General features: G+C 44.8%; 1 protein-coding gene across 1 annotated transcript; it reads right to left on the bottom strand.

Moving 5' to 3' along the window:
* Window positions 1–30,879: 30,879 nt before the first annotated feature.
* Window positions 30,880–62,141, bottom strand: SPMIP7 (sperm microtubule inner protein 7). The gene is made up of 9 exons (XM_035110573.2): window positions 61,793–62,141; window positions 59,369–59,466; window positions 55,376–55,449; window positions 53,746–53,878; window positions 47,496–47,563; window positions 46,346–46,387; window positions 42,978–43,085; window positions 33,488–33,595; window positions 30,880–31,499 (listed from the first exon to the last, which is right to left on the bottom strand). The coding sequence occupies exons 1-9, from the start codon at window positions 62,139–62,141 to the stop codon at window positions 31,376–31,378; spliced, it is 1,104 nt and encodes a 367-aa protein (XP_034966464.2). The 3' UTR covers window positions 30,880–31,375.
* Between the last annotated feature and the right edge of the window lie 8,423 nt (window positions 62,142–70,564).

Raw genomic sequence — 70,564 nt, 5'->3', positions numbered from 1 at the left:
CTGACAAATAGCTCCTGACAGACCACAGCTAATTCAGTGAAAAATATTATTCATCTCAAGAATGGCAAGTAGTAACTGTTTTCCCTGTTTCTCCGACTTCATTTCCCTGTGCGTAGGCTAGTGTGAAAAGGAAAGGGGGAGGGACCAAAATAAGTGTGACATTTCAGGTCATGTCATGAGGTGCAAGGCAGGAATTCTTGCTCTTTTGGACACTCTCCCATTATGGGGGCCTTTGGTTTCTCAGGTCCCTGTCCAGCCACAAATACAAGGCTGGTGGGCTGAATTAGGGAACCAGGCAGAGGGCCTTCTTGGTAGCAGCACCCGCCTTGTGGAACGCCCTTCCATCAGATGTCAAGGAAATAAGCAGCTATCCTAATTTTAAAAGACATCTGAAGGCAGCCCTGTTTAGGGAAGCTTTTAATACTTAATGCTGTATTGTTTTAATATTCAATTGGGAGCTGCCCAGAGTGGCTGGGGAGACTCAGCCAGATGGGCAGGGTATAAATAATAAATTATTATTATTAGAATCATAGAATCATAGAGTTGGAAGAGACCACAAGGGTCATCCAGTCCAACCCCCTGCCAAGCAGGAAACACCATCAAAGCATTCTTGACATATGCCTGTCAAGCCTCTGCTTAAAAACCCCCAAAGAAGGAGACTCCACCACACTCCTTGGTAGCAAATTCCACTGCCGAACAGCTCTTACTGTCAGGAAGTTCTTCCTAATGTTTAGGTGGAATCTTCTTTCTTGTAGTTTGAATCCATTGCTCCGTGTCCGCTTCTCTGGAGCAGCAGAAAACAATCTTTCTCCCTCCTCCATATGACATACTTTCATATATTTGAACATGGCTATCATATCACCCCTTAACCTTCTCTTCTTCAGGCTAGACATACCCAGCTCCCTAAGCCGTTCCTCATAAGGCATCGTTTCCAGGCCTTTGACCATTTTGGTTGCCCTCCTCTGGACACGTTCCAGTTTGTCAGTATCCTTCTTGAACTGTGGTGCCCAGAACTGGACACAGTACTCCAGGTGAGGTCTGGCCAGAGCAGAATACAGTGGTACTATTACTTCCCTTGATCTAGATGCTATACTCCTATTGATGCAGCCCAGAATTGCATTGGCTTTTTAAGCTGCTGCATAACACTGCTGACTCATGTCAAGTTTGTGGTCTACCAAGACTCCTAGATCCTTTTCACATGTACTGCTCTCAAGCCAGGTGTCACCCATCCTGTATTTGTGCCTTTCATTTTTTCTGCCCATTATATTATTATTATTATTATTATTATTATTATTATTATTATTAGCTTGGTGGATCAGATGTGTGGGCCTGATAGGGAGAGAATCAATTCATTTAGTTGCAAGCTACAGCTTCAAGCTGCTAGTCATGTTCATCCCCCCATCCTCGAATCAAGGATGCTAAGTATTCTGTGGTTTCCCCAGGAGCTAACCTCAGCCCTATAGCAACTGTGTAAAGAGAGGAAGCCAACATTTTTATAATCTCTGTCAGGATCTGACAATTTTCTCAAGGAAACTCTTACCAACACATGCCACTATTTTTGTCTTCCATTTGTGTTCTAAAAAGGAAGAGGGAGGGGGAGGGGGAGCAGGATGGAGTGGAGCCAGGAGGCCAGGTGAGGCGCCTGTCTCAGGGAGCAGAATCCGCAGGCAGAGCACCTCTGGCCTCCGAGGAACATGCTCCTTGGGATCTGAATCCTCCGCAGCCCCTCCACTCCATGCAGGCACACCAGCACTGGGCCATGGTGGGCTTCACATTCTCCCATGCGCTTTTGGAGAGGCAGGACATCGATGGAGAGGTTGCTGGTTATGGTGGAATGGAGATAGACAACATTGTCTACTACCTCTACCATGTGGTCACCAATGCTGATGCATGGAGTGCTGGCAACGTCCTGATCCATGACGTTGGTGTTTGTCAGGTTGATGGCAACACCCAACTCCCTGCAGGCTTGGGCAAAATGGTTGGTGAGTCTCTTGAGAGCTTCCTTGGACTGCACTGTCAAGACCACATCATCTGCAAACACCACCTCTTGGATAAGGTTCCGCTACACTTTTGTCTTGGCATGGAGACATGCCAGACTGAACAGACTCTAGTCGCTCCTTGAATGGATGTACACACCGTCTTCAGTTGAGCACCAGGGAGAAGAATCTGCCCCAAGAGAACACAGCCCTGTTTTGCACTGCTCTTTATATCCAAGGAGGAGCCGTCACACTAGACGGTGCCACTCATGTCCACCATAATCTTGTGGAGCTTAGGTGGGCATCCTGTCTTATTTAGCAGCATGAAGAGTCCTTTTTGGCTAACTCAGTCAAAGGCCTTTGTCAGGTCTATAAAGCCGATGTACAAGTGGCAGCTCTGCTCTCGGCATATCTCCTGCAGCTTGGATAATCATGTTGACTGTTGCACCTCTGATCTCTAAAGCCACATTGTGGCTCGGGATAGACCATGTCAGCAAGCGACTGTAATCTGCCAAGAACTGCATGGGCGAAGGCTTTCCTTCCTCACGGTACTCAGCAGGGAGATTCAACAGTCGTTGCTACAGTCATGGCAGTCACCTTTGTTCTTGTAGAGCGTCACAATGCTGGAGTCACACATGTCTTGTGGCACAGATCCTTGTTCCCAACACTGCAAAAGGAGACCAAGGAGGCACAAACTCTCAGGAGTGGGATCCTGGTTTTACAAGTGGCTCCCTTCAATGTCATGCCTCCAGCATAACCTCTGGTCCACACTGGCTCTCAACTTTCACATCCCCCCCCCACCAGCTGGGCAAGGAGGCTGCTCTACCCAGGTATGAGCACACTTTTAGATTCCACTCTCCCCTCCCTCCTGAACCATGTAAACCAGAGGAACATACAGGAAAATGGGGTTTGGACCAGCATGCGACACCCTGAAGTTGCAAGGGATGATGGGAATCAGGGCCTGTGTGCTGTCTTCCCATTCTCAAACTTCCTTGAGGGCTTGGTGTGTGTTGTCAAAACTTCAGAGGCTGATGGGCAAATAGGTTGTATGGGTTGTCTCCCTCTCTCACCCATCAAATCTCTTCCCCTAAATCTACAGCAGAAAAAAGAAAGAGCACCTTAAACATTTTTTTAAAAAAAGAAAGGTTAGATGAATTTTAAGCAAGCCTATGTTGAAGAATCAGGATAGTATATTCATTTTATTTTGTATATCTAGACATTGATTTTAATGTTATGTAAATTCAGCTAGCAATTCCTAATCTATCCTGAAATGCAAGTGTCAGCGCTCTTGTGTAGTTACAGGTTACTGATGATAAAAACAAGCTGTGTTTTGCACAGGGAAGGAGCATGATTACCAGCATTAGAAATTCAGGGCTTTTCCCCCTTCATTACAAATTTAAAATAGGACAAGCTAATGCAATGGAATCTGAGGGAGCACCAGCAACCGAAAAAGCAAGTACAGTATTTTTTTAAAAAAATGAGCCAAGTCTGACAAGAATTGTTTTTCCTCTCTCCTTGAATCTGGACCAGACATTGTTAGATGGAGCTAAGCACTTATTAATTGTCCAGGCTGAGCGTGGGTGTTCACTTTCTCTCTTTAAAGGAAAGCTCAAAGGATGTTTCCAAACATATTGGCTTAGTTTCGCATGGGTAACTCTTGAGGCAATCATGATGAGTAAGTAATTCCTGTCCATTGGCTCAGTGGCAATGGAGCTGAACAAAGCAAAGGCGGCCTGTCCAATCTCCTGTGATTGCACTCATCAAATGCCGCTCAATCCCTGGCGCAGCCGTTTAACAGTGGGAATCTGCCAGAGCATTCGGAGAATCACCAAGGAAATTTCGCCTCGAGGAATAAGGAGGCAAACAGGAAAGGGAAGTCCCCCCTCAGGTGAAACATGTGAATAAATCTGAGGGGAAACATCTGTAATGAGACTAGCAAAATTCCCCAGGGAGGGTTCCACATCTCCCTAGGTGGTTGCCAGATTTCAAAATTGGGAGCAAATGGGAGAGGAAGAATACAGTGGTACCTCGGGTTACAAACTCTGCTAACCCAGAAATAGTACCTCAGGTTAAGAACTTTGCTTCAGGATGAGAACAGAAATCGTGCTCCGGTGGCATGGCAGCAGCAGGAGGCCCCATTAGCTAAAGTGGTGCTTCAGGCATAGCTGCCAAGTTATCCCTTTTTTTCAGGGATTTTCCATTATGCTGAATAGGCTTCCTCGCGAGAAAAGGGAAAACTTGGCAGCTATGGCTTCAGGTTAAGAACAGTTTCAGGTTAAGAACGGGCCTCCAGAACGAATTAAGTTCTTAACCAGAGGTACCACTGTACTGGGGGGACACAAGGCACTAGATATAATTTGTGAAATTTTTTAGAGGGTGCGGTGGATAAAAAAGTAATTTATACAGTCTAAGACAGACTATTGTTCAGTCTAAACCAGACTGACAGTGTTTTTTCAGACCGACTGTGACATAGATCTTTCCTAGCCCTGAAAGGTGCTTGAGATGTAGCATCAGGTGTTTTGCATGCAAAGAATGAACAGTGTTACAATGCCTACCAGGTTGTATTTGTATTAAAGGTTCCAATTCGTCTTGCATGTTTCCCATACTCTGTGCATTTGCGTAGAGACAACTGAAACCATGAGTTGTTCCCTCCAGCTGCTTCCTTCTTGTAGTTTCTAGCCCTTTAGCAAGTTTATGGAGCACCACCTCAGTTTCCTGTGCATCAATGAAGCTATTATTCCAAGTACCAGGTATTCTTCTGTTGTCTGTTATGCTGTCATCCCCGTCCCCCCGATCTAGTTTAAAGCTCCCCTGACCAAGTTTGCGAGACTCTTAGCAAACACATTCTTGCCAACTGCTTGAGGGTGGTGAAGCCCATCTCTTGCCACAGGTCCTTCCTCAGGGAAGCAGAGACCATGATCCAAGAAACCAAACCCTTCCTGACGTCACCATCTGCGCAGTCAATGGTTTACCACCAACATTTTCCTCTCACTTCCTGGGCCATAACCTTCAAAAGGAAGGAGTGATGAAAAAACCACCTGTGCCCCAAGGCTCTTCAGCTTTCTGCGCAGAGTCTCATAGACAGCACACCTCCTGGGACTGCTACCTCACCTATCAGCACCACACATCACTTTGTCCTCTGGGGAGTGGCAGGAATTGTGTACATTGTGCCTTCAAAGCCTCCTTGTGCGTTCTGTACATTGTGCCTTCAAAGCCTCCTTGTGTGGGATATTAAACACAGGAGCATCCCTAGAGATGGGATGTCTGCGTCAGCCAATGAGAACTTTTTTTTTTAGCTCCTGAGCTTTCACAGACCCTCCCCTGTATGTTAAGAGATGGGTGTGGCTTCACATGTGCTCTTACTTGCAAAATGTGAGCACTAGGTCCCGGCCACCATTTGCGCGGCCAGGCGGAGTCCCCCAAAGCCCCCAGGCAGCCCTTGAGCGGAATGATGACACAAGACCACATTCTATGGGATTAATATTGGTCACAACTTTATTAAGAATTCGGATGTAGGGAGACCTTGGCTCAGGCATTGGGCGTATATCCTTCCCAGCCCCCAGCAGGGGATCTGGGTAATTTCAGGGTTATCCAGCATGTGTGGGGGTTGGGCTAGCTCTGGAGAACATATGTTCAAGCAGATAGCCCGCCCCCTTTAATCACAGCTGCTGGAGAGGGAGGGCAATGACAGCCTATTGCGTATGGTCAATGCCCTCCCCCTTAGCCTCATTTACAGGAACCCTGTTATCACCGCCGCAATGGGAGCGGGGGGTCACCGCCCCACGTCCCCCTATTTATGTAGATGACTAAAGGATTCCGCCCAAGTAGGGTTGCCAGACTCAATTGAAGACAGGACTTCTGTGCCTTTAATTGCCCTGCTCTCTTTAATTTCCAAGCAAAGGGTCTGCTGGTTTCTCTTTAAGGTTTCCAGACTCAAAAGAGAGCAGGGCAATTAAAGGCACAGAAGTCCTGTCCTTTATTGAGTCTGGAAACCCTACACCCAAGGCCTGCATCTGCGTTCTTGAAGAAGCAACATCTTAGTTAGAAATCCAATGGACAATGGAGCCTACTCCTTAAGAGTAGACTCCACGTGTATATATGTCTTTATAAGCTAATCTGCCTTTTCGGGGATCCGATTGTGACCAGAAATGATTATGTGAGTAAATTTTTATACTTTAAGATCACTGTGTTGCATCTTATTTTTAAAGAGGGAACAAGGGGAAGATATACCAGGAATATACATTATTACAGAGGTTCTAGCGAGCCTGAGCAATCGCTGCTGCTGCTGCTGCTGCTGCTGCTGCTGCTGCTGCTGCTGCTGCTGCTGCTGCTGCATGTGTTTTTAAAAGGGAATGTAAACTCTGCAAAGTTTGTGAACTTGTTAATGCACGTTGGGATAGGATATTATAAATAATATAACCTGTCCCGCATCCCTGAACATTCCCACACCTTGGCGTATTCTGAGGTCTGCAACAGCTGTTCTTGAGTCTTCCCCTCTTCTCTTCTGGAGCTTATCTGGATATTGCTGACATAGATTACAAAGGCAGGAAACCAATGGCTTCTGTACTCCTTCTTCCTCTCAGCTTGCCTTCCTGCTAGTGGGGATCAGTTGGTCTGTCACCACCACTTCTGGTCCCCCATGGTGATGGCAGCAGCTGATGCAGGAGTTGGTTTCGGGTGCTGTGGCGAGTGAGGTGGCTCCAGATGAGGAGCCAGGACATGCTGGGGACAATGATGCTGAAGGAGGGCGTGGCAAGAAGGCCTTGTGCTACTGAAGCCATTGTGGGTGGGGAGGAGGATCTCATTTCGCCCCCGCCCCCCCCTGCTTGTATAGCATTTAAAAACCTTAATTATACATTTTAGTGGTGGCTAAATCACACTTCAGAATGACCTTAACAGATTAGACAACTGGGCCAAAGCAAACAAGATGAATTTTAACAAGGAGAAATGTAAAGTACTACACTTGGGCAAAAAAAAAATATGAAAGGCACAAATACAGGATGGGAGACACCTGGCTTGAGAGCAGTACATGTGAAAAGGATCTAGGAGTCTTGGTAGACCACAGACTTGACATGAGTCAGCAGTGTGATGCAGCAGCTAAAAAAGCCAATGCAATTCTGGGCTGCATCAATAGGAGTATAGCATCTAGATCAAGGGAAGTAATAGTACCACTGTATTCTGCTCTGGTCAGACCTCACCTGGAGTACTGTGTCCAGTTCTGGGCACCACAGTTCAAGAAGGATACTGACAAGCTAGAACGTGTCCAGAAGAGGGCAACCAAAATGGTCGAAGGCTTGGAAACAATGCCTTATGAGGAACGGCTTAGGGAGCCGGGTATGTTTAGCCTGGAGAAGAGAAGGTTAAGGGGTGATATGATAGCCATGTTCAAATATATAAAAGGATGTCATAAAGAGGAGGGTGAAAGGTTGTTTTCTGCTGCTCCACAGAAGTGGACACGGAGCAATGGATTCAAACTACAAGAAAGAAGATTCCACCTAAACATTAGGAAGAACTTCCTGACAGTAAGAGCTGTTCGGCAGTGGAATTTGCTGCCAAGGAGTGTGGTGGAGTCTCCTTCTTTGGAGGTCTTTAAGCAGAGGCTTGACAGCCATCTGTCAGGAATGCTTTGATGGTGTTTCCTGCTTGGCAGGGGGTTGGACTGGATGGCCCTTGTGGTCTCTTCCAACTCTATGATTCTATGATTCTATGAATACCAATGAGACGAAAACATGGAAGGTGCCTAAAGAAGCCAGGGTGGCTATCTAAAGAACCTTCCAAGCCAAGAAGTGTGGTGGAGTCTCCTCCTTTGGAGGTCTTTAAGCAGAGGCTTTAAGCAGAATGCTTTGATGGTGTTTCCTGCTTGGCAGGGGGTTGGACTGGATGGCCCTTGTGGTCTCTTCCAACTCTATGATTCTATGATTCTATGATTTCAGGGACATATTTGGGTTGGTGGGAGACTGACTGGAGCTCCCAGCCCTAGAAACTAACAAATTATATTATCCAGTTATAAATCTCCATATTTATTTTGTTTCTTGCCATTCCTGAGCAACACTGCACACTTTACAGCTAGTAAGCTATTTTCTGCACACAGAAGACATAAGTGTTCAGCTGAATTGTGGAGTTTGCACACTCTGATACAAAATGTTTTAAATAATTCACAGCATCTCAAGCAAGTCTAGTGGTACAGGGATAGCTGTTTGCTGGGACATGACACTTTACAGGAATGAATTAATTTTTGCTTCCAAGGAAGGTCAGAGGTTACTTCAAAACAGCAACATGTTCAACAGCACAGGCCCATCTGCCTTGGCTACTGTTGTCAATGAAGTTAAAACAGATGCAAGCATTCATCTAAGTAATTGCAGGAAGGGAAAACATTAAGAATATGGCACATGTTAAAAATGAACCCTAATTAAAACTGTTACTTAATAAACAGGCCCATTTTATTAATCATGGATTAAAAAAAACAAGTAAGTGGCTGTAAAACAAGCAATTATAAGGCTTATAGAACTCTATGTTGTGATTAGGAGGGGAGGATATTTCACAATCGTCCAATGATCCATTTTCTACCCCACAGCTGTTAAAGCAAGCAAGCAATTGGCACTCCTTTCATTTTGTTGCTACCGGTATTTTGATTACATGCTGTTGCTCTTAGAGCCAGTAAGAGCAACACTCTCAGACTGGTCCATGCCATAACTAGCAAGACCAGTTCAGTCACACTGGGAATGGAGCCTTGGGGAAACACCACCGCTATTATTCAGAATGGAGTGTGAGAGGCGGGGGGGGGGGGAGAGAGAGAGAGATGGACAACCAAATTTTGGTGTTGTATAGGGCACCGCTGAAATTCGAGACCCCAAGGTCTGCCTCTGATTCTGATTTAACTGAATGTATTGTATGCAGTGATTTTTAAATTCTTCTAGAAAAATAGGTGCCGATACTGTGCTGTTACTGTGCTGCTATAGGTGCTGTTACAGTAAGTGCCACACTTTTTAACAACAACAAAAGAGGTGCTGGTACTGCGTACCCTTGGGGGGGAAGCACTGATTGTACGAATGATGCCCATGTCTGGTGTGCAAATCATGGCAGCGATCCATGGCCACCTCCCTCACTGTTCTATAGAAAGTGTGCACAACATTGCGCTGCTCTGCTTCTTGCCTTTTCAAATTTGTGTGATGAAGAGGAGCCAGTTTTCTGAAAGGTGGGGAGTCTTGAGTGAGATTACATATCCTATCCTTGCCATTGGCACCCGCATTCTAGAGACACCCCAAGTGCCATTGAGCATCTCTTGTTTGTGTGCACATGCAATCAAAATGGCAGATAGAAAGTTGGATAATTAAATTTCAAATTACGGTAAATGTAAAAAGGTAAAGGTAAAGGGACCCCTGACAATTAGGTCCAGTCGTGACCGACTCTGGGGTTGCGGTGCTCATCTCGCATTATTGGCCGAGGGTCATGTGGCAAGCATGATAAGCCGCTTCTGGCAAACCAGAGCAGCACACAGAAATGCCGTTTACCTTCCCGCTTTAGTGGTACCTATTTATCTACTTGCACTTTGACGTGCTTTTGAACTGCTAGGTTGGCAGGATCTGGGACCGGGCAACAGGAGCTCACCCCATCGCAGGGATTCGAACTGCTGACCTTCTGATCAGCAAGCCCTAGGCTCAGTGGTTTAACCCACAGCGCCACCCGCGTCCCTGTGTAGACTTACCTGGGAGTAAATCCAGCTGGACACAATTACTTCTGAGTAAACATGTACATAATGATGGGTCTGAAACAGAGAAAGAAACATAATGAAGATTAGAGACAACACATCAGAAATGGAAACCCTGAATAAAACAGTTGTTGTTTAATTCAGCAGCTTTTAGCTAATTATACTGAATACTTAATTTAGTTAAATAAAAACAATAAATTTACATGGGAGTTTGTGCTAGATTTACTGATGAATAGGAAGAAACAGATGTCAAATAGTAGATCAAGACAGAAAAGCAAGAAAGGAAAGATGAGTATTCAAATACTGGGTGTTCAAATATTTCATCCACTGATATATTTCCCACATTGGCCAAGCAAATCTGATCTTATAAAGCTAGATCTAAAAAGTCAATTTCAGTAGAGTAGGAAGATATATCTTGTTTTGTAGATGCTGTGCTTTAACAGAGGGGACAGTGGGTGCAGAATTCTGCTTTCTGGAAATCATAGATTCATAGAATTGTAGAGTTGGAAGGGATCATGAGGGTTTACCCCCTGCTATGCAAGACTATGTTGCCCAATGTGGGGTTCAAACCCACGGCCCTGAGATGTAGAGCCTCGTGGTCTACTGATAGAATTATCCCGGGCGATTGGCCTCACTACCTGGGGCCAAATCTCAGCTTTCCTTTACAAAAAAAGTAAGTGTCTCACCCACACAGATATGAAGATATGTGGCGAGTCTGGTGAATTCTCAGAAGCCAAAATTATGGTAGGGATAAGATTTCTAGTTGTGGCAGTGGGTGAGTGGGAAAGGGTGGGGGAGTGAGGCCCTTGATGAAAAGTGCTCCTGTTTGCAAAGAGGAGAAGAATCAAACAAATGAAGATGAAAGAAATGCTTGCTCATTATTAGCACCAGGTAGGCAATAAGCATGTTCTGTAAAATGCAAATAACTAACCTTGAGTAACAGGAAAAGGGAGGCCATTGCTATAGTCAGGAAGTGGGAGATAATGAAACAGGTGGCAATTGGAGGATTTGAACTGCAAGTGCAGCATGCTTTTCAACATATTGGGGTTACTTACTAGAAAAGGGATACGCGCTACAAATTGTGGATTAGGGTGTAAGATTTGTGCAAGGAATCCTAAGGCCTCTTGCAGTGAGCCCCATCAATTGCAATGGGATTTACGGAATAAACATGTATTGGGCAAGTTCAGTCCCAGTTTTCTGGGACTTGCACCTTGTAGACCAGGCATAGGCAAACTCCGATCCTCCAGATGTTTTGGGACTACAATTCCCATCATCTCTGACCACTGGTCCTCCTAGTTAGGGATCATGGGAATTGTAGTCCCAAACATCTGGAGGGCTGGAATTTGCCTATGGCTGTTGTAGACAGTTGTCCCTGTTCTGTCTTCTGAGATTGGGAGCCAGGACAGGAGTCTAGTAGTGTGAGCTGCTCATCTTCAGGATGTGGCCCCTTCAATTCTGGAGTCTCTAGAGTCTAAAAGTTAATCTCTGACTAGCAGGCATATGCATCTTGTCTCAAAGGCATATACATGCAAACACAAGTTCATGAAATTCTGAGATGTCATGTGAAGCATAGCCTGGCATTTTGCATGCTGTAAGGTAAAGGTAAAGGGACCCCTGACCATTAGGTCCAGTCGTGACCGACTGGGGTTGCAGCGCTCATCTCGCATTATTGGCTGAGGGAGCCGGCGTACAGCTTCCAGGTCATGTGGCCAGCATGACAAAGCCGCTTCTGGCGAACCAGAGCAGCACACAGAAACGCCATTTACCTTCCCGCTGGAGCAGTACCTATATATCTACTTGCACTTTGACGTGCTTTCGAACTGCTAGGTTGGCAGGAGCTGGGACCAAGCAACGGGAGCTCACCCCGTCACAGGGATTCGAACCGCCGACCTTCTGATCAGCAAGCCCTAGGCTCAGTCGTTTAACCCACAGCGCCACCTGGGTCCCGTAGTGATGGTAACATTAGTGAAAATTAAGTGCTCCGGTGGGCGTACAAGTACAAATGCAAAGAATGTACAAGTGCAAAGCATTGGGAGAATGTGCATCTTCTCAGGAAAGTTGCATTCTGGACTTCAGATGAGAGGTGATAGTATGGTGAGAGAAAGCACCTGCTTTCATGCTGCAAAATGTCTGGAGCCTCTTGTGGTTAGGAGGCCCTTTCAAAGGACGATCATTCACAAGGCTGGGAGCTGCTGCAACAGATACATGGCTTTAGCAGCAGCAGTTGGAGGGCTGCTAAGTGGGCAAACCTTAAGCATTCTTCTTCCAAAGAGCTTTAGAGATGCCGATAACTTTATTTTTCAGAAAAACTACGGTCTGCTCATCCAACTGTGCAAACTGATACGTATCAGAAGAATGAGAAAACTGAAGAGCTGGAGGAGGAAGGAAGATGATAAATATCTGTGGGCACACTCTCCACTCTCGAGATCACTTGAAGGTGTCTGTTGACCTTTTGCTGCAGCTCTGTGTGTAAAGCTTGGCAAAGGGGTGTGAAGTTGTTTTCTTCCTTCCTTCCTCTATCTGTTTCTTAGCATGGAACATTTGCATTTTGGATTCTGAGAATATTTCTGCTAAATGAAAATTAACTGGCTGTTTTCATAAATGTGCATTGGGTGGGCACGCTGGCAGAGAAAGGGAATGTGGGGGTGCGGTCCCTGAGGGGGGTGACATCACCCCCCGCCCCCTGCCCCTGTGGGCAGCTTGCCCCGCCCCTGGGTGCACAGCATGTGTGCTGCTCCGGGTGCCAGAGCAGCTAGCTCCGCCTCTGGGTGGGCAGAAGCCACACCTTCTTTTTAACAATCAATCAATCAAGCTTTATTACGGTCGTATACCAGCTATTAAAATAAAAATGCTTTACAGGGTGTCACAGTGGCCGGAGTGGGCTACTTCAGAGTAATGACTCTACACTGCTCTGCATTTTATCTTTTTTATTGGTGCTGCGTATTTACAGTGCTGAAGGCAGTGCTATTTACAGAGACACATCTTATCCGCTAGAATCAGAACCTCCGAGTGGCGTTTGGCGCGTTTTTCTCCAACATAATAACTTGGGGAGACCCAGCCTCTTCCCCCTACGTTTTCGGCGCAGTTCCGGAGTTGGGGGAATAGGTCTGCCCCCCTTTCTTCCCTCTTCCTGTCCCACCTGGGACGATGGCTCCGCTACCCTGCCTGAGCCTCGGACCCCACTTCCTGCTTCCCCACTTGAGACGGAGCTCTCCCTGCTTTCCCCTGCGCTCGGGGATGGGCTGGAACTCAGGAGGGGAGGGACTTCGCGATATCCCCTGTCCCTCACACAGGGCTATGGGGGTTGTCATTCGGGGTGGATATAAGAGTCTATAAGTTTGAAGGGGCTATGTTTCCAGAAGGCGGGTCCAGCTGGTCTTTCCCCTGGTGCTGCTCAAAGTTCTCAGTTTCGTACCCGAGTGAAGGAACTACTTCCCACAGTCCGATCCTGCGTTTACTATTCCAATGGCTGTCTTGTTCTGGGGGGGAAGACTGGTCCAGCATTTACTCCTAAAATTCCAAGAGTGAATAGAAAATGAAAACATCTTAGCTATAGAACAGGCAGGCTTCAGATTTGTCAGATCCACAACTGATCATTGCCTAACATTACAACACCTAATAGAAAAGTACAACTCAGGGGGGCAGGCCTCACTCTACGACGCCTTTGTGGATTTTAAAGCAGCCTTCGATACTGTCCCTAGAACAAGACTATGGGACAGACTTCGTGCCACTACTATTGACAGAAGGCTTCTATTCCTAATAATGGCAACGCACTCAAATACGGCCCTAAGAGTCAGATGCAGTCGTCTAGGGCATCTAACAGATTCCATCAGAACCTTCAGGGGTGTCAGGCAGGGGTGCCTTTTGGCCCCCTTATTATTTAATTTCTATCTCAATAATCTGGTGGACACACTCAACAGCCCTGACTTTCACCCCCCGAAGATTGCAAACCGGCACATTTCAGTTCTTCTATATGCCGACGATGCCATAATTCTCTCTAGAACCCCCATAGGGCTAAGAAGAGCCTTAAGGAAACTAGCAGCCTACTGCGATATAGAACGCCTCATAATAAACTACCAGAAGACAAAGATCTTAGCCTTCGGGAAGAAACCAAGGACCAGAAATTGGGAGCTCCAAGGTCATAAGATACAACAAGTCTCAAGTTACAAGTATTTGGGGATGGTGGTCCAATCCTCAGGATCAAACAAAATCCATATAACATCTTCAGGGAGCGCCGGAGAAAGATCTGCAAATTCAACCCTCAAATTCTACTTCTTTTTAACATATTTTTTGCTAGCACACTTTTGTGGAAAGGATGGTAATTCAAGCATAATAATATAATAACAGTCTTGAAAATGCAGTGTAAGAAATGATCAGACCTGCACAATTTGCAACGCACTAAACTGAGTCTCCAAGTTTTCCCTTTTCTCACGAGGAAGCCTATTCAGCATAAGGGAATTTCGTTTAAAAAAAGGGATAACTTGGCAGCTATGCTCCTGCAAGCTTCAGAACACTTCTGCCTTTGTTGCCTAGTTGGGACTACCAAATGAAAAAGAAAAATGGGTAGGTTCTGAGAACCTGCCAGGCTGCACAATGCTGAGTTGAGTTTGGTGGGTCACGAGTTCTAAAGCCCCAGTGTAGACTGTCATTTTAATTCTAGATTATGAAAACAGTGTGGATGGTGAAATTGAATTTGGGGCCTTCCATGCACCCTAAATATTAATGAGGCAGGACTTTGCTGCAGAATAAATGCAGAATCACTAGAGTGCCTAAGAGCTAATTCTTAGCTCAAGGTCCGGCAAACCTTGGCTTCAGTTGGATCGAAGAGATTTGAACCTAAACAGTCTGTTTTAAGGCTATAAGTGTCAAACTGTTGGTTCTGCAGAAATCAGCAAGTGAAGATTTCCATTGCATGAAGACAAGCAGTATTGTACAGGGGGAGCAGTTTTTTAAAGGGTTAGGCAATCCTAACACAAAACCCAAAGCAGTGAGATTGTGCTAGTCAGTTTGCCAACACACACACCCTTCAGAAGCCATAGCAGGACTCACTATTTCAGCGTAAAGGAATGTTGTGTACAACAAGGAATAAATTTTACAAATTCAGATCCATATTTGCACCTGTGAAATGTTGAATGCATGCCTGCAGAAAGCAGCCCAAATATGCTTTCCCTGTTATTGTTCAACATATATTTTGCCTATGCAGTTACTCTTTAAAAAAAAGAAAAGGATTTGACTTGCAAACCTTCTCCAAGCTCCCCAATGCCCTGATTTCCCCTCTGAGAATACAACATTATCGACCACCTGAACGTTTAGTGCACTGTGCAGCCACACTGAGCATGATATTTATAGTACATCTTCTGTAACCAAAAGCATGTCAGTTAAACCACTAGAGACCAATAAATGTCTTGGTGCCATTTGACAACAGGATATAGTGTCATGTGAGAGGAACACCTACGCTTCTGCCTGTTTCTCTCTTTTGCAGAGAGAAGCAGCCTAGAGACCCTTGTTTGAGGCGACCAGTAAACATAGCAAGCAAGCAAGCAAACTTACTAGGATTTTCCCAGCCCCCAAATGGTCTCCTGGTCTGGGCTGGTTCCAGGTTTTGAGGGGTCCTCAGCAAAATGCCCTCTGGTGCTCTCCTTCCCAGTGGGCCTCCTGTGGTGGGCTTGCTCAGTGATGGTGGCAGCAGGTAACTGTGTGTGGCTATTTTAAATTGCAAGCTGAATGGTGGAGGGGGTCCACAGCCAATTCTAGAACAGGCCTCCTTGCTGGGCCCCAAGCAGCTGCCTGAGAGTGATAATGGCCAATGTGCAAAGTTGTGTCTTGGCTCACAGCAGAGCGCCCAAGAGTATTGCCATTGTGCTGGGAAAATGAAACTCAATTAAAGAGCCCACTTGGGTGGAGGCTGCCCGTAGTGTCTCTGCATGCTTTACAACTCCACCGTTGCCACCTTTCGGTCTATGTCTCCTGTAAGAGGGAGGATCGCAAGTGGCCTCTAAACGGCCTCGGGCCAGTATACCTGAAGGAGCGTCTCCACCTCCATCATTCTGCCCGGACACTGAGGTCCAGCACCGAGGGCCTTCTGGCGGTTCCCTCGCTGCAAGTAGCCAAGTCACAGGGAACCAGGCAGAGGGCCTTCTCGGTGGTGGCGCCTACCCTGTAGAACGCCCTCCCAACAGATGTCAAAAAGGAAAACAACTACCAGACTTTTAGAAGACATCTGAAGGCAGCCCTGTTCAGGGAGGCTTTTAATGTTTAATAGATTATTGTGTTTTATTTTTTCTGTTGGAAGCCGCCCAGAGTGGCTGGGGAAACCCAGCCAGATGGGTGGGGTATAAATAATAAATTATTATTAATAATATTGTTATTATCTCTGCATCACATGCAATCAGCTACTTCAGTCACACCTGATGCAGAGACACACCACGGAGATATATTTCTCTTTCTCTCTGTGTGTGTGTATTTTAATTCTATTAATGTTTAATTGTTTTTAATAAGTCCCTCATTTGTTTCTAGCTGCCTTCCCTGTCAGGGAAAAAGGTGGGTTATATACAAACAAACAAACAATCTGTGCAATCCCATGCACATTGGCCTGGGAGTAAAATCCACGGACTTCAGTGGAAATGCCTTCTGAGTAAACACACCTAGGATGCCCTCCCTGTGCACTTTTCTCAGTGGGGACAGGCATCCCTATTAGAGCTACAAGGAAGCGGGGAAGCATTGGGCAGTTCCACTTTGGGCATCCAGGCTGCGCCCCGAGGTTGTTCTCCTGTGCGGAGCAGCACGGAAGCTTTAATGACTGAAGAGGGATATAGTTTGTATATATAAAGGTAAAGGGACCCAGTTAGCTCCAGTCGTGGATGACTCTGGGGATGTGGCGCTCATCTCGCGTTATTGGCCGAGGGAGCCGGCGTACAGCTTCCAGGTCATGCTCTATAGGCCGAGGGAGCCGGCGTTTGTCCGCAGACAGCTTCTGGGTCATGTGGCCAGCATGACTAATGCGCTTCTGGCGAACCAGAGCAGCACACTGAAACACCGTTTACCTTCCCGCTGTAGTGGTACCTATTTATCTACTTGCACTTTGAGGTGCTTTCGAACTGCTAGGTTGGCAGGAGCTGTGACCAAGCAATGGAGCTCACCCCGTCGCAGGGATTCGAACCACCCACCTTCTGATTGGCAAGCCCTAGGCTCTGTGCTTTAGACCACAGTGCCACCCGCATTCCTTATTTGTATATATAAGGTAAAGGTAAAGGGTCCCCTGACCATTAGGTCCAGTTGTGACCGACTCTGGGGTTGCGACCCTCATCTCGCGTTATTGGCCGAGGGAGCCGGCGTACAGCTTCCAGGTCATGTGGCCAGCATGACAAAGCCGCTTCTGGCAAACCAGAGCAGCACACGGAAACGCCGTTTACCTTCCCGCTGTAGTGGTACCTATTTATCTACTTGCACTTTGACGTGCTTTCGAACTGCTAGGTTGGCAGGAGCTGGGACCAAGCAATGGGAGCTCACCCCGTCGCAGGGATTCGAACCGCCGACCTTCTGATCGGCAAGCCCTAGGCTCTGTGGTTTAACCCACAGTGCCACCTGCGTCCCATTTGTATATATAGTTTTACCCAAATAACAGTTGGCTTTTAAGTGAAAGGAGGACAACAAATTAAAGTAGTATATTTATTATTTATTTATTAGATTTGTATGCTGCCCTTCATCTGTAGATCTCAGGGAGGTTCACAACATAAAATACAAGATTAAAACACAAAATGCATAACAAAAACAAGAAGAAACACAAAGCAATAACCCTACTCCCCCCCCCCAATTCCACAAACACATTTTAAAAGGGCATTGCATGTCAATCAGCCAAAGGCCTAGTTAAAGAGGAACCTTTTTGCCTAATGTAGGCACCAGGCAAACCTCCCTAGCGAGAGCATTCCACAAATGGGGAGCTACTGCAGAAAAGGCCCATTCTTCTGTTGCCACCCTCCGGACCTCTCCTGGAGGAGGAGCCCAAAGAAGGGCCTCAGGTAGTGATCTTACGCTCTGGGTAGGATCCTTGAGGTATAGAGTTTCTGAGCCATTTAAGGCTTTCTGGTCAAAACCAGCAGCTTGAATGGAGCCCCGAAATGAATTGGCAGCCAGTGCAATTGAGCCAGGATTGGTGCAATGTGCTCAAACCTTCTTGCCCTGGTGAGCTGCCTGATTATGCACTAGCTGAAGTTTCCCAACTGTCTTCAGAGGCAGCCCTACTCATAACACATTGTTGTAATCTAACCTTGAGGTTACCAGATCATAGACATCAGTAGTTAGGCCCAGATAAGGGCGTAGCTGGGCCACCAGCTGAAGCTGAAGGAAGGCTACTGAGGCCACCTGAGCCTTGAGCGACAGCAAAGGATCCAGGAGGACCCCAAAGTGATGTACCTGCTCCTATGGTTGGAGTAGAACCTTCAGCATTGTGCATGTGTGGCTGGAGGGTGGTGATCCTTGGTATGAGAATAGGATTGTCATGTCCTCCTATTTCCACCTATGGAATATTGGAGAGTATGCTCATTTGAGCTGAGTGTGTGCTCTTGAAAATCCCTTGGAACACAGGCAGACTCTGTAGGGGCCTTTCAAGGATTCTCCAGCAGAGAAGCTGAAAGTGTTCTCTGGAGGGAGAATGTTTCAAAAACATTGCATAATACAAGATTCTCTGGAACTGATGTTGAGACAATGGCGTTGGGCACATCCCTGGCAGATGTTTATCCTAACCCTTCATGAACCAACAAAGATTCTGCAACTTCTTTGGCAACTTGCTGTATTGCCCAACTTCTCTTGCTACTAGGAAATTTTTCCTAATATTTGTCTTGAATCTCTGCAGATAGAAGCCACTTCCTCTTGTCCTAAAACAACAGGCAAAAGGAGAACAAAGTTGTGGGCTATCTTCTCTGTAACAAGCATTTTAGGTGTGTGTGTGTGGCTTTTATTCTGTCCCCCCCCCAAATTGTTTCTTCTTTTGGTTACTTAGCAGCGATGGCTGGTGGCAAATCAGCTTGAAGGTGTTCCTGGGTGGAACCTGGGAAGCGACTCCTTGTGAAATCCCCCCCCCTTCCCATGCAAAGAAATAGTGCCGTTATACAAATGCTTAGTGCTGAAAAGCGTCTGCAATCACATTTCTGGAACTCCAGTTAGAGGGAAAGCATTTGAGGAAATCTAAGTACTGTACCATCTCTCCTCTCACTGGTCTCCCTTTGAAAACCACCCCCTCCTTTCACAACGTTGCCACTCAGAGATGCAAAATTCTGCCAAATGTGTGGTTCTGGCCTCAAATCTTCAGTCTTACACCACTTCGTAAGCCGTATCCACTATGGAGTCTATATATTGTATATACAGAAAGCAACACTACTTATCATGACCACTAATGTTTCAGAAAAATACTGTTTTGGCCAGCAAGCAAGCAGCACATTGGGCTATGGTAAATGTGCAGATGGTCTAGTTTACTTGGGAAGCAGCTTCCACTAAGATCATTGGAGCTTACTCCCAGGTCTATTCAGAAGTAAATTATTGACTTCAATAGGAGCTACAACTCCCAGAAAGAAAGAAGAGTTAGGATTGCAGTTAGCATGTAACTGTAACCCAGTTACTTGGGAGCAATGCTTTCATTAGACTTCACCTCTGAACAGAAGTATGATTGGGGATATGCAGGTAGTCCTTCTAGGCTCTCCCACAAAGCAACGTGTTCAAAGGGGAATCCTTCAAGCTGGCAGGGCGTTAACTCACTTCCCAATTTGTACAAAACACCATTCCTAACAAAGTGGAGGTTCAGGACTATGTCCATTCCCTGGGAGAGCAGTCACACTAAGGCTGCGCTTAATGGACACTTCTGTTCCGGCATAAGTTTATATGGAGTTACCTACAGTAAGTGCATATTCCTACACATGTCTACTCAGAAGTAAGTTGATTCCCTGGTAAATCTGCAGGTGATAGCCTAACTTGGTTTGTCTTAAACAGCACACAGGACTGTCTTAAACAATAAGAAAGCCACCCCTCTCTTCTCCAACTAGGCCCTCTCTACACATTGCAACACAAGTCTTTCCTGTCTCCAGAATTAATTATTGCAATCTGTTGCCCCCACAGCCCTCTCAAGCAACATAATAAAGAACACACACACACACCATACAAGCCTTTGCCATACAAGCCTCTGCACCATTCTCATTTGCCTTGTCTCACCAAACTCCCCTCCGCTGTAGAGAAGGCAACATCCCTCTACCCCGCCCCCTGCCCTTTACAACCTGCTGCATGAGGGGCCCCCATTCTCCCACCTCCACCTTTTAGAACAAACCTAGGGAGGAAAGGAAAAGGGGTTCTGCCTCCTTGCTACCTCTGCTGGGGATGGGGATGGAGCTGACCCCTCTGTTTCTCACAAAATCAATGTTTCAAAAAGCAAGACCCAAACACTCCCACACAGGGTTGCAGCATGGCAGGCTGCCAGGGCAAGAGCCCCAGGCACATTTTTTGAGGGGGCGCTGCACATTTGGCTCCTCCCGCCACTCTGCCAGCCCTATGCCGCTTTGTGATGCTGGGATCTGATCTGAATAATAATAATAATAATATTGGTGGTTTCTTCTGTTTTGTATTTTTTATTTTGGTCTGCTTCCCAGGAATCCGAAACCTTGCAAAACCAAAGAGATGCAAGGTTCCTTACACTTCAGCAGCTTGTAACATAAATGTAATATTAAAAAATCAGTTTGTAATTATTGTCTGAATAAACTAAACATGATCATTTTGGGGCAAAGCAAGTTATATATATTACAATTTAGGATCCTAAAGGAACATAGTTACTTTCGTTCTGTAAAGGGCACTAAAATTTTTTGCAAATTTTTCGACCTCCCCACCCATTTTATTCTTTATTTTCTTATTAAATTCATATACTGCCCTTTATCCAAAGATCACAGGGTGGTTTACAGGTGAAGGTTTCCATTTGTGGGGGAGGGGATTTTTCCTCCATGGACTCAAAATTTATGTAAATTTTAGATCTCTAATTATGTGTAGAACAACTTTTGTCTGTACTGAATCCACTGCCAATTAGATTCATGGGAGGAGCCCAAGAGACGTCAGCTAGACTTTTGAGGACAGACGCAGCTTTGAAGCAGCTCACATTTAAAAACATTTAAGGGTGCCTCTCCCTTCCCCAGCTACTGCACTTGAACTTGGAACAGATGACGGGTGAAGATCTATTAAAACATTATTGCAGAAAAGCTTTATCAATCACAAAATACACCATCTCTGTTGAATCCCTGGGTTTTTCTAAGCTGCTGTGCAAAGTCCGTAATGGAAAGGTGGGAAGAAAATACAGCATCTCCATTTTAGACTTCATGGATCTTTGACAATTATTTAATGAAAGCTTTGGGATTCTAGGTCAAAATAACCGAGCCAGTAATGACATCAAACAGTTAAGAAAAAACGAGTTAATGGTGTTCAACACAAGTAATCATGTTAAATAGTAAAATTATATTTCTTAAAAACTTAAATCCTCATATCTTCTGGAATGCATTGTATTGCAAGATGTTGGAGTAAATTAAATTCTCCCTGCACTCTAAAGCATCAATTTCCTTATGGTAATTATCTGCTAGATTGGATCTGTCAGTAGCAGGGAAGCATGCCTGACATTATACCCTCTTCACAAAAATGATTACAAAAAATTAAGACGAATGAGTAAAATTAAGGCTGGGGCTGGTAAGCCTATATAAAGCTCTCATAGATCACTTTACATAAGGTACTATTGTACTGGGGGCTTCAGCTTTTAATGACTAGCCATATAATGAGGTGAAGTCCATTAAAGTGCCGCAAAGGTAACCAATCACAAAGATAAGGGCTCAAAAAAGGATTTTTTCAGCCAACTAGAAGCAATTTATTATATACAGCTCTGTGAAATGCCTGGATGGATGCAAAAGTTTTTGCAGATTGACAGATTTTTCTTCCTGGGAAACTTTTTGCAAATATGATGGGATTGCATTTTGTCTCATTTGATTCCGTGCGCCCCGTGTGTCCTTTTGGACATTCGTTTCTCTAAAAGACACTTTTAAAAAATGACTGAGTGAAAGCACCCAGCTTCATTAAATCACCTAAAATAAATTGGAAGTTGGCATGAGGGACAAGATAGGCATTTCTTACATACAGAGTCTGCATTGAGAAACAAACCCATTTTCAACCTACCTCTGTAAAATTGTTCCTGGTACCCACAGTTGCCAGGGGGAGGGGGAATCTAGAGAAGCGTAGTGAGAAACTCCTAAAGGGAATTCTGAAGTTGCATGCAGGAAATGAATGATTTCTAAGAAGAGAGGTGTAGCTTGGAAGTCTGATTCCCTGACTGGCAGCTCTGTCCCCAAACTCAGATATTTGGACGGTGGTCTGGTTTGTAAGGGGGAAGCATTATTTGTATACTCAGACTGGCCTCTGGTTGCTGTTACTTCAGCACCACGATGTTAACATTACTAACAGGTTGTCCATGCAGGTCCCAGCTCAGTTTAATTTTTGACCATATGCAGCACAGTCCCCTTTAATTCAGTTATGCAATCTGAGCAGTCACTTTCTATATCAGCTGAAGCTTCACTGGTCTCTGCCAGTTTTGTGCCATTTTTAAAAAGGATTTACCAATGTTTTCTTTCTGGTTTTTGCAGCCTGAACTGCTAGAACCTCATTTTTCTTTTAAAATGAATGCAGAGACTAAGCTGATTCTCAGTTCAGTTTGAATAGAAAAAGCACAAACGTGATCCTTTTCTGATAACTATTTCTGACTTTAAGTGGGGCACTTGTCAAATTCCGCATATGCTTAATATTTAACAGCTCTGTTTTCTTTTGGATGAAATACCTCTTGAAAGCAATGGTGGTTATTAAAAAGACATTGTGTTGTTTATACCATATTGGCCCGAATATAAGCTGCACTTTCCCCCCAAAATTCCTATTGTGAAAAGTTAAAGTGGGCTTAATTTCGCGACCTTACAGAAACTGGCTTTTACAATATCACTGCTGAAACAGACACATGATTAAACAGAACGGGTGTGAGTGCCTGCAGAATTTTAAGGGAACGGCTTCTTGTCTTTTTTTTCACACACCCCCCCATGAATTTTAAAGGTGCGGGTTATATTTGGGTGTGGCTTATACTTGGGGCAATACGGTACTATTATTTAGTACCTGGGTGCAGAAACAACACCAGCGTTAGCAACCCAGAATCCCCACAAATGCTTTTGCAGGACAGAAAGCTCCGGTGGCCTTTTTAGTCAGCTCCCAACCTCAAAAAGATTTCCTTTTCAATTCTCTCAGCCCACACAATTTCCCCCTTCCACTCTGTAGCTGGGCGTGAGCTCCCCAAAAACTGCGATGAAATGATCCTGCTGCATTACTTGCCCATTTACTGGCATTAATTGTTAGGGGTCAAGCCAGGGCAAAGCTGAAGCAACACTTTGAAGAAAAGAATCCTGTGACATCATCAATGTTCATAGGGTAGAGTAAGATGAGACTAAAATTGCGGCCTATGTACATTGCATACTACAATTTTATGAGAGTAGGGGTGGGGGATAAATTTGATTTGATTTACATTTAAAGGGTTTTTTTTTTTACCAAATTTACCATTTCTGAAATAAAATGAGAACTGAAACACAGCCATCCTTCAAAATCCACACTTATCCGAATTTTTCAATGCAGTTCTCCAAGTTACAAAAACGCATAAATTAGGGGAAAGTGTGCATAAAAATGAAATTATTCTTGAAAATAACATACAAAAATAAAGGGAAATTGCCTGCAGAAATTTGTGCATTAGTCAAAATAGTATATAAAAATGTTTCTTTTAGGATAAATTCATAATAAAATGCTGATGAATTTGCACAGCAAAGTGCTGCAGAAATGTGGAGAATTGAATTTAGTTGAGGGCAGGTACTGTTCTTCCATTTCTCCTAATCATTTTTAGTTTTGTATTGAAAATCCTTCAAGGCCTCAGCATTGGCACTTCAGCCGTGTAAATACCAGCTTATTTACTGTGTTAAGCTGTTTGTAGCTAATATAATTATATGCTTTCTCACTGATATCTGATCTGTTAATTAGCTGGAAAAAAACACTTTGATTGGGGTGACTGCTTAGTTAAATTGTTTAATAGTCCCACAAGCAAGGCTGTCAGCGAAAAATATGAAAATGGCCGCAAAGCAGACACAGGCTTTTGTTGCCGTTTTTAAATCACATTAATTGAGCTCCAGGTTATATGGTAGATGAACATGACTAGAAAACGTGGCGAAGAAGCAAATGGGAGACAATTTTTTATTTTTGCAACTGAATTTGCTATTTGACACTTGAGATATGTATCTTTTAAGGCTATTGTTTTAAACTGTTTTTAATGCTGTATTTTAAATTGCCGTGACCCTGGCACCTTCTGGCAAAGGCTAGGTAATAAGTTAAAGTAATAAATTAAATAGTAAGGATAAAAACCAAGAGCTCCCAGGCTGTTCTTCTTAAATCCATGAATCTTCAATGAACTTCATTACTTTGTCAGAGTGTGGAGTAAATTTCCTGTTGCTTTTCAAAAAAAAATTGCTGCCTGTTGCAGCTGGAGTGGGCACCTCGTTGTCGAGATACTCCATTTAAATGAAACCTTTCTAGCAGGTCTTGAACTGCTAATGCTGGAATTGTACCGAGGTGGACAGTTCTCTGCAAACCCTTTACCTCTTTCACCATCTTTCTGATAATTTCTTTTTTCAGGAAGAAAAAGTACTGTATTCTAGTCTCAAAAGAAATAGACTGAAACTTATTGATTAATATATGCTTTCCTGTCCTCTTTAAACATATTATTTTCTCCAAATTCATTTTCATGATGTCAGGACCAGCAGCCAGTTCCTCCTTGTGCCATCTCATTTTCAACCATTCATTTGTTTCTGTGTATTGTTTATCCAAGAGACATTTCTCTTTCACTTGGTATATTCATTATGAAATAATTCTCCGAGAAGATACAGGCCACTGGTTTTTTGCAATTTGCATCAGCACACTCTTAAGTTATGTTGAAAGCCAAGCTTTTTGGTCCTCTTGCTTCAGAAGTACATTAATATTTCCGTGACCTTTACCGGGTGGCAGACGAGAAGCATTAGGAATAAAATAACAAACAAACCCAGAGAGGTGTACTTGAAATTGCATATTTGGTGAGCCTGTGCTAAAAATGAACATGAGGGGGAAAGAACCTGCTTGTTACGAAGATGTCACATAAACTGAAATTTAAAATAATCCTGCTATCTCTCTGTTCTTCCACCATAGAATTCAAGGGTAAGTGGATGAGATCCCCAAGGATATGAGGTTCGCCGTTCATCTCCAGCCCAAGTTTGCTAGGCTCATGGCCTTCAGCCCATACCCCAGCTTTAAAAAAACCAAACAGAACTAAGGCTGTACTCCTAAGCACACTTAAATGTCACTGACCTCATCGGACTTTCTTCTGATTAAACATATGTAGCCTCACACTGCAAGAGCTCTGGAGAAGAGGAGGTTAAGGGGTGATATGATAGCCATGTTCAAATATATGAAAGGATGTCATATCGAGGAGGGAGAAAGGTTGTTTTCTGCTGCTCCAGAGAAGCGGACACAGAGCAATGGATTCAAACTACAAGAAAGAAGATTCCACCTAAACATTAGGAACAACTTCCTGACAGTAAGAGCTGTTCGGCAGTGGAATTTGCTACCAAGGAGTGTGGTGGAGTCTCCTTCTTTGGAGGTCTTTAAGCAGAGGCTTGACAGGCATATGTCAAGAATGCTTTGATGGTGTTTCCTGCTTGGCAGGGGGTTGGACTGGATGGCCCTTGTGGTCTCTTCCAACTCTATGGTTCTATGATTCTCTAAGGAACATCTCCTGTTAACATCTCATTCACCATGTCCCATGTCACTGTACTCTTTCCTCTTTCCTCTTCTTCCCACTATACATTCCTTATGGATAGGGGTGAGGGAAACCACAGGTCAATCACGGTCTGGAGACAGCGGACAGAATCCTAGCATTGTAGAGTTGGAAGGGACCCCAGGTAAGGGGGTGGCTCACCAGGGCCTAATGTTCCTTTTTGCCACATGTATTTTCTTGAAGCAGTCCTGGTTTGTTTCTGGCAGGAGAGGGCGATTGCTGAGCCCCGCTTTGACCACTAGAGCCCGCAGGTCAGGATAAGTGCAGTGGTGGGGTGGCAATGGGTAGGGCTGGGCCAGCCGGAGCTGCTTATTGTTGCTGCCAGTGCTGGGCCTGGTAGCAGCCTGGGCCTGACTCTGCAAGGTGCAGGATGCAATCCACCCCAGTGCCTAGTAGATCAGGGCTTTCAGATGTTGCCAAGGGGCACAGGGCCCGTCAGCAGCGCGGGTCCGGCTCTGCAAGGCATGGGGTGAAATCCACCCCAGCACCTAGCTAAACAGGGTCATCTGGTGCTGCTGACTTGCATCTAGTCAATAACTAAGTGTCTACTCAGAAGAAAGCTGCACTGAGTTCAGTGGGCCTTACTACCAGGTAAGGATGTGGGGGGCTATAATGTTTTATCTAGGCAGCCAGGACTCCTTCGGGTGACAAGATCTTTTTGCACCAGGTCAGTGAGGACCACTTGCTTTTTAAAATTCTCCCATATATACAGAACACCCTGTGAGCCTTTTGGGCTGTATCTGTAGCTTTCCCACTCTCTGTCAAATAACTGGGGTCACATAAGTGCTTTTTTACTTTTTATAATACATGGAAGATGGATCTCACTTGCGAGGTTCTGGACTCTCCTTCCTTGGAGGATTCTAAGCAGAGGTTGGATGGTCATCTGTCAGGGATGCTTTAGCTGAGTTCCCTACATTGCAGGGGGTCGCACTAGAAATATGGCCCTTGGGGTCCCTTCCAGCTCCAGGATTCTATGTTTTCCTGCTCCAACAATATTGAAGATCCTTTTTCACATAAGGCTACTCAAAAGCCAGGTCTCCCTCAGGTGTTCCTTGGTTGTTATCTCCCTGCTTGAGAAACTTGAAGATGAATCTTCTGGATGAATCTTCTGCTGTTTGCTCTGCTTGGAGCCCTTGTTCGATCTAGGTGCTCTGCAAAGAGCCACTTGCTGGGCAACATAGGGTGGGTTTGTGTCTGGCTGTGGACTAGGGAGGGCATTTGGAGCCTGAAATGAGCCCCTGCTTGCTGCTATCCTTTGTTTGTTTGTTTATTCATTTATTTCATAAAATTATCAGTAAAAAAATTACAACCACTAAAGGGACTAGGAGAGAGCTTATAGGGAGGGATGTAAGGCAATCCTGAGTGCTCAAACTTCCTGGCTTCCAGCCATGCTACCTCTGCTGTTCTTCAGTTATAGATATGACTTCCCTCCTCCCACCCTAAAGGTAAAGGGGCCCCTGACCATCAGGTCCAGTCGTGTCCGACTCCGGGGTTGCGGCGCTCATCTCGCTCTATAGGCCAAGGGAGCCGGCGTTTGTCTGCAGACAGCTTCCGGGTCATGTGGCCAGCATGACAAAGTTGTTTCTGGCGAACCAGAGCAGCGCACGGAAACGCCGTTTACCTTCCCACTGGAGCGGTCCCTATTTATCTACTTTCCCTTTTTATGTGCTTTCGAACTGCTAGGTGGGCAGGAGCTGGGACTGAGCAATGGGAGCTCACCCCATTGCGGGGATTCGAACCGCCGACCTTCTGATCAGCAAGCCCTAGGCTCTGTGGTTTAACCCACAGCGCCACCTGGGTCCCTCCCTCCCACCCTGTTGCAGCAAAAGGACCAGGGCTGCTGTTCTGTTAGGCAGCTTATGGTGAGGGGGACACAACAGTCCAGGGTGTCCTAACTTCCTGGTCACATTTTTCACTGCTTCTAGCCACCTGCTTTGCCCCGACCTCGATTGTGCTTGCCTGGCTGGGATGAGTCCTCCTTGAACTTGGATTCCTGCTTGCCTGGATGGGAAGAGAGAGGAGTTGGGACAACATAGGATTGAAGCTAAGTATTGCGTATCACACACAAATCAATTGATACTGAATCATTCCAGGCTCATTTACTTTCAGACTATTCATGTTAGTTCATAAAGCTACCGTGTTTCTCATATTATAAGACATGTCTTATATTTATTTTTTCCTCAAAAAAACACACTATGGCTTATTTTCAAGGGATGTCTTATTTTTTTCTTCCTTCTCCTGCTGTGGCCGGCATTGCTGCTGCACCTATCACTATGTCTTATTTTCGGGGTATGGCTTATATTCCTTGAATGCTTAAAAATCCTGCTATGGCTTATTTTATGCGTATGTCTTAAAATATGAGAAACAGGGTATTGTTGCAAGCTGCAAGTTGTATAGCTTTTTCCTTTGTGTGAACAAAATAATCAGCTTCAGATGATGGCTTGAAGAACTGTAACTTCTCCTTCTGTGGAGTGCTGGTTTTTTCAGTGTTTTAGCTTCACACAGGAAGTCAACTCATTTCCTGTTCACTTAAGTAATGTTAATGTTAACTGAGGTCTCTCGCATAGATGTACCATATTCAATCTCTGAACTCTGTTTAGGAGATCAGGGGCAGGCGGCAGGCTTTTTCATTCCTGTCCTCTTCCCCATCTAATGAACACATTTCTCTTTGAACATACAAAGAGCCTGTTGGATCAGACCAATGGTCCATCTAGTCTAGCATTCTGTTCCCATAGAGGCTAACCAGATTCCTGTGGGAAACCAGGGAGCAGAACATGAGCACATGAGCACCACTCTCTCCTCCTGCGGTTTCCAGCAACGGGTGTTCAGAAGCATTGCTGCCTCCAGCTGCAAACGTAGAGCATAGCCATTATGGCTAGTAGCCATTGAGAGCTGTCTCCTCCGTAAATTTGTCTGATCATCCTTAAAAGCCATCTAAGTTGGTGGCTAACCCTGCCTACTGGGGGACCAAATTCTGCAGCTTGGCTATGTGCTACACGAAAAAATAATTTCTTTTACCTGTCCTAGAATAGAATCATAGAGTTGGAAGAGACCACAAGGGCCATCCAATCCAACCCCCTGCCAAGCAGGAAACACCATCAAAGCATTCTTGACATATGGCTCTCAAGCCTCCGCTTAGAGACCTCCAAAGAAGGAAACTCCACCACACTCCTTGGCAGCAAATTCCACTGCCGAACAGCTCTTACTGTCAGGAAGTTCTTCCTAATGTTTAGGTGGAAGCTTCTTTCTTGTAGTTTGAATCCATTGCTCTGTGTTCGCTTCTCTGGAGCAGCAGAAGACAACCTTTCACCCTCCTCTATATGGCATCCTTTATATATTTGAACATGGCTATCATATCACCCCTTAACCTTCTCTTCTCCAGGCTAAATATACCCAGCTCCCTAAGCTGTTCCTCATAAGGCATCGTTTCCAAGCCTTTGACCATTTTGGTTGCCCTCCTCTGGACACGTTCCAGCTTGTCAGTATCCTTCTTGAACTGTGGTGCCCAGAACTGGACACAGTACTCCAGGTGAGGTCTGACCAGAGCAGAATACAGTGGTACTATTACTTCCCTTGATCTAGATGCTATACTCCTATTGATGCAGCCCAGAATTGCATTGGCTTTTTTAGCTGCTGCATCACACTGCTGACTCATGTCAAGTTTGTGGTCTACCAAGACTCCTAGATCCTTTTCACATGTACTGCTCTCAAGCCAGGTGTCACCCATCCTGTATTTGTGCCTTTCATTTTTTTTTTTGCCCAAGTGTAGTACTTTATATTTCTCCTTGTTAAAATTCATCCTGTTTGCTTTGGCCCAGTTGTCTAATCTGTTAAAGTCATTTTGAAGTGTGATCCTGTCCTCTGGGGTATTAGCCACCCCTCCCAATTTGGTGTCGTCTGCAAACTTGATCAGGATGCCCTCAAGCCCATCATCCAAGTCATTGAAAAAGATGTTGAATAAGACTGGGCCCAAGACAGAACCCTGTGGCACCCCACTAGTCACTACTCTCCAGGATGAGAAGGAGCCATTGATGAGCACCCTTTGGGTTCAGTCAGCCAGTTACAAATCCACTGAATGGTAGCATTGTCAAGCCCACATTTTACCAGCTTCTTTACAAGAATATCATGGGGCTCCTTGTCAAAGGCCTGAAGCTTCCCACATTCAGCTTCATTGGACGTCTGGGAGTTTTAGTGTTAGGAGAGAGGAAAGAAAACCGTTTTTGTCCATTTTCTCCATGTGATGCATCATTTTATAAACCTCTACCATGTCACCTCTTACTCACCTTTTATCTAGACAAAAAAGGCCTAAACACCTTTCTTTACAGGGACTTGCTCCATTCCCGTGATCATTTTGGTTGCCTTTTTTCTGAACCTTTTCCAAATCTTCAATATCCTTTTTGAGGTGAGGTGACCAGAACTGGACACAGTGCTCCAAATGTAGCCACACCAGAGATTTGTATATTGGCAAGTTTTATTTTCAATTCCTTTCCTAATGATCTCTAGAAAGGAACTTGCCTTTTTTACAGCTGGCACACACTTGGTCAACATCTTCATCAAGTTACCTGCTATCACTGGCGGTGGAAGAGGAGTGCGGGGGGAGCGCACCGCCCCCGGCAGTGCGATCCTGGTGGGGTTCCATCGCGGCTGCCCCTTGCCTGCACTGGCGCCCTGCCCCCAGAATGTGCGCCCCACCCCACCCCCGCCTGTTCTCTGCCCCCTGGTGCTGGAGCATGAAGCTCCACCACTGCCTGCTATAACCCCAAGGTCTTGCTCCGGGTGTGTCACCACCACTGCAATACAGGCACAGGGTTGCACGTCAGTAATAACATACAAAAGCTGCTGGACCAGAGATAATAATGAGAGAAAGAAAGAAAGGAAATGAAAGCACATATGTGGAACAACAGTGGCTTAAAATGCTGGAGTGGGATGAGATTCTATGGTGGATGTGCAAATTCAGCTTAATTCTTTTGACGTGTTGGAGGGGGAAAGATTGTAATAAGAAGGAACGAGGTGGAGAATTCAACATATATATGGAAAAGACGACAGTAATAGGGGATTGTAAAACTAGGATTAGGGACCGTCTGAGAAGCATTTCAAAAAACATGGCTCCTGGAACAAAGCATGCCATTTTGTATGGACTAGAGATACTGCTGCACAAGTTCTGACCTGTCCACCTGCATGCGCTGTGGCCAGTCTCCTCCAAGGAGGCTGAAGAAACAGGCTCTTGCATGGCTGGCAGGCTAAATTCAGGCACAATTAGTTGAACAGACGTGATAAAGGGAATAAATGTTCCACATTAGGCTACATTCATAAGAATATCTCTTTATTTAAGTCAATCAAAACATTCCACAGGACCCAAAGTAATTATTGCAGTATAAGATCAGTTCAACATTATTTGAGTGCACACGAGCCCCACCTGGCAGCAGATGGGTGACATATCAGGCAGGCCTGTGGATCCCCCGGCAGTTGAAGCAAAGCCAGCAGCCTCACAGACGGGAGTGCAGTTGGTGTGAGCTCAACAGCATGAAGCACCTCAGATATGCGTGGCCTCTGCGGCCAGGCATGAGGAAATGTGAATAAATACGAAGAGAGAAAGTACCTTAAAAAAGAACTGCATTCAACGGTGTATGCGTGAAATGGCCATTTGGAATATACAGAAGGTGCCCCACATCATAAAGGCACGCCCTTAGGAAGTTATGTTTCTTGACCATTCTTGAAGAAGGCATTCCTTCCACAGCCTTGCTTGTTTCCCGTCATCTCTTCAAGCTTGGAGTTGTGCCGTCAGAGACAGATCTTCTTTCAAAGTTCAATTCTTTTTTTCTCCTTCTTATTGAAAGAATTTTGAGGTTCCGTGGGTACAAGGGTCCGTGACAAAGGCCCCAGATGCGGAAATTCAGTGGGCTTCCCATGCGTAGCCAGGTAACTGCAATCACAAGAGAAGAAATGCATCTTTCTCATCTGAATGTGAATTTCAAGGTCACAATTACTACTGACACTCAGAGAAAGTGGGTGGAACTTGCTGGTATTCCAAACAATTGTAGATTGTAGGGGGTGGTTGTTTTGCTTTGTTATGATGTTATATAGTTACAGTGGTACCTCTGGTTATGAACTTAATTCATTCCGGAAGTCCATTCTTAAGCTGAAACTGTTATCCCAAGGCACGCTTTTGCTAATGGGGCCTCCCGCTGTGTGCACGCCTCTGGTGCACGTTTTCCGCTTGCATCCTGGGGCAAAGTTCACAACTAGGAGCAGTTAACTCTGGGTTAGTGGCGCTCGTAACCTGAAGCGTTCATAACCAGAAGCGTTTGTAACCAGAGGTACCACTGTATACAGTAAACCTCCCTGTGATCTTTGGACAAAGGGCTGTATAGAAATTTAATGAGCAATAACAGTAATTCCCTCTGGCCTCTTCTCTCTCACACTCCTGCAGAGGCATAAGAGCTGCTTCCCCCTGGTGTGATCCTGCACTGCTGTGTCATGTGTGCAAATAAACAGAGGCACCACGTGTTTGGGGTCAATGGCATAGCTCTTTCTGTCCCAGTTGTTGCCTAGCTTGAAGGGAAGGCAGCCAGGTGAAAAAGACGTACACAACTGACCCAAGCCATGACACTAGGCTTGGGCGTTGCAGCGATACGTTGCCCAGGACCAGTATGAGGGCCAGAGGGGGATGGCTGCTTCACCCAGTGGGATATCTCAGGTGAAGCCGCCATTGCCGCTCCTGAGTCCCTCTGCCACCATTCTGGGATAAACTTTTGATGCCTAAAAGTTTCAGGATCATGATATGGAGGAAAGTTAACCCCCATTTCAAGTGCCATGTTCACAAGCCTGATAGCAACCATCAAGAAGAGAAATTTACACTTTAAAACACACACAAATGGCATTAAACTATATGACACATAGGGTGCTTCCAGACATCATAATAATAATAATAATAATAATAATAATAATAATAATAATAATACCCCGCCCATCTGGCTGGGTTTCCCCAGTCACTCTGGGCGGCTTCCAAAAGAAGATTAAAAACACGATAAAACATCAAACATTAAAAACTCCCGTAAACAGGGCTGCCTCCAGATGTCTTCTAAAAGTCAGATTGTTTATTTCCTTGGCATCTGACGTGAGGGCGTTCCACGGGGGGGGGGGGTGCCACCACCAAGAAGGCCCTCTGCCTGGTTCCCTGAAACCTCACTTCTCGCAGTGAGGGAACTGCCAGAAGGCCCTCGGATTTGGACCTCAGTGTCCAGGCTGAACGATGCAGGTGGAGACGCTCCTTCATGCAGACTGGCAGTATTTTGTGGGAGGACTTCAAGTACATACGAGAATTTTAGTTTTTGACAATTAAAGTGAATTAAAGGGCTTTGTTGCTTCAGCCCAACTAATCCATTTTAAAAACACTCAACTTATTGTGGTTAGGAAGTGATAGGAAAATGCATTGAAAAGTGTGGTATGAAGGAATAATTACTAGGAAGACAGATAAACAGCCTGCAAGCAAATAAAGATGAATGCTCGTTGTTGTATAACCCCCACTGCTCGCAAACACATCAGAATGAATGCTCAGTGAGGACCAGATACAAGCTGAGCTCTGTGAAAACTCTGAGCTAGAAAGTCAGGATGATTGCTCAATAAAGAGGTCATCTGGAGAAGCCCATCGTTTTGCCCTCCGTGTTATATAATTCTTTTCCTCTCTCTGTTTTCAAAGGAAAAGAACACAAATTTCAAAGGAAATACAAAGGAATCTGAAAACTACAGCAGATGTCAAATGATCTTGAAAGCTTTTCTTATGGGTTTTGACTCCAAATTTTTCAAAACCAAAGAAATGTTGCGCTGAATATTTAATTGTTATTTAATGAAATAACCATAATTAGAATTCTAATGTATCTGAGCAAATTAAGTAATGTGCCCCACACTTACCAATACATTCGTGAAATTATTGATGGTGATGTTGGTGGAAGATTAGAATTTGCTGGTTGGGTGGCTGACCAATGAACCTTGCCAGTGTATCCAAAGGTGTTTGGAGAGCTAAGGGTAAAAGTTAAAGGGAGAAAAGGAATTGATTAAATGGGCACAGGCTTGAAATAATGACTTCTTGATAGCTCTAATGAAGGCACAAGCTTTTGTTGTTGCGTTTTGTTGGGTGTGGAGAGAAAATATGATGCAGCAGGAAGAGATATTGGGCTACTTCCTAAATGAAAATTGTTATTCCACTCACTTTCATAAAACTCCATCATTTTAGATGAGGATCTTGTTGACATTTAATATACTTTTATACCACTTTTCAGTTTAACCTCACAAAGTAGGCTAATTTACATTAGAATATAAAAACAATTAAATACCAGTTAAACGAAAACAGTCAAGAAAAGCTACAAGGGTGGGGAATGAAGGGTTTTTTGAAAGCCAGATCTCTCCTCTACGCAGGGCAAAATGGTTAAGTAGCCGCTGGTGGCAGATGGAGGAGGGAACAGGCCACCTCAGCTGGGAGCTAGATGGCAGGCCCTATCCTGTGCAGATACAGAATGATGAAAAATTACACATACAGTATTTGTATTTTACACCCCAATATCAGATTTCTCACTTTTTTCCATGGGCAACATTTTGCACTAATAGAAGATCATCTGATTCTAGAGGAAATAATATTAGATACTGCCACATACTCTTGGCAGTTGTATTTTCATGTATGTATATAAATAATATCGTGGATATATATAATTTTGGCTCCTCTCTCCTTTAATAATTGTTTTCATGGCTATAGAAAGGAACTTGGATATATTTTCTGCGATCGAAGCATTGGAATTTGCCACTAAAATTGAAACATTAAATTCATCTGTGTCTCCCAAACTGACGGGGAGATTAAATTGGATGTTATATCCCTATAAAAAGGACAGTATAGCGGGGAAGGGGGCTAATCTTTTGACCGAACTGCAAAGACAAACTCTCAGCTGCCTAGAAAAAATTGCCTTTCATAATTGCTGATAATAAAACAATTTAACCCAGTCAATTGAGAATGCTCTCCTGAATCTAGGAATATTTAATATTCCTAAATACCTAGCAAGTTGATAATCACTACTAGATTGTTGTTCAAGTTACAGTGTTGAGCAGGCCCCGTTTGCCAGAGCTAGTGAATTTTGCAAATTTTGTCAGCTGGGCAGGCCCAACAACCAAAGAGTACATTGGGAAGGCTAAGTGGAAACGTGCTAAATATCAAGTCTGTGCAATTATGTTTATGTGTTATGTTAATGTATAAGAAACAGAGGGGTTCAGATTACCAGATACAGCTTCCTGTACAATAGAGGTTACTGCTTACTGTGTGGCCTTGCAGATGTTTCTGAACTCCAATGCCCATCAGCCTCAGCCTCAGCCCAGCTTGATCACTGATCAGGGATTATGGGAACCATAGTCCAGCACCTCCTCTACAAAATCCATTCATTGGGAGAATATCTAGGGCAAGCATAGGCAAACTTGGCCCTCCAGATGTTTTGGGACTACAATTCCCATCACCCCTGACCACTGGTCCTGTTAGCTAGGGATGATGGGAGTTGTAGTCCCAAAACATCTGGAGGGCCGTGTTTGTCTGATCTAGGGTATCTAGGTAGCAGCACGCAGGTGCAGAAGAGGACAGGTCTCCCGTGCCTTAAATTGTTGTGTAAAAAGAGAATTTTGGCAGATGCAGCTTCTCCTCACACTGTTCGGCAGTGGAATTTGCTGCCAAGGAGTGTGGTGGAGTCTCCTTCTTTCGAGGTCTTTAAGCAGAGGCTTGACAGCCATCTGTCAGGAATGCTTTGATGGTGTTTCCTGCTTGGCAGGGGGTTGGATTGGATGGCCCTTATGGTCTCTTCCAACTCTATGATTCTATCATTCATGACAAGCTAAAAAACCAAGACCCTGCTAGTTTGAAAACTAGGCATGAGATAGAGAGCAGCAGTTGTTTAAAGTTAGAGGAAAAAGTGGGTATTATGGAAGACCCAGTGAAAAGCACTGGATTTGAATAAATTAAGAACATTGGTTTCAGTGGGTTCAAGTATGCTTAGTACAGTGGTACCTCGGGTTACAGGTGCTTCAGGTTACAGGCTCCGCTAACCCAGAAATAGTGCCTTGGGTTAAGAACACTTTCAGGTTAAGAACGGACCTCCAGAACAAATTAAGTTCTGTACAGTGGTACCTCGGGTTACGTACCTGATCCGTTCTGGGGTGCGGTTCGTAACCTGAAAAGTACATAACCCGAACAGGGTGAAAAGCGTGCTTCTGAGCATGTGTGAACTGCGCAGAACGCTTCTGCGCATGCGCACACGGTGAATCAGGAAGTAAACGCTTCCAGGTCCACCGCGTACGTAACCCAAAACATACGTAACCCAAGGTATGACTGTACTGGATATATCACCCACTGGAAGAATATAACTAAGGAAAAATATAAATAGAAAATAAATGGGGGGGGGGGGTGTCCAGAAACTCTACTCGGGTACTAGGGTAGACAGCAGCACCCATGTTTTGTTTTGAACTTCTATATATATAAAAATGTAGGCATTGCGCACGCAGAGGTCACAGCCTTTCTCCGTAACTGCTGAACCGTAATATAACAAATTTGGCCACAACGTTCCATGCCCATCAGGGAGGGATCTGGCATAATTCCCCCCCCAAAAAACCATACCTTTCACACCTAAAATAATGATTAAAGACAAAAAAGTTGCGCCCAAATTAGACATCACCACCAGAAGCTCTGAAGACTCCAGCAGCATCCAGTAGAAAAGCAGATCACACCCTGCCGCCTCCAAAGCTGCGCCGCCAGATGACATCACAAAATTCTACAGCAACCAACTGAAAACAGTCCTTTTGCAGCAACAAGGCCCAGCTTTTTCAATTGGCCGCAGCATTGCCAAGCAGGGAAAACTGAGTAGGTCACACCATTGCCCAGTAGGCCACAGACAAAAACAAACAGAATATGGGGCTTTCACAACTGGGGGGGGGGGTTCCACAGGGATGAGGCACAACAAACGGAGGGGGGAAACACATAGCCATGGGGGGGGAGGAAGAACCCTGAGTCAGCCAAAGCATTGGGGGGTAGGTTGGGAAAGGGAAAGCTGAGTAGGCCGCAACATTGCCCAGTAGGCCACAGGCAAAAACAAACAGAATATGGGCCTTTCACAGGGTGGGGGAATCACAGGGATGAGGCACAACAACGGGAGGGGGGAAACACATAGCCATGGGGGGGGGAGATAGGACCCTGAGTCAGCCAAAGCAGTGGGGGGTGGGGATATTTTCAGGAACACGTGTGGGTAGGGGAGTCTTATTTTTGAAACTTACAGTAGGGGAGTCAGGGTTGGGACAGGGCAGGTGAGGGGACTCTGAAGGGAGACTCTGAAGGTAATTTTAACAGGAAAAGGTCCATTTAACACAAAAACCCACAGCAACGCGTGGCCGGGCCAGCTAGTTTAGTATAAAAAACCAATACTATTTTGAGATATACAGCATGAGCAGATATAAGCATTATATCCACATAAAACGTCAAACCGCACCATAGGTGGGAAGAAGGGTTTCTACTGCTATTTATATTTTGGGGTTTCTCTGACATTTACCGTAGGTTATCGTGAGGACTATTCTTAAAAGCAGTATCTCCCAACTGCTGTTACAAGCCATTAAGGGCACATGAAAAGCATTGTATCCCTGGCCCGGCCCATCCTGCACTTCCATGGCAAGACCACAGCCTTGACAGGAGCACCAGCCATGACAACAAGGAAATCTCCCTGAGCATTCAGGAATGCATCAGATTCCATTCGTCCATAACAATCCATGGCCAGCCAGCCAAAATCTCACCGGGGAATGATCTGTCCATAATATCGGCCTCCCCCAAGCCCTCCTAAAACTGGATCTGTGCCAGCCAACTCTGCAGACCCAATACCTGCCCTGCCGCACCTATGTATCTCTCAGGCCTGTGACATATTGAGATAGCTCCATGGTTGTCATAAAGGTAAAGGGACCCCTGGCCGTTTACCTTCCCGCTGTAGCGGTCCCTATTTATCTACTTGCACTTTGACGTGCTTTCGAACTGCTAGGTGGGCAGGAGCTGGGACCGAGCAACGGGAGCTCATCCCGTCACAGGGATTCGAACCGCTGACCTTCTGATCAGCAAGCCCTAGGCTCAGTGGTTTAACCCACAGTGCCACCTAGACCATGTTAGGCATGAAATCGCCTCTAAGCTGTGGAGCTGAGGGCGCTGCAGTGCATTTGGGTAGGCCATACACCAACATCATCTTGGGCCCAACACCAGGAACAACCCAACACCTGCCGCTGACTCAGGTGAAGGAACTCCTGCCCGATTCCTCCCTCCTTCCGCTGCCCAGGCTCAGCCAAGGGAGCCTAAGAAGGTGCTCTCCCATCTGCTTGCCTGCCTGCACATGTGCCTTTGCCTCTCTCCTCTCGGTTGGTCACAGGAGGAGTGACAGACCAAGACTGCCTTTGTCCAGGGACACGCACACCCCTTCAAACAAAAGGAACACTCAGAGTTCAAGGCACATCCAAGCCATGCAGAAACAACTGGTGCCAAGCAGGGCTAATGAGCTAACCCTGGGGAGAATTTTGAGGGTCAGACAGAGAGGCCTGCAGGGCTGTATTTGGCTCCTGGGCCAGAGGTTCCGCACCCAACTTAAAGTGTGATGCTCCGAAACAAATCAAAAACACCCTGCAATACCATCAGCTTTAATGGTCACTGGGGGATGGGCAAAGATTTTCTGCAATACAGTGGTACCTCGGTTTATGAACACAATTGGTTCCGGAAGTCTGTTCATAAACTGAAGCGTTCATAAACTGAAGCAAACTTTCCCATTGAAAGTAATGGAAAGTGGATTAATCCGTTCCAGACGGTCCGCGGAGTAACCGTTCATAAACTGAAGCAAACTTTCCCATTGAAAGTAATGGAAAGTGGATTAATCCGTTCCAGACGGGTTCGTGGAGTACTTAAACTGAAGCGTTCATAAACTGAAACATGGGTGTAATTGGTTCCGGAAGTCTGTTCATAAACTGAAGCGTTCATAAACTGAAGCGAACTTTCCCATTAAAAGTAATGGAAAGTGGATTAATCCGTTCCAGATGGGTCCGCGGCGTTCATAAACCGAAAATTCATAAACCGAGGTGTTCATAAACCGAGGTTCCACTGTAGAAAGCCAGTGCTTGGTATAGCAGTCCCCTCCTCCCGTGGCCTCCCGTCTCTCACCCAGGAAATAAACCACCACACCAAACCCAATCCTGCCCAGGCTCTCACCTCAGGAGCCACAGATATCTGGTGTCCAGAGACCCAGCCAACCCCAATCCCTGTGCCAAATCAATGTGTGTGGGTGTCTGTCCCCCTTACAATTCTATGATCTCCCCAAAGGATGAACCCCTTTGGTGCTGCTTTGGCTGACAGTGTTCTGTTATCTATGGCAAGACTTGCTCCCATCAACAGCTGGGCCCTGGGATTGGCACCATGGTGTCGCTGGCACCTCCCACTGCTCTTGCAGCCAGCAGCAAATGGGGTGGGCGTAGTTGGCATACCTGCCAAGTTGCTGTCAGAGAAATAAGGGACCGGGCCGGAAATAGCAGACTGGAAGTAGCGCTGCCGCCATTTTGGAACTGGGTGGAGCATGCTCAGAAGTGACTTTTGATGCTGCTTTGCCCAGTTCCAAAATGGCCGCCGCGCAAGAAGTCGCACTGCAGCCATTTTGGAACTGGGCAGAGCAGCAACAAAAGTTGCTTCTGAGCATGCTCCGCCCAGTTCCAAAATGGCCGCCGTGCCAGAATAAACCGGGGGGGGGATCCGTTTTTTCAGCTAGGAACAGCTGGGGAAACGGGGATTTCCCGGGGGAAACGGGAGACTTGGCAGCTATGGTAGTTGGTCTCCCCCTGCAACCCCTGTCCTTGCCACTTCCCACTCTGCTGCAGATGGCAAGCTGTCATAAAGGGAAGCTTGCAAGCCATAACTGAGCTCCTCATTCAGGAATCCCTAAGAGGCTTCCAAGGAACAGCAGAGTCCCCCCCCCCCCCCCCAGTTTAAAAATGATTCTTTGGCAGTAGCACAATATATCCTCTTCTGGTTTTTTGTTCCTTTTGGCATGCTCCACTACTAAGATTCTCTAGTTCATATAAGACTATCTTTCAGAAATGACACAGGGTGGAAGCACAATTAGCAGCTGTGTGAACAGTTAAAGGAACTAACATTTTTACAGTGGTAAACCTTTAGCATCTTCAGGTGACCTCTAGTGGCCAAATGTCCTCTCCACACCTAAAGTACATGGAGGAACTTTGCTTGGGCAGAGAGTATACTTTATTTCAAATAACCCCATGTTTTCTTCTTGTGTTGTTAATGGTGAAGAATCATAGAACTGTTGGAAGGGACCCAAAGGGTATTCTGTCTAGCCCAGCCCCCTGAAATACAGTATTGTGTTTCTCTGGAAAATTCTTAGTTTTGAAAGTGTACCTGACAATTTTATAATTGAAATGAATATATATTTAGTGAAATGAATATATATTTCAGCACACACATATAACTTGCCTTTCAAATGAGACAGTAAATTGGGATTTCCCATTGTGCACCATGCATAAAGGTAAAGGTACCCCTGACTGTTAGGTCCAGTCGCGGGCGACTCTGGGGTTGTGCGCTCATCTTGCTCTATAAGCCGAGGGAACCGCAGACAGCTTCCAGGTCATGTGGCCAGCATGACTAAGCCGCTTCTGGCGAACCAGACCAGCACACAGAAACGCTGTTTACCTTCCTGCCGGAGCGGTACCTATTTATCTACTTGCACTTGACATGCTTTCAAACTGCTAGGTGAGCAGGAGCTGGGACCGAACAACTGGAGCTCACTCCGTCGCAGGGATTCGAACCGCTGACCAAGCCCTAGGCTCTGTGGTTTACCATGCATAGTAAACAATTAAAGTCTCCTGTGAGCCCAAAGTCATTGGAAGTGGAATTCCTCACACCAGCTTGGGGGTGGCTGTAAATTTCCACAGTCTACCTGGGAATGGCTGGGAAATGAAGGGGTGTGGGCTCTGGCAAATGTGTGTATTCTGCCAGCATTGTTTTCCATCAGGATTCTTCCATGGGCACCTATATCATGCTGGTGGCATCTTCCAAGACCCACGGATGTAGCTGAACTCCCCACTCTGTCACCTTCCTAAAGCCATCAAATATCTGAGCATTACACCTTAAAAGTTTTTTTAAAAAGACTTTAAGCATGAAGGCTGTGTACACACTCTGGCTTATTCTGTATCCAGGGGATTCCCATGGATAGTCTGTGAAGCTGTGTGCTCACGATATTAGACTCAATGCTTATCCATCCTGTAGTTTGAGAAACACTGCATTTTCAAACCAGTTTTGAATTGATTTGAAAACAGAACCCTTTGGAAGACCTCCATGCCCCCTCTTCACCCACTGGTGTGGACAGGCAGTGTGCAACCGAAAACGCATCCATCCATACGGATGTGTACAATGACATGCAACATGCAATTAGAGGATAAAGGACCTCTGGATGGTTAAGTCCAGTCAAAATCGACTATGGGGTGTGGCACTCATCTCTGCTTTCAGGCCAAGGGTGCCGGCATTTGTCTGCAGACAATTTTTCCAGCTCATGTGGTCAGCATAACTAAACCACTTCTGGTGCAACGAGACACTGTGACAGAAGCCAGAGCGCAAGGAAATGCTGTTTACCTTCCTGCCACAGTGGTACCTATTTATCTACTCATGCTAGGTTGGCAGGATTCGAACTGCTGACCTTGTGATCGGCAAGCCCAAGAGGCTTGGTGGTTTAGACCACAGCACCACCTGTATCCCATATATGCAATTACAAGTGCAGTGGGGGTGGGGAAACAATGACCTTGCTGAGTTTTAAGTAGGTAGTGAGTACAATGCTGAAGAGTGCCTCCATTTTCAATTTTTAAAAAAGCATGCCTCAAGGAGCTTGGGAAATATCCATTGAAACACTGAAATAAAGAGAAATTCCTCCATACTTATTATTGTTATTAAATTTATACCCTGTCTTTTTCCCCTGACAGGGACTCAAGGCAGCTTACAGACAGAAATAACTGCTAAAAACATGGGGGGAATAATTAAAAAACAATTAAACATAATTGAATTAAAACCAGTGCGATATTTCAAGAAAAAGAGGTGCCTGAACTCACCAGGAACACCTCCCTTGTTTTCATATAATGGCAATGGCCTGAGAGGTGCCAGAACTGAGTTCCAGCTAAAAAAACAACCCTGATTATATTTGTGTATCTATCAATCTATTATCAATTAAAAACAAACAATTACAAGAGAAACAGCATAGCATTAGCTGCCCTTAAAAGCAGTCAGTCTCCCAAAGTCTTCACTTGCTGGCAGGAAGACAAAGAGGGAGCCAGTCTAGCTTCTCCATGGAGGGAGTTCCAAAGGGGTCTGGGAGCAGCCACTGAGACAACCAAGCTGGAATTGCTCCCTATTAGTGTATCAGACTATATGAACTATTCATATACTGTGTTTAGTATCCAAAATGCATTTGGATGCCCTATTCTCTTTACCCTTGCAGTAATTCTGAGATACAAGTCACTATCTGCTCCTTTTAAGACCTGATGCTTAATGAGCAAGTTAAAATAGCTGCACCCAAAGGTTAGCTGCAGCTAAAAACTGAGCTACACAACCGTATTGAGCATACAAATAATACCTTACATATTCTTGACAGACAATATCAATACAGATTGCAGGTATGTGTCAAAGCTTTTCCTGTCTGACTGCTCTTACCTTTGAAAATGCTTCCTGTACATAGAAAACTAGCATATGATTACAGATTTTATCCTAGCCCCCCTGATATGAGGCTTGCCTATATGCTTAAGAGAGATCATTCCAGCCAGTGACCCCTGCCAACAGTGTGAAGAGGTACACTTCAGCAGAAACTGGACAAAGTTGACTCTAGTTGTGTAGTTTGGCTCTTAGTCCCACTGAAATCCATGGAATGGAAAAGCACAATTCAACACCATCTTGGCTGTGAGTCCTGGAAGACCTGCTTCCTGTCTTGCAGGTCTTTTCCACCTGCCTTCTACCATATGATTGATGTGAAAATTGTTCAATTTGGTTGTGTAGTTTTTGATGTTATATTTATTGTTTATGAGTCATAAGCATAATTACTTTTAGTTATGTTTGTAATTATGTATTTTTTCATGTTGCAAGCCGCCTTGAGCATGGTTTTAACTATGGAAAGGTGGTATACAAATAAAATGATGTGTGGGTGTATGTAAAACATAAATTCCATTGGAATCACACAATGCATGGATTGATTTGCCCTACTATCCAGTCCCATATGCTCTGGTTCCAAATAAATCCTGCTTGGAAGCATGATATGGAGTCTCTCAGATTCTCAATCAGTAATTACTATACAAGAAAGGAAACTTGAGGTTTACATACTAGGAAGATTTCACATATTGTGGTTCTGCATTTCGAACTCTGCTGTGAAAAATTGCATCTACATAGGGGTTGTCCAGGTCATCAGGATTCTCTGCACCAACACAGCCTCTGTTTGGATGAAAAGGGGGAATGAATCAAAAGGCAAATATGTATTATTTATAACACAGCTGGCTGAGGCCACTGAAGCTCCAAGTTTTTCGTTATTTATTTAAAAGGTGCACAAAAACATACAAAGAGATTTGTGCAGTCACGTACCAAAATACACATAAAACTATGCAGTGTGCTTGTAGGAAAAAATGGATGACAACATTTTACCACATAGGTGGAATAAGCTAATTTGGGAAAACTGTATATAATGTGAGAAAGAAATGGAGTCATCATTGCTTCCACTGCCTTTTGTATTTAGCCTTGAGAAACTGGTATAGGTCTTTTTTTTATATATAACAATTTCATTAGTTTCTTCCATATTTCTATATCCAGTATACAAAAAACCAACCATAACGATAGTACTAGGAAATAGCAGAGCAATATCTCAGAAGCCATGATTTCTGACACACAATGCTGAATGTAGCCATTACTCTCATGTTGTGATATGCTACGTGCTTGATAATCCCCCACATGCTTTTGCCATTCTTAGCAAGTAGCAAAAAACAGGGGGTTTCTCAAGCCACTGGCAAGGCAGTGGATGTGGTTGGCGAGCTGTGCTTGGCTTGCTGGATCACAAGTTGTGCAGGAATGGGGCAAATTAAGTATGCAGGTGCCACAAATTTTAGTTGGCCTCAGTAACCAGACATGGATGGTGTTTCTTGCCTAACCCTGATACACCCCTGCATCCTAACATGGACAGCGGTTGTAGAGGAGGAGCACATTATCACCTCTGACCTTCTGGTGCATTTTGGAGACAAAATGCCTTGGTATATCCAAAATGGTCCACAAAAGGTGCTTATCACAATTTCTGTAGTGCCTTGTTCCTATCCATTTTGACAATCACCTCTTCTCTCATGTCTGACTTGACACTATGCTTTGGAGACACAATTTCTTAAACACAAGGACCCTGCCTGTGGGTGTAGGAGCTAATAAGACCCTCTTCAATCCTCCAGTGGGGCTTCCTTATTGCACATTTCAAACTGATTTAGTGCTAGTGCTGGTATTGAGAACTGCCTGGCCTCACCTCCAAGTGAAACACCACCCCCAAAAAACACCTCCTTTTTGCCACTTGCTTAGAATGGCAAAACTCATGTGGCAAGTGCCAACAGGACTGGAGCCAAAAAGGGAAACACTGAGAAACGGGGGAGTAGATAATACAACAAACCACCTGTAAATGTGGGGACCTCTCCTGCATAGCCCAATGAGAACTGAGGATGCTCAGTAGCCACAGCAGGTAGAGTGTTACTTGGAAAAGAGCAATGAAAATGAGAAAGGAGAGGAGGGTGGGGTGGGGTGGTGGTCTGCTGGAGCCTCTTCTGCCTTATACCTTATAATATGGTGTTTTGGGATGAGGATTCACCGCAACATTTTGTCATAGGTCTTACTTGTCCCAGCTGGCTGTTCAACTGTCCACAAGGAACACAATTGCTAGAGCAACTTCTCAAGTCAGTTTCCAAGCTGCTCATAGATGATTTATGAAATCACACAGCCATAGGATAGGTTTTGCAGCAGGTAATAGCCTGAATTGCATGCCTATTCTATTTATCAGCCCTCTTAATATGAAGTCAAGCATGCGAATGAGTTTATTTCAACTGACAATCTTCTAAAATCCATTCTATACATTGGGATAGTCTCAATGTGGGGAAAATATGTATATTAAAATGGTGGAGGAGTGGTACAAAGTTGCTTTTCTGCCGTGAACTGCCATAAACTGAGAAGAAACATATAAGAGCATGAGAACACTACAAATTTTGACCAAACTATGAATTTTGACCAAACATCCAGTGAGTCCAACACTGCATCTAGAAGGGACCAGTTAGATAGGAAGCTCATATGAAGTCAACACTGTTTATCTCCAGCACACTGCCTTTGAATGGGAAAGTTCTGTTTAACTGTCATGGCTGATATTTAGGGGGGGGAAATTCTCCATAATCTGTCCAGTCCTTTAAATATCAGGCTAATCTAGTAGCCACAACATGCTATATATTTTGTGGCAATGAATTTAATATGCTAATTATGTACTGTGTTTCCTCATGGACTCTACTGGAAGATCAGCAACATTTGGCTTATCTCGTCCTTTGAATATTTCCATTTCAGCTGGTCATTACATTCTGTAACTTAAGAAATGGTGCTAAAGGGCTCATCCAGACTTCCTTTTGTGCCACATTTCTAGGCACAGGTCCAGGCTTTAAAGCTCTGTGTCTGAGTGGTTTCTTTTTCGTCCTGGCGCTTTCCCCAGGAAAACCCACGTTTTACCATTGAATCAGAGCAAATGGCGATGGGGTTTTCTGCAGATTGCTGGTTGCTCTGATTCAACCGTAAAATGCAGGTTTTCCCAGGGAAAGTGCCACAACAAGAACAAAACAAAAAAAAACCTGCATGGACATGGAGTTTTAAAGCATGGACCTGTGCCTCGGAAGTGTAGTGCAAAAGAAAGTTTGGATGACTCCTGATTTTGCTTTTTCCTCCTCTTTCCCAATCCCTTTTCTTACTGTCATGCAATGATTTTCTTATTAATGACATTTGTAAGTCATTCTGAAAACATTTTATGGCTAGGGTGACTAGATGCAAAAGATGCACGTTTGTGTAGAAGAAATTTCAGTAGCTATACGTATAATAACAAGCTATGCTTGCTGAAATTTTCTCCCCTAAACCACCATTAAAAGTGCAAGAGCCCTGTATTCTTTTGTGTGACCACCTCATTTCTGGTTGTAGAGTGGATTAAAAATGCTTTAAATAAATACATGTATTTTTCTTCTGTCCTCCTGCCGATTAATTTATCTGGTGATTCTGAATTCTAATATTATGAACTCACACAACATCCATTTTCTCATTATAGAAGACTGCAATCCTACACTTACCTGGGAGGAGACCCATCAAGCTCAACTGGGCTTACTTCTGGTGCAGAATTCTGCTATCTCCTCAGCTCAGATTCATGACATTACTCCTCATATTGTTGAATCTCCCCCTCACTTTTGGAATCTCTTTCTGTGATCCATTGCCCATTGCTCTTGCTTTGTTTCTTTGTGGCTCAGGTTCGGGCTTAAGTGCTCCTTGGTCCTATGGATGCCATTGTATATCAGAACAACACATGTGTCAATGGCATCCATGGGACCAAGGAGCACTTGTGCAAACAGACGGTGTGGCTTTGTCTCTTTTTGAATGAACAAATTCCCTGCTTAAGATAAAAGATATATATTCACATAACAACTTTTACTTACGTATATAAAGGGAGGTGTTGAGTTCGAGAGCAAGGACTAACACTGTTAAAGATGAAAGGCACATTAAATTGGTTAACTTATTTCCTACTAATGTACAATCAATATTTGGTATGTTATTAGATGTGATAGCTTTCAGACAATTTGCAATGGCATGTATATTTTTAAGAGCACATAGTGGACACAGGGTCCTAGTTCAGTCTTGGTAGGTAGTAAAAACTTTAATTCTGAGTTTCCAACATTTAGGATGATACTATTGCCTGACCAGCTGGGTCTTGCAGATTCTAGCCTTGCCACCTGGTGCCCTTTGCACCACCAGCTTGCCCTCGATCACCAGACTTCATTTAAAGCGTGCGCACGTGCACACATGTTACACCTATTTGACTCCCATGTGTTTGTTTGTTTGTTTGTTTGTTTGTTTGTCAGTCTGTCTGTCTGTCCCTTCTCATGATGATCACAGAACTCTGAGGCTTTATACCATTCTTCTTAGTCAATGAGAAGAGTCATAGCTGTGGCTGACATTTAAGGAACCCACAATGCCTGGGGGGAACTTGAGCTGCCTAGAGTAGGGGCGGAGGATTTAATTCAGCTTGCACTTAAAGGGAATCAACCTGATTTGCACCTTCCAAAACTAAAAACAAACTGTTATAGAAATGTAGAGAACTGAACTTAAGATTAGGAAAAAAGAGAAATGGAGAGAGGCGGAAATTGGCAAGATTCACCAATCTCCTGTACTAGGCAAGTTGACAGCTGGGGTGGAGTTAGTCCACACAACCCTTCCTCTCTCTCTCTCTCTGCATTCTTCAAATGTGCAAGTATTATCTGAACTGTCCTTTTGCAGAAGCAGTACTGGGAGAGAATTAACTGAGTGACCCAGCTCCTGACAGAGCTCCCTGCCACTGCCCTGCTCCACCTCACAAACACAGAAATGCACTTCTGGTCATAGCAATGATCCGTCTAGCTCAATTGCACTCTCTCAGATGTCCTCCCAGCCCAAATTAAGTGCCACCAAAACAACGGTACATATGCATACAGCAAAAATCTTGCTTCGTGTCACTTTAAAATTCCCATTGTGTGAAACCATAAAAGAAAGTACAGATATTTTTTAAGAATCTACAAACATTTTCAAACAATAGAAATAAATGAAGCTCACAAATTAATTGGCTTGTGCGGTGATGTGAAGTCTCTTCTTTGAAATCTGTCCCAGAGGCTTCCAACAACCTGGAACAATAAGAATGTTTTTGGGATCACCACCTGTATGAATAACACTGTTACTACTACTAATAATAATAATAGTAACAATCAGAATAATCACATTCTCCACAGGAATTTTCAGTACTGTACTGAAAAGTGTCTGGCACATTGTAGCTGGTTATTCTCTCGCAGGCAGACAAGAAGAACTGGACGTTTATTGAGAACGTACATGGGGTGCGGATGTTGGGACATGCCTGGGTCACAATTCCAGCAAACATTTCTGCACATGAAGAGTAAAAAGTATCGCAAGAAGCTCGCTCGGTGTCACAGAAAGACAACACGGGCACAACAACAATCTTTATTACGGTCCATAGACCCATCAATTCGTTACAAAGCAATACCCAATAAGGACATCCTGCCTTCAGGTTTCAAAAACATTTTGTTCAAACTTAGAGTTGGAATAGAAACTTCGCCACTGCTAATGTTCTAGCATTTGACCGGTCTGCCAATAGGAACTTGATATACAGTAATACTCCTCCGATTTTCCTGGGATCGGGGCTAGCAAGGGTGAAATCAATTCAGCTCTAGCTTGCTTGAACTTCAAACAGTGCAGCATAATATGTTTTATGGAGTCTGTGTCTTGGGCACACGAGCACAGTCTTTCCTGGTAGGGGACTCCTCTCATCCTACCCTCCAGCACTGCAGAGGGGAAAACGTTTAATCTGGCTTTTGTGAATAACCTTCAGTAGTTTGGTACAGTCAGGTTTTTAATGTAAGCTGTTAACTTAAAAACATGCCCATATTGTACTCCTACTGCCAACGGACTGACAAGTTCTTACGATTATTATTTGTTCATTTAGATATTTGCTTATATACCAAGATGGCTTCTTGAGAGTGGTGAGGTTACGACACCGATCTTCACTTCAACCATGCCATAGCAGGTCTTTGCTGTAGCCAGTGAGGATGGTGGGAATAATATGGATGAGAGGAATGGAACAAAACTTGTTTTGGCACTGAGGTACAGTAGTTTGATCTGCCATGGGACAGGATGCCTTTCATTGCGACATACAGGCTTCTTAAATGACTATAGCTCCTCTCATCCAAGCCCTACATGAAGGCTTCGCTCACGGAGCAGCTATTAAGAGCAGACGAACGTCAGCTTCATGTGGATACCTGTCTGGGCAGCACATATGGATTTATGTTTTTAAATTAATGTGGATGGATGGGATGGTTATTGTATTTATGTGGACTTAAGGGTTTTCTCTCACACACTTTAACCACTTCTCTCTCTCTCTCTCCCCCCCTCCCCCTTTCCTTTCTTAAAGGTAAAGGGACCCCTGACCATTAGGTCCTGTGACAGATGACTCTGGGGTTGTGGCGCTCATCTCGCTTTATTGGCCGTGGGAGCCAGCGTACAGCTTCTGGGTCATGTGGCCAGCATGACAAAGCCGCTTCTGGCAAACCAGAGCAGTGCACGGAAACGCCATTTACCTTCCCGCTGTAGCAGTACCTATTTATCTACTTGCACTTTGATGTGCTTTTGAACTGCTAGGTTGGCAGGAGCTGGGACCGAACAACAGGAGCTCACCCCGTCGCGGGAATTCGAACCACCGACCTTATAGAATAGAATCATAGAATCATAGAGTTGGAAGAGACCACAAGGGCCATCCAGTCCAACCCCCTGCCAAGCAGGAAACACCATCAAAGCATTCCTGACAGATGGCTGTCAAGCCTCTGCTTAAAGACCTCCAAAGAAGGAGACTCCACCACACTCCTTGGCAGCAAATTCCACTGCCGAACAGCTCTTACTGTCAGGAAGTTCTTCCTAATGTTTAGGTGGAATTTTCTTTCTTGTAGTTTGAATCCGTTGCTCCGTGTCCGCTTCTCTGGAGAAGCAGAAAACAACCGTTCTCCCTCCTCTATATGGCATCCTTTTATATATTTGAACATGGTTATCATATCACCCCTTAACCTTCTCTTCTCCAGGCTAAACATACCCAGCTCCCTAAGCCGTTCCTCATAAGGCATCGTTTCCAGGCCTTTGACCATTTTGGTTGCCCTCTTCTGGACACGTTCCAGCTTATCAGTATCCTTCTTGAACTGTGGTGCCCAGAACTGGACACAATACTCCAGGTGAGGTCTGACCAGAGCAGAATACAGTGGTACTATTACTTCCCTTGATCTAGATGCTATACTCCTATTGATGCAGGCCAGAATTGCATTGGCTTTTTTAGCTGCTGCATCACACTGCTGACTCATGTCAAGTTTGTGGTCAACCAAAACTCCTAGATCCTTTTCACATGTACTGCTCTCAAGCCTCCCATCCTGTATTTGTGCCTTTCATTTTTTTTGCCCAAGTGTAGTACTTTACATTTCTCCTTGTTAAAATTCATCTTGTTTGCTTTGGCCCAGTTGTCTAATCTGTTAAGGTCATTCTGAAGTGTGATCCTGTCCTCTGGGGTGTTAGCCACCCCTCCCAATTTGGTGTCATCTGCAAACTTGCTCAGGATTCCCTCAAGCCCATCATCCAAGTCATTGATAAAGATGTTGAACAAGACTGGGCCCAAGACAGAACCCTGTGGCACCCCACTAGTCACTACTCTCCAGGATGAGGAGGAGCCATTGATGAGCACCCTTTGGGTTCGGTCAGTAAGCCAGCTACAAATCCACTGAATGGTAGCATTGTCTAGCCCACATTTTACCAGCTTCTTTACAAGAATACCATGGGGCACTTTGTCAAAGGCCTTGCTGAAGTCAAGATAGGCTACATCCACAGCGTTCCCTTCATCTACCAGGCTTGTAATTCTGTCAAAAAATGAGATCAGATTAGTCTGACATGACTTATTTTTCAGGAACCCATGCTGACTTTTAGTGATCACAGAGTTTCTTTCTAGGTGCTCACAGACTGTTTGCTTAATGATCTGCTCTAGAATCTTTCCTGGTATTGATGTCAGGCTGACTGGGCGGTAATTGTTTGGGTCCTCTCTTTTCCCCTTTTTGAAAATAGGGACAACATTTGCCCTCCTCCAGTCTGCTGGAACTTCGCCTGTTCTCCAGGAATTTTCAAAGATTATTGCCAGTGGTTCTGAAATCACCTCTGCCAGTTCTTTTAATACTCTTGGATGTAGTTCATCTGGCCCTGGAGACTTGAATACATCTAAACTAGCCAAGTATTCTTGTACTACCTCCTTACTTATGCTGGGCTGTGTTTCCCCTGCTGAATCATCTGCTCCATATTCTTCAGGTCGGGCGTTGTTTTCTTTCTTGGAGAAGACTGAGGCAAAGAAGGCATTGAGGAGTTCTGCCCTTTCTCTGTCCCCTGTTTGCATTTCACCATCTTCTCCTCTGAGTGACCCCACTGTTTCCTTGTTTTTCCTTTTGCTACGGACATACCCATAAAAGCCCTTTTTGTTGCTTTTAACCTTTCTAGCGAGCCTGAGTTCATTCTGTGCTTTAGCTTTTCTGACTTTGTCTCTACACGTGCTGGCTACATGTTTGAATTCCTCTCTGGAGATTTCCCCCCTTTTCCATTTTTTGTACATATCCCTTTTAAATCTTAACTCAGTGAAAAGTTCTTTAGATAGCCAGCCTGGCTTCTTTAGGCACCTTCCATGTATCCGTCTCATTGGTATTGCCTGAAGTTGTGCTTTTAATATCTCCCTTTTAACAAACTCCCAACCATCACGAACTCCCTTCCCTTTTAGTATTACTGTCCATGGGATTTCACCCAGCGTTTCCCTAAGTTTTCTGAAGTCGGCTTTCTTAAAGTCTAGAATTTGGACCTTAGTATGCTTGGTTGCTCCTTTCCGCTGAATAATAAACTCCAGAAGAGCATGGTCACTCCCACCTAATGATCCTGCCACTTCTACCCCACTAACCAAGTCATCACTATTGGTTAGGACCAGATCTAAAATGGTTGATCCTCTTGTTGCTTCTCCCACTTTCTGGACAATGAAGTTGTCTGCAAGGCCAGTGAGGAATCTGTTCGACCTTATGCTCTTGGCTGAGTTTGACATCCAACAAATATCAGGATAGTTGAAATCCCCCATTACTACTATCTCACTTCCTTTGGAATGCTTGGCCATCTGTTCCAGGAAGGCATCATCTGTGTCCTCAGTTTGGCTTGGGGATCTATAGTAAACTCCCACAATGAGATCACTGTTGTTTTTCTCTCCCTTAATTTTGACCCAGATACTCTCAATTTGGCTTTGAAGTTTTAAATCCTGGATCTCTTCACAGGTATACATATCCCTAACATATAAAGCTGCTACTCCTCCTTTCCTGTTTGGTCTATTTCTCTTAAATAGATTGTATCCCTCTATTACTACATTCCAGTCATGAGACTCATCCCACCAGGTTTCAGTGATGCCTATTATGTCATATTTAGTTTGCTGTACCAAGAGCTCAAGTTCATCTTGTTTATTTCCCATGCTTTGTGCATTAGTATACAGACATTGAAGACCGTTGATCATTCCCCCATGTCTCTTATTTAAGGATATTTTCGTCCCACCACTAGGTCTGCATGCTGCTTGCTCCATTTGGTCCTTGACATTCGGATGATCATCTTCAGCATTTGATAGACTCCTACCTTCAGGACCACTGTCTCCCTCCCCCACATAAGTCAGTTTAAAGCCCTTCTGATGAGGTTTTTGAGTTTCGTGGCAAAAACATTCCTCCCAACTTTTGTGAGGTGCAGTCCATCACTTGCCAGAAGTCCATCTTCAAGAAACTGCAGACCGTGATCTAGGAATCCAAACCTTTCCTGTTTGCACCATTTGCGAACTTCCCCTATTTTTTCCCTCTCTCCCTGGACCATGTCGTTCAACTGGGAGGACAGAAGAGATGACAATTTGTGCATCTAATTGCTTCAACTTCCTGCCCAGAGCCTCATAATCATTTTTGATCTTCTGTAAGCTATGGCTTGCAGTGTCATTGGTTCCCACATGCACCAAAAGAAAGGGGTATTTGTCGGTGGGTTTTATGATTCCTTGCAGCTGTTCTGTTACATCTTTGATCTTGGCCCCAGGTAGACAGCACACCTCTTGAGACATCTTGTCAGGCCCACAGATTACTGCTTCTGTACCCCTCAGTAGGGAATCCCCAATCACCACTACACGCCTCTTCATAGGCTTGGTTGGGATTCTTCCATGTGCTGTCCCTTCCAAGGTTACCTGCATATTCCCAGAGGACTGACTTGGTTGCTCGTCTTCATATTCCTCATCAACTGTGATGAGGGAGAGATCCTCAGGTGGAGTCTGTTTCTCGTCTTCCATGAGCACTTCAAAACGGTTGTGTAATTCTAAGCACTCAGAGCGATCCCTGGGCCTTCTACTTCTATGAGTCACGTTCCTCCATACATCTGGCTGCTGTGTTGGGGAACTGACCTCCTCCTCAGGGAGATCCCCTGTCTCCTCCTTGGTGCAGACAGTGTGCTCTGCTGCATCCAAGAAAAGCTCCAGCTCTTTAATTCTCTGGAGCGTAGATACACGCCCCTGAAGCTGCTGCACCTTCTCTTCCAGAAGGGCAACCTTGTTTTCTAGTAGGGCAACCAACTTGCAATTGTTGCAGGTGTAGCTACCCACATCCTTTGGCAAGAAAACAAATCGGCAAGCCGATCGGCAAGCCCTAGGCTCTGTGGTTTAACCCACAGTGCCACCCGTGTCCCTTTCCTTTCTTAGTTCTCTGTTAAATTTGTTAAAAATAAAAAAGAGTAAACAAAAAATTCCACATGGAAAAATCCCATCCCTGTCCCCAATTTCTTGCCTGGTTAATTCATTCCTCACTTTTCAGCACTAAAAATGAGTCCCAAGGCAACTTAGCTAAATACTTACAAAAACATTATTGAAGAGAGACAGCATTTAAACAGAGCCACCAACCCACAATCAAGCAGTAGGGCAATCCAGAGCAGTTCAGCATCTACTGTTGGAACTATTGCTCTCCTATATTACATGTGAACTTACCTGATACTTAGCCAGAGCATCCATCTAGCCTCATACTGTTCATTCCTGACTAGCAGCAGCTCTTGGGGGTCTGCAGTAGAGTTCTTGCCCAGCTCTGCTACTTGAGACCCTTTTAACTGGAGAGCCAGGGAATTAAACATGGGGGGCACCTGTATAAAAAGTGTGTGTTCTACCACTGATCTATGACTATGATTTAAACAACAAACAACAACAACAACTCATAAACAAGCTAAAATAAAGTTCACTGACTTGGCTTGTTTCTGCTTCTGGTTCATACTGCTTCGTTCGCTGCGAGACACTATCAGCCCTTGGCTCTGCTGTTGTTTCTGGAGGCCTGACTTTGGGTGGCAACATTCTATCCCAGGGAATGTCTTCATTTGCTCTTCATTAAAAAGAAGGGAAAGAGGTTTTACAGCACTGGTCGTGGCTAGACAGTGAAATAAATAACACAGATTTCCACCCCACAAAGGTGGACAGATTTTGTAATGCTGGTTCCATAAGAGCCATCGACTGTGCATATAAGGGTGGGGGACAGACAGAGTTCAGTTATTTTATACGTTCACAGAAAAGGTGTCTAAAATGGAAGAGCTTATTTCATGAAAAAAAATCTGGCCGAATTATGAAGCACAGAATGAGATATGCATACTCCATAATGTTGTTAGGAGATTCATTCCCCGTCTGCAGTCATAGGATTATCATATGACTGTATGTGCTTTGTTCCCACAGAGTGGATGTGACGTAGAAAGGATGTTTGTCTTACTGCTGTTCCTGAAGTGGGATTGTTGTTCCTTTGTTTTTTCTCTTTACTGGCTGTGATGCCAGAGAGAGGGAGTCATGATGTAGAGCTCCCATCTATTTATATGTAAATAAAGCAGTTAGCCTTATTTACTGACTTGTGTGTTGTTCGTCATGTTTGTGAGAGCAATCGCATATTTGGCCTGTGGGACCAGTTTAGCCCAGCTTAAATGCTAACAAATGTATGATCGTATCAAGTTTATTGCTTATAGCCAAAGGATGCTGCAATGTATGCAATGTCATTCAGTAATATATGTACAAATTTGGTACAAAACTTAGAACACTTACATTATCAAAACATGACCTAATCAGCACCTATGGAAACACTTTAATATACCAATTAAAACATTAAATAATAAAATTTATAAACTAAAATCATCACATGGCCACTGATATATTAAAAGAAATATTAAACAATACAATTGATAATTGTGTACAACTTTGGTGAGAGAGATGTATCTTGGTATGGATGGGGTCACTGTTGGCCATGTGGCAGTGGTGGCAAGAAAAGTAATAGGGGGGAGGGAAGTGGGGTACAACAGTGGGGGGGGGAAGGATGGGAAACAGGATGCAATCCCATGTACTTACCCTATGTGAAGGGTTTTTTATTTAAAAAAAACACATGGAAGAACATTCAGTCATATGTATCCCCACTTGTAATCTGAAATGCTACAGCTGAGAAATTTTGGGAAATGCTTCTTCAGCTCCCACTTCCAAGCTCTCCCCTACCTGATGGCTAATCTTTGGGAAAGAAGCATGTCAGCTTGGATTATTATTATTTACCCTCACTTGACTCTAATGTTCCAGGACAGGTTATATCATTGAAATGTAATATTAAAAACAGTTTAAAACAACTTACAATCACAGAAACGAAGTGGGACATAAAGGAGGGGTTCAACTCAAAGCTCCTACATAGCACCCTGTCATCCAGGGCCCTTTTTTGCAGGTAACAATGTGCATTGATATTTGTAAGCATTTGTAACAGGAGAAAAACCTCATAGTGAACAAAGCAGACAGTTATATGCCATTGGAGGTGAACACCAACTGTTTAAAGAACCCTTCCTTACTAGAAACAGAAGCTCACCTTTGAGCCACTGAGGTATACATATACTTCCGCGCTTTCTCATCTCTGAAGGCTTCAGAGGAAGGATCACTTGACTTCGCAAGAAACCATTATGGAAGAGAAATCATAAAATATAATGCAGGGATTAGTCCTTCAATTGAATAGTTTTCCAAGCTGTGTAATGTCCCAAGCACACAAGCATAAGATTGCTACCCCTTTTCCTACTTGCACCTTTAGAGCAGCCTAAAATGTTCAGAGTGGCTTATTCAGTAGAGCATGAGGCTCTTAATGTCAGGAGTATGGATTCGAGTCCCACACTGGGCTAAAGATTCCTGCATTGCAGGTAGTTGGGCTACAGAGGTGCCAGGTTGCCGCTATGATTGAGGGGGCCCTTTGTGTGCCACATGTGAATGACGCCCCACACAGACAACCTCACATCGTTGGAGGAGCCAGCTGCTGAAGCTGCAACACACCCTCTCAACACTGAGGAGGCCCAGCCCCTTTCTAACAAAGAGTGATGGGGCTGAAGACACCTCGGCCCCCTAGATTTAAGATGCCTGTTGGACTAGATGACCCCTTGGGTCCAACAATTCTATGACTCTATGTAATACATAAAATACAACAACAAATGTGTCTGCTAGTGATGGAAAACTGTTGCTCTCAGTTTCTCATTTGTTTCATACTTAAATTCAGTTCTCCACATTTCTGCAGCTAATTTTTAATTAAAAAATTATTCAGCATTTTAGTGCAAATTGCTCTTAATAAGCACATTTTGGTGTGCGGTTTTGACAAATGCACATTCTTGCAGGCAATCTCTCCTAATATAAATACAGTTTTTTATTATATTTTCACTCATATATTCATTTTTATGCACACTTTCCCCCTAATATAGTGTTATGGGTCTGCAGGGGCAAGGATCCCCTAAAACTCCTGGGTGCCAGATTCTCCTCATAATTTCTGAATTTGGCTAATGTGGGATTTGAAGTTTGATGAAAGAAACAAATGGTTCTGTGCAAGGTGTATGTGTTTTGCACCTTTCTCTCTGTGTTTGCTGTTCCATTTACAACGTATATCTCTTTGGGTGCTTACAATAACATTTACCTTTGCATCTCCTTGTGTGAGCTGTGTGTTGGTGGCGGTGTGGCCTTGGGGTGTTTGTGGAGGCTGTGATCTGGGGCACTTGGAGGCTCCCTTGGTGCTGTGTCACAGCATGGTGGACAGAGCAGTATGATTGGGTGTGCATGCCTTGGTGGGTGGTGCTGATGGTGATTGGTTGCTGCTGGCAGGGATGCTAAGGAGGCACTGTGCATTTTACCTGTGTGATTACATTTCCTTCCTACTGTATGTAGTTCTCTTCCCACAGAATATATCTGAAACCTCTCTCAGTGTGAACACAAATGATAACACATTTTGAAAAGAATTCCATGTGTAGCAACTGTTTTTGAACGATTCCACAGCAAATGCCAACTGAGCTGTTATCACTAACTTTATTTTCTCTCGCTGAACTGAGGTACTTATGAACTGATTTGGAATAGTTTGGTAAATTACACTAGCAGAATTTACCCTGGTGTAACTTAACATAGAAGATGGTGAAATGCAAACAGGGGACAGAGAAAGGGCAGAACTCCAGGGTGGCTATCTAAAGAACTTTTAACTGAGTTGAGATTTAAAAGGGATATGTACAAAAAATGGAAATAGGGGGAAATCACCAGAGAGGAATTCAAACAAATACCCAGCACGTGTAGAGACAAAGTCAGAAAAGCTAAAGCACAGAATGAACTCAGGCTTGCTAGAGAGGTTAAAAGCAACAAAAGGGGCTTTTATGGGTATGTCCGTAGCAAAAGGAAGAACAAGGAAACAGTGGGGTCACTTAGAGGAGAAGATGGTGAAATGCGAACAGGGGACAGAGAAAGGGCAGAACTCCTCGATGCCTTCTTTGCCTCAGTCTTCTCCAAAAAAGAAAACAATGCCCGACCTGAAGAATATGGAGCAGATGATTCAGCAGGGGAAACACAGCCCAGAATAAGTAAGGAGGTAGTACAAGAATACTTGGCTAATTTAGATGTATTCAAGTCTCCAGGGCCAGATGAACTACATCCAAGAGTATTAAAAGAAATGGCAGAGGTGATTTCAGAACCACTGGCAGGAATCTTTGAGAATTCCAGGAGAACAAACGAAGTCCCAGCAGACTGGAGGAGGGCAAATGTTGTCCCTATTTTCAAAAAGGGGAAAAGAGAGGACCCAAACAGTTACCGCCCAGTCAGCCTGACATCAATACCAGGAAAGATACTAGAGCAGATCATTAAGCAAACAGTCTGTGAGGACCTAGAACGGAACGCTGGGATCACTAAAAGTCAGCATGGGTTTCTGAAAAATAGGTCATGTCAGACAAATCTGATCTAATTTTTTCACAGAATTACAAGCCTGTTATAGATGAAGGGAATGCTGTGGATATAGCCTATCTTGATTTCAGCAAGGCCTTTGACAAGGTGCCCCATGATATTCTTGTAATGAAGCTGGTAAAATGTGGGCTAGACAATGCTACCATTCAGTGGATTTGTAACTGGCTGACTGACCGAACCCAAAGGGTGCTCATCAATGGCTCCTCTTCATCCTGGAGAGAAGTGACTAGTGGGGTGCCACAGGGTTCAGTCTTGGGCCCAGTCTTATTCAACATCTTTATCAATGACTTGGATGATGGGCTTGAGGGCATCCTGATCAAGTTTGCAGATGACACCAAATTGGGAGGGGTGGCTAATACCCTAGAGGACAGGATCACACTTCAAAATGACCTTAAGAGATTAGACAACTGGGCCAAAGCAAACAAGATGAATTTTAACAGGGAGAAATGTAAAATACTACACTTGGGGGGGGGGGAAATGAAAGGCACAAGTACAGGATGGGTGACACCTGGCTTGAGAGCAGGACATGTGAAAAGGATCTAGGAGTTCTGGTAGACCACAAACTTGACATGAGTCAACAGTGTGATGTAGCAGCTTAAAAAGCCAATGCAATTCTGGGTTGCATCAATAGGAGTATAGCATCTAGATCAAGGGAAGTAATAGTACCACTGTATTCCGCTCTGGTCAGACCTCACCTAGAATACTGTGTCCAGTTCTGGGCACCACAGTTGAAGGAGGATACTGACAAGGTGGAACGTGTCCAGAGGAGGGTAAACAAAATGGTCAAAGGCCTGGAAACAATGCCTTATGAGGAACGGCTTAGGGAGCTGGGTATGTTTAGCCTGGAGAAGAGAAGGTTAAGGGGTGATATGATAGCCATGTTCAAATATATAAAAGGATGTCATATAGAAAAGGGTGAAAGGTTGTTTTCTGCTGCTCCAGAGAAGCGGACACGGAGCAATGGATTCAAGCTACAAGAAAGAAGATTCCACCTAAACATTAGGAAGAACTTCCTGACAGTAAGAGCTGTTTGACAGTGGAATTTGCTGCCAAGGAGTGTGGTGGAGTTTCCTTCTTTGGAGGTCTCTAAGCGGAGGCTTGACAGCCATCTGTCAGGAATGCTTTGATGGTGTTTCCTCCTTGGCAGGGGGTTGGACTGGATGGCCCTTGTGGTCTCTTCCAACTGTATGATTCAATGATAGCGTCCTATAGTTTGGAGTGCTCCACTTGACAACTGCCTCCTTTAAAGATGCAGGAACACAACTCTCCTGCAAAGAAGCATTTATGCTCACTGTGACTCGTAACGCCAATCCTCCTCTACAGCTCTTAGAAGCCAAAATAGACCTGAGTCCATCAAGCAAGTTTTTGGACTCATAACTCCATGCAACTACTTCAAATCATCTCGCTGAACAAGATGACATTCATCCATCCATCCCATCTTTCAGCATTAACTTTAGATATCATCTTACTCATGAATGACTTGCATAGGTTTTCCACCCCACCCCCTCTCTATCATGATCATTTTAGCAATGAATATCTGCAATGGTATTAATTTGAATATATGTTCCAGGTTTATACAAACAACAAAATCAATAGCAGGAAACAAAAATACCTTAATGTCTGGGTCCACATGAAATGCAAATTTATGAGGCGAAAAATTTTCTTTGACTTTAGGTGGAGCAGGTATAACTTTTACTGGACTTGTCCATCCTGGAAAAAAGTGTTGAATTTCTTGTGCTATGCAGTCTACTACAGTATTAAACAGTATTAAAGTATTACAACAGTATTAAAGATTACAACTAAGTTAAATAACTCTTATATTGCTATGTTAACTAACTTAAATGATTTTATGATAACTGTGATGGAAACAATGAAGTCTATGGCAGTATGTAATTTGCCAAACTAATGTTATACCATGAAATGATTGCAAACATACTTTCTAATGAGGGAAGATCTCAACAGCTGAATGGTTGCCGCAGTCCACTTCAATGAGTTGAAGTGAATTTTGAGTTTGGCTGAGAAAATACCACAGAAAACCCTGAAGGAGCACTATAAGTCAAAAGAGAGAGTGAAATTAATGGTTAGCAGACACAGTGAGAAAGTGGTCCCAAGATGCCGGGGAACCTAAGAGACAGGTAACAACGAGGCAGAGTAATTGAAGGAAGGGGCAGAGCAGGTACTAGAAGCAAGAACCTGAAGGAAGGGCAGGTAGAGAAGGAGAAACAAAGGGCGGAAGAGACTGGCTTGACAAAATGAGCACTTAATAATGTGTGTGAGCTATGGAGACCCATAATGTCAGGAGGGGCTGCATGACCGGAAACGGGGGGGGGGGGACACACAAAGGAAGACATGGTTGGCAGAGTTCGGGAAGAGCCATCAAGGAATAAAGATCCAAGGAAATGGGGCAGTGGGCGAATGGTTGAAGAAAAAACGGGGTTAAGAAGGAAGCTTGTTTGGGATCTAGAGAGCTAGACAGTGCCGTAACTACGGTATTGGGGGGGGGCTAGCTGGGTGTTTTTGCCCCAGGTGAAGCCTCCAGAGCAGCACCATTGAGGTTCCCAGCCTGTGTGTGTGTGTGTGTGTGTGTGTGTGTGTGTGTGTGTGTGTGCACAAATGCGAGTGGGTGAGTGTGCCAAACTGGGTCTTTGGCCCGATTAAAATAAAGCCTAATTTCGTCCCTGGATCGAGAGACAAAAAAGACAGTGAGCTACTGTCAGGAAGTAGACAGGAGGCTGGAGGTTGTGACCCAGAGAGCCAATTGCTTATATGTTTACCAGGCCCAATAGGGTGCCATTTTCTTTACTGCTGCTCCCCCTTTTAATATAATTTATATAACATTATAAATTTGATGTTTTGCAGTTTTTACTGTGTTTGTTCTCCAAACGCTCCCATGAAGTACATATTGTTCCTTTTTATCCCCCTCCTCACAGATATAGGTTACTTCCACATCATACATTTAAACAACTACGGTATTATACCCTCCCTTCAGCAGTCATGACTTCCCACAAAGAATCCTGGGAACTGTTCCCATGATCCTTTGGGTGAAGCAATGACTGGTAAAGTAGGACAAGAGTCCTTTCAAGGTGTGGTGTGCATGCGACCCGAGTTGGGGGTGCAGTGATTTACCCAAGGCCACATAGTGAATCCACAGCAGAGGTGGGAACCTGAAATTAAATTTAGCCTCTTAGATTAAAAATGAACCAACTCTCTTCTGCTTTAGATTTAGTGAGCCTTTGGAACAACACAACATATACTTTAGCAAACAATTACATGATCTGAGTTGTTTGGACAGGCAAGCTATATCTCATCTTATATATTCTTATGATATAGTTAACAAACCACCTATCGATATTTAATTTATTTGCTTTAAAAACTTTGAATTCTACCTACCGTATTTTCTTTCTACAATAAGTCAAGGTAGCTTACAACCACAAAATATCAAACAATATAAAAACGAACAGGAAATAAAAATTGCAGCAACAGACGCAGTCTATCACGATGGAGGGGGAAATGTGCCTGTCTATTGCAGCGACAACTTGTCTCTGTCAGTGGAGGATAGATTATTCAGGGTCAGGAGAGGGATGTGTGCATTTGAGACCAGTGTCCTCAAATGCAGTACTTCACTTTTCCCCTTTGAAGTGAATGACAGCATTAGCTCATACTGCATGGAAGAAACCAAAAGGGTGCACCCAGAACCCTGTCTGAGTGAGGGTTAAGTCTGCCCTCTACATTTGATAAACCCAGTACTGCAGGGAGGAAACAGATTTTGCCCCTGCAAATGCCTTGCCAACTGAACTTAAGTAGAACCATGGTCAGCAGAGAAAAGGTTAAACAACCCATTCCCCTCACCTGTTTCCCCTTCAGCACTGCAACTTTTTCATTCACTAGGGGGAAAGTTAAATAAAATTCTGCACAGCATGCATTTTGGCACTTTAAGGGACATCTTTTAGGCTGATGTACCAAGGCTGCACCTTGCGTCCTTTCATCAGACAATATAGTGAATAAAATGAGAACAGTAAAAGATAGCACCATGTACCTCCAATTTTTGCCCTGAGAGAAATATCTGGCACTGCTCTTGAGTTCCACCGCTGGTCCTGCTTTATCTCTTCCAATACTGAGAGACGTCTGTTTGCAGGCTGGTGTGTCGCATGTGGGAAGGGGGCCGACGGTGGAGGGTTAATTATTGGCAGATCATCCTGAATGAATGGCTTGGATTTGAGAAAAGCATTACTGCATTTGTCCTGGAAACTGGTAAAAATGTGTCTGTCTTCAGGTCCTCTCACAAAAGGCATATACATTCTCTTTAAGAGGTCTTCATGCTGCTTCTGATGCATCTTGTGAGAATTTAAGTGACTGAACTGCCTTGCAGTGACTTCAGAAGTCATAATTATTTTTGTATTGTTTCCAGGTAGAGATATTAGAGTCTTGATTGTTTTCTAATCCTGTCCAGGAACTCTCACGGAAACTAACAGCACACAGACGCAACCAAAAACCTTTCCAACTTACGGAAGAAAACACTATTTTAAAACCAAAGTAAAAGGAGATAGAAACCCGGTAGAGAACAGAGCTGTCAAATGAGAGGAGTCTCTTTGTTGCTTAGTGACAGTAGAACATGAGCACACAATGAAAGTTGTAGTGATGCATTTCACAGGGATCTGGAACCAGGAGAAAATGCAGTGATCTTTCGGATCTATGATTGAAACAATCATTTTCTCTGCTTCACACATATGCTTTTTTCCCTTTCCTACTGCAATGTTTTAAAATGTATTAAAGTTTTAGACTGTCAAACATCAATGTTCAAAATAATCACCTTATACATTGTTATAGATTCAGGATAAGCCCTAGAAATTAATGAATGCTAGGAATTGGGTTGTTTCTGATATGATGGGAGAATGCAAGCTGCAAAGGAATTCCTGAGCTACAGTGATTAAGGAATAATTGAGGGACAAGAACAATGCAAGGTACCCCCTTCTGCCAGGTGTGAACAGAGACTGGGGATTTGGGAGGTTGCCAGGGTAACTGCTCTGGTGGAGGGCAAGGGGTTTCTGGGAAGAAGAAGGGGGAAGAGGAGCAAAGATTCATCTTTGGGGGAGGCTGGCTGCAGGCAGCCTGCACTGCTGCCTCTTGAAATGACTATGCCATCACTCCCTCCATGCAGACGGAATAAACCATCTTTCTTAAAGCCAGACCGTCTCTGCCGTGTCTTCTATTTTCCAAAGGGACACAGACCCCATGGGCTCTTGCCACCACTTGGCATAGAGAGGGGCAGACACCTGACTTTTGTAACAATATTATAGTTTGGCCTTCCTCATCTTCCTGAGTGGTAATGTTTTGGGGTCACCTTTTACAAGGTCAGTGAAGAAAGTGTCCTAGAGCCATCTGGTGCTTTGGGAGTGTCTGTTTATCTATTTTCAAAAAAATACAGTACTGTGAAAACAGATGAAAAAGGAATTGCAAAGCTTTCCCTCTTTCTAACCCACCACCAAATTTACTATGCTAATACTAGACTCATTTTTTCAAGTGCCTATCCTTACATAGTAAAAAAAAATGGTACCCCCCCCCCCACAAGCGTGCTGGGGAAGCTCAAGATTTGCAGAAGTACAAAATAAAAACTTTAGAAAAAATCCTAAGAACCCTTCAAAATAGCCCAATGAGAATTTGGTTGGGTGTGCATGGTCTGCTGAATGTGTGGGGTGTTCATGTGTGTGGGGTGAGGTAGACAGAAAACTAGGGAGAAGAGAGTCTCCTCAACAGAAGCACTTTACAGAGCAATATTTTCTTGCAGGTCCCTCTTGTAGATGCGAGTGTAAATGCTTACATTGCCAAAGCAACAATGTCCTCATAGAAGAGGATGTGGAGGGAATGTCAAGGTTTGCAGAAGTCCAAAGCTTTAGAAGACAATATTCTATAGGAAGAACCCCCTTCCACCCCCCCCAAAGAGCCCAGGCATAACTGAGCGCACTCCATGACCTACCGTACGACCACAGGATGTTGTGACTGACTCTTGGGGTGTGAAATGGAAAAAGGTGGGTAAGGGAATACAGTAGAGGACAGGGCAGACTTGATTAGAAGGGTGAACAAGAACATTCCACAGTACTACAATGTTCTGTTGCTGGATCCACCTGTTCTACTTTCCTACACAATCTTTTAAAATGGATTTTTAAAATAATAAAAAAGCTGACCAAATTCCTTCCCACTGCTCCCAAATCTACTGTGAAATACATCTTTTGCCTGAGAAGTTTTATAACAGATTTAATAAAAAAGCTAAAAGGAGATTAATATTACTTGCTTAGATTTATCAAGTCATTTTACTGGTGGTGATGCCTTTTCAGGATTTTGCACCGCCCCTCAAAAAAACCCAGGTGTGCTTTAAAAAATTGTATACTCTTTTTAATAATATAAGAAGAGTCCTAATGGATCAGGCCAAAGGCCCACCTAGTTCAGCATCATATTTTCAGTGGCCAACCAGATGTCTACGGAAGCCTGCAAGGACCTTCTCTTTTAAAAAGATAATAATTAATTTTATTTACGGTAATTAACATATAGACGAGATAAACAATTAAAAGAAATATATAATATGACAGCAGATGACTGGTACATCTGTTTATAACATCCTGGCGGTTAACATTTGACGGACAAGTTGTTTTTACTGCATCGTTCAGTATCTAAACAAATATTCCATTTCCTTCCGTTACGGGGTGAGTGAGTGCAATGACTATCCTCATTAGAGCAGTATCTGGGTATGCGGAACTTTTGTTGTCCCCTACCCACCCACCTGCATAGCTGTCAAGTTCTCCCTTTTTTTAAAGGGAAATTCCCTTATGCTGAATAGGCTTCCTCGCGAGAAAAGGGAAAACCTGAGAGCTGTGCGCCCACTGTGGGACTGCAACTCATCCCTGGTCATTGGCCAGACAGGCTGAGGCTGATGTAGCTCAGCATCATCCAAAGGGGCCAAAGTCCCCTGCCCCTGCAGCAGGCAGGGCTTGCCCACACCTCCATTTGTCCTGTGCTTTCTAGGCATTAGTCTGAGAGGTTTACTGCTCACTGCATGTTTTCCCTGGGAAAACCTGCTGTTTACTGCTGAATCGGAGAAAACATCTGCAGGAAACCCGATTGATGTTTGCTGTGTTTCAACAGTAAACAGTGGGTTTTCTGGGGGAGAGCGGTGGCACAAGTGGAAGAGAACACAGGATGAGTGGAAGTGTGGGTGAGCCCTCAGTTGCCCCTGGCATAACGGGATGAAAGAGAAAGTCTTGCAGAACAGAGGACTTAACTTTTAGGCAGGCTTTTAAGCTCAGGCACTTAGCAAATTAAGGTTACATGGATGATTGTTTAAAAGCTAATGAATTCCTACTGTTGTGTATTGAGTCAAAGGATTTTATATCTGTATTATTATTGTCTGTATTTGCATTAGGATAAAGTAACTGCCTTTTGGTTCCAGAGGGTACAGCTACTATTGGTTCATTTAAGCTGCTGTATTTGGATCCTCTGTCTTATTGGTTTCCTCCAAAAGGCAGCACTGTGATTGCTTGATATTGTTCCCTCCAAAATGTATCCCTTCCTAGCTAGTCCCCTGTCCCTATAAATGTAGCTTTCCTCTCCTCAGTCTTCAGTCTTGTTCACTTTAATAAAGAGCTGTTACTAGAGAACTGTCTCCAGCATGTTTTGTCAAGAGAGCTGAAATCACAAACCCCACGTCACAACAACTGGCGACGAAGGTGGGATCCGGAATGCTGAGGAGCGGTTAAACACAACCCTGCCTCAGAGTCCGGATTGCAGCTGAGAACAAGACTCACTGGCCAGCTGAGAAGACGACCCTGCCCGCTAGGACAATGGAGAGTCCAAGGGTATTGGAGCCCTTCCAGCCATCAGAGCCCCACACCTGGGAAGACTACGTCGAACGCTTCGAGTTCTTTGCAGTGGCTCAAGGGATCACCGATGCCAGCAAAAGAAGGGCCACATTCCTGAGCTACTGTGGGCCCGAGACCTTCAAGCTGGCCAAGGCATTACTTGCTCCAGCGAAGCTGAGTGAGACATCTCTCAAAGATATTCTTGCCTGCCTAACAAGCCACTTGGCGCCTACTGAGACCAAGATGGCCCGGCGGATGGAGTTCCATAAGAGGCAGCAGCATGCTGGGGAGTCTGTATCCACATTTCTGGCTGAACTCCGGAAGCTCGCTCAGCACTGCGGCTTCCAAAATCTGGAAGAGACTCTCCTGGATCGGTTTATAGGTGGTCTGAGCAGCAAGAAAGCCAGAAGACGCATCGTGGCTAAAGAAGAGGTTACCCTTGCTTCAGCCTTGAAAGAGGCCACCGCCACGGAGAATTATGAAAGAGAGGAGCTTGATGCCAGTCGCAAGGCCACTAAGCCACAGATAGAAGTTGCGCATGCCATGGACGAGCTAGAGGCTACTCCGAGCCAGAGCCCAGTCCGTGGGGTCGAGTCGGTGCGTCAGGCCTGCACAGTGCACAGAGATCGCCGAGGCAGGTGCCCAGGTTGTGGCGGAAACCATGAAAGGAAGAGTTGTCGTTTCAGGGATGCTATCTGCCGGACGTGCGGAAAGACGGGTCACATCGCCAGGGTCTGTAGATCGGCGGCGTCGGGAGCGACAGGAGCACCTAGACTGGAGCATCGCAGACCGCCCACAGCAACTCGTTTTCTAAAGGACTGCCACTACGTAACGGAGATCAACGGGAGGGCCGTGCAGTTTCCAGCGCAAGGCAAGGCACACGTCAAGGTGAAGATTGAGGGTCAGCAGTGCGACATGGAGGTGGACTCCGGATCCGCATTCACCATCGTGTCGGACCAGACCGCGAAGACATTCTTCCCCAGGGGTAAGTTGCCCCCTCTGGAGCCCTTTCCGGCAACCTTGCAGTCGTACTCAGCAGGCCGCATCCATGTTATGGGAATGTGTGCCGTGAGAGTACAGTTCCGGGACAAACAGGCTGTACTCAAACTGGTGATTGCGAAGGGCAGTCGCCCCAGTCTCCTGGGCACTGACTCGTTCCCTGCCCTGGGACTGAGTATCTCAGGGCTTAATTCAATCCAAACCTGCCCTGAGATGAGTGAGGTATTATGCAAGGAATTTGCTGATCTCTTTAATGGAAAACTGGGTTGTTATAAAGGGCCCCCAGTTGACTTCGAGTTGGACCCCGGGGTGGCTCCAATCCGACTCAAACCAAGGCGAGTGCCATTTGCACTGCAACCCAAGATCGAGGCAGAGCTGGATAAATTGGTCAAGCAGGGAGTTCTCTCACCCGTGGACTCTGCTAAGTGGGAGACTCCAATCGTCACACCCCTTAAAGCAAATGGGGAAGTCAGGATATGTGCAGATTACAAATGTACTATCAATAAGGCACTCAGGGGAAACTCATACCCCATTCCAGTCGTATCACATCTGTTGGCTAAACTGGCTGGGGGCAAGGTGTTTGCCAAAATTGACCTGGCACAAGCTTACCAACAGCTGCCAGTAACCCCACAATCAGCGGAAGCACAGACTATTGTCACACATAAAGGGGCGTTCAGAGTTAACAGATTACAGTTCGGAGTTTGTGTGGCCCCAGGGATTTTTCAAGGGCTCATGGAACGCCTGTTAAGAGGTCTGCCGGGGGTCTTGCCATTTTTTGATGATGTTTTGATTGCTGGAAAAGACCCACAGGAACTGGTTGCGCGTGTCCGTGCAGTGTTGCTCAAGTTCAAGGAGGTGGGGTTGCAACTGAAAAAAGAAAAATGCAGTTTTGGGGTGCCAACTGTGGATTTCTTGGGGTTTAAAATTGATGCATCAGGCATCCACCCCACAGATGCTAAGATTAAGGCCATCATCGAGGCACCACGACCACAGAACAAGACGGAGTTGCAGTCATTCCTGGGACTTATTAACTTTTATCATTCGTTCTTACCCCAGAAAGCTTCGGTAGCTGAACCATTACATAGACTATTGCAGAAAAAGAATGTGTGGCGATGGGGGCGGGAGCAGCAGAAGGCTTTTGACTCCTTGCGAGGAATGCTGAGTAGCAGGAGCGTCCTTGCTCATTATGATGAGTCAAAGCCGCTGGTCCTGGCATGTGATGCCTCTCAATACGGTCTGGGGGCTGTGCTGAGTCATAGGGAACCGGATGGGTCGGAAAAGCCCATCTCTTTCTATTCCCGTACGTTGTCGCCCACAGAGCGCAACTATGCTCAAATTGATAAAGAGGCACTGGCTATTGTGTCCGGAATCAAAAGGTTCTATGATTATTTGTACGGTCGCCATTTCTCCATTGAAACGGACCACAAACCACTGTTAGGGTTGTTCAACCCAAACAAACAAACGCCACAAATTCTCTCCCCCAGAATGTTGCGTTGGTCAATATTCCTGAATGGGTTCCAGTACACCTTGACCCATGTGCCGGGGTGAAACAGTTGTGCCATGCTGATGCGCTGAGTCGATTGCCCCTTCCTGGCGGGAGCAATGAGGATCCTGCTCCGGCGGAGCACATTATGATGCTAGAAACACTTCCGGGGGCTCCTGTAACAGCTACGGATATAGCTGAGAAAACTAGGAAAGATGCTGTTCTCTCCCGTGTGCTCACTTGGGTGGGGAGGGGGTGGCCAGGTGGTCCGCATGAAGAAAAATTCAGGCCTTATGCGACAAGGCAGCACGAATTGTCCATGCATAAGGGTTGTCTCCTATGGGGAGATAGGGTGATAATCCCAGCACCACTGAGAAACAGGGTTCTTGAGACACTTCACATGGGACACCCGGGAATGGTCAGGATGAAGTCGCTAGCCCGATGTTATGTGTGGTGGCCTGGAATGGACCAGAACATAGAACAATGGGTACGAACATGCAAGGCATGCCAAGAGGTGCGGCCAGAAGTGGCCAGAGCACCAGTCCACTGGTGGGAGCAGTCCAGGACTCCCTGGAGCCGGCTGCACATAGATTTTGCTGGGCCATTCCAAGGGAAGGTCTTTTTGGTTATCGTTGATGCATATTCCAAATGGTTAGAAGTGGCGATGGTCCCTAGCATGGCATCAGCTGCCGTAATCAAGGTGTTGAGGCAGCTGTTTGCTACCCACGGGTTACCTGAGACCATTGTATCAGATAATGGGGCAGCTTTTGTATCCCAAGAATTCAGGGCATTCTTGGCTGATAACTTTATAAGAGGGGTCACATCCGCGCCCTTTCACCCATCCTCCAATGGGCAGGCTGAGCGCATGGTAAGAACAGCCAAAGAATCCATTGCGCGCTTAATGGAGGGTAACTGGTCGGCTCGCATTGCGCGAATGTTATTTTTGCAGCATGCGACGCCGTGTACTGCGACGGGCAAGTCGCCAGCCGAGCTGCTCTTAGGTAGAAGACTGGTAACGGTGCTGGATTATGTCCACCCAGATAAAATGCCAAACCGTAATTCAAGAGCAACCCCCCAGGCTGAGACTGACACAACAAGGTATCTCGCCCCTGAAGATCTGGTCTGGGTGAGGAACTATTCACGAGGTCCGCGGTGGGTGGCCGGTGTGATCACCCGGGCTAGTGGACCTGTGTCCTATTATGTGACCTTGGAAAATGGGCAAGTTTGGAAGAGACATATAGATCAGCTGAGGCGCCGGGCGCTCAGCAGGGAGGAGTCAGATAATTCATCCCTGGCTAATGACGCACAGCTGCAAGACCAGAGTGAAAATGGTCCAGAGGTACAGTCACCAGGGGCTTCAGCAAATGAACCAGGGTCTGCTAGTCCTCATGATGACGAGGTACAGGTCGGGGACCCTGAGATGTCTGGGACTCCATCTGTTCCTGATGAAACCCCTATAGCAGCCCCTCCACCACAGGTAACACCCAATCCAGAACCTGCAACACCTGTTGTCAGGAGATCAGGTAGAAGTTGTAGGACCCCACAGTACCTGAGGGATTACGTCTGCTGTGCTCACTAGGGGGGGAGGGGTGTTGTGTATTGAGTCAAAGGATTTTATATCTGTATTATTATTGTCTGTATTTGCATTAGGATAAAGTAACTGCCTTTTGGTTCCAGAGGGTACAGCTACTATTGGTTCATTTAAGCTGCTGTATTTGGATCCTCTGTCTTATTGGTTTCCTCCAAAAGGCAGCACTGTGATTGCTTGATATTGTTCCCTCCAAAATGTATCCCTTCCTAGCTAGTCCCCTGTCCCTATAAATGTAGCTTTCCTCTCCTCAGTCTTCAGTCTTGTTCACTTTAATAAAGAGCTGTTACTAGAGAACTGTCTCCAGCATGTTTTGTCAAGAGAGCTGAAATCACAAACCCCACGTCACAACACCTACAAAATTATTTTTGTTTGAAGAAAACGGCAAAGTGCTTATTATCCCGCTTTCAAACCCCTGTAGAATCTCACCTCGCACTTACCGTATCTTTCCAAGAAGGCTTCTCACACACACTGCTTGCAGCTGCTACATTCTACTGAACTGCTGGTTGTGCCACAGGGTCATTTGCTCAAACTGCTGGTTCTGCTGTTGCTCAATTGTCTCAAGCTGCTCAGGGAGTGCTGCTATTCCTCCCTCCATCTTGATTCAGGCACACCTTGCTGCAGGAAACATGGACCCCACTTCTAACACCAGTGTTGCACGCCACTCCAAATCTCTGAGCAGTGTGAGGTTCCAGGGTTGTGTTTCCTTTTGTAATGTGGTACAGCAGACTCACTGGAAGGACAGATCCTGAAGCCAAGGCTCCAATACTTTGGCCACCTCATGAGAAGAGAAGACTCCCTGGAAAAGACCCTGATGTTGGGAAAGATTGAGGGCACTAGGAGAAGGGGACGACAGAGGACGAGGTGGTTGGACAGTGTTCTCGAAGC

Source organism: Zootoca vivipara, chromosome 12 (genome assembly GCF_965207765.1).
Source record: "Zootoca vivipara chromosome 12, rZooViv2.hap1.1, whole genome shotgun sequence".
Classification (NCBI taxonomy): Eukaryota; Metazoa; Chordata; class Lepidosauria; order Squamata; family Lacertidae; genus Zootoca; species Zootoca vivipara.
The sequence above is the reverse complement of the archived record's forward strand: the minus strand, read 5'-3'. Positions and strand labels throughout refer to the sequence as shown.

What these genes read in the sequence shown, in the direction of transcription:
- SPMIP7 (XM_035110573.2), bottom strand. Translation starts at nt 62,141, where the DNA reads ATGACTTCTGAAGTCACTGCAAGGCAGTTCAGTCACTTAAATTCTCAC. An exon ending in TATACCTCAGTGGCTCAAAG is followed by an intron (nt 53,879 to 55,375) that starts GTGAGCTTCTGT and finishes TTTTTAATGAAG; the next exon opens with AGCAAATGAAGACATTCCCT. An exon ending in CAACACCTCCCTTTATATAC is followed by an intron (nt 43,086 to 46,345) that starts GTAAGTAAAAGT and finishes TCATCCAAACAG; the next exon opens with AGGCTGTGTTGGTGCAGAGA.